The following is a 72,089-nucleotide window of genomic DNA, read 5'->3' as shown; positions in this document are numbered from 1 at the left end:
CACACACACAGACTGCATCCACACAGTATAGAGTCACGAAGATGATTTTAATAATTTATTTATGTCCACATAAAAGATACAATACAAGCAAGGACACAAATATTTACAAGGTGCAAGTCAGCAAATCCCGGTCAAATACCCACACACCCTTCAGGGGTAAGTAACAGCGTCTTCGCCAGATTTGGCAGCTATCGATAGTAGAAGAGATTGCACTGAATTTTGCAAGCCGTTTCGCTGCTTTTTTGGCATCCCAAGTTGCTGGAAGCCTCTTACAGGGTGTAAGCACACTTGGGCTTCCATGCGCAGCATAAAGCCGCTCGTGGCAAGCGTCTCTTCCTGGTTTTTAGACGGCTGGTGGATGGAAATAAAGCTCCACCCACGTGGTTGGAGCTTCATTTCCATCCACCAGCTATCTAATCCGGAAGAGACGCCTGCCACTTGCGGCATCTTCGTGACGCTAAAGTGTGCCTGCACTGTCAACCAACCTATGTACATGTCCTAGGCTGCCAAAGATAAACACAAGTAGATTGCACCTATAGCCTAAAGGCTTTTTCTAAGCTAGAATCAAAGGTGCTGCAGGCCACTTCAAGAATGGAAACTGATCTGTTCCCTTCATTGACAACATCTGGTCTGGTGTATTGGCAGAGAGATGTGCCAAGATTTCAGGATTTTCAGTACAGAGTTGAAACGTGGAAGGTTTGACACAGGAATGTTTGTACATTCTCAGACTGTTAAAATGTTTAGATATGTCCTTAAATAATATCAACTATTCTGTTGTGACGTGCTATGTAAAGCCCTTTATGGGCACACACACACACACACACACACACAGTGTGAGTGACTGTCTAGACATGCAACCGATGACCCGCCATGACCTGGAATTAATAAGAAATAGGGAAGGAACTTTACATCATCTTTTCATCCGTAATTACACATAATGTATAGTTTGGTCATTCAGTCAACAATGATCCTGTTGTTTCTTTCTGGGGGGATTTCTAAGTTTTGTAGATATTAGACCTAAAAACAAAGATACCATTCTTCCCTGCAGACTTTTTAGATTACTTGACATTGGCTATTCTAGTTTGCAGACAACATAGGCTTATTTGTGTGTATAGTGGGCGGGCACAGTGATGCGTTCGGTAGGATTTGGCCTTATTTGGATGCCGGCATATTCCTGCGTACATATATATAGGCCTAGGCTATATTTGGAGGGGGGTATTTTCATTTCTTTCTACTTTTTTGTTTCAATTTATTTGCCCTATCTTCCACTCCCTCTCTCTAAACAGTATGAAGTTATCAGACTGTGTGTGTGTGTGTGTGTGTGTGTGTGTGTGTGTGTGTGTGTGTGTGTGTGTGTGTGACTGTGTGTGTGTGTGTGTTTGTGTGCGCGCGCTCGTGTGTGCGTGTGCCGTGCTATGCATACATAAAAATCCGTAAAATCTGAATCCCCCACCCACCCCTTTTTTCCCCTCACTGTATATGTTTATTTTCCCTTTTTACCTCCTATGATGACTTCCTGTTTTGACTATATAGTTGTGTATATTTGTACGTCTCTAATTGTTTTGATGAATTGAAAATGGTTGGCCCAATTGTAAACAATTAAGTGTAATGCTTTATGGTGTCGTCCACTCACAGTTAACAGTCTTTGTATTGAGTTGTACTTGAAATGTACTGTAATTCTGCAAACTGTTAATACATCAATCAATGGCAATGGTATGCATTTCCCTCCTGCATGTATGCATATAAGAGATAAGATGTCCCCATCTTGGGCTGTATTTTGCGTGTCTTAAGTACCAGGTCTTATTCCCTAACTTGAGTAAACTAAAGACCTGGAGGCGTGACCAATGCCATTTGGCTATTCTGAGTGGCCAAATGGCATTGATCACGCCTCCAGGTCTTTAGTTTACTCAAGTTAGGGAATAAGACCTGGTGCTTAAGACACGCAAAATACAGCTCTCTTATATGCATACATATGTGTAGCTTCAGTTCAGAGTGAGCTCCAGTCATGATGATTCTGTTTTGGACAGTACGTAGGTCACACCATTTCCTGTTTCTGGGGATTACACTGCAGAGGAAGAGAAGAGTTCCATCTTTTCCTCTTCCTGTCCAGATGGTAGCATCAGTTGACACCAGATACAGTTTGTCTGTTGACTGTTTTGTGTAGACACATGCCCAACCTTTAAAATACTCAGAGGCATGCATTGGTATATGTGTGTATGTGCGTGCGTGACACACACACACACACACACGCATATGCCTACATATACATCAGAGACAATATGTTTGTGTACGCAACATACGTGGGTGAGATAAGTTCACTGCCACATCTGTAGCCACAGAAGATAGCCTAGAAAACTCTGCTTCCCTATTTTCACTTCACATTCTATTTATAGTGTCTTCCTTCTTCCTGGGATAGTTAGACAGTCTTGTGAAATAATAGCCCCTTGTGAAAATGATGGAACTCAGTTCCTTTACCAGACTTTATTTGATTAGGCTTAATTTAAAGTATGAAGTAAATGTGACAATAATCATCATAAAAATAGAATCATAGTCAACAAAAGGTGACACATTACATAGGCTACATTGTGAAACTTGGACAGGTCACAGGTCTAAGGCATAATCAAATATATTTAGGCTAGTGTGACAGATATCAGAACATCAGATAATAGCTTTTCATGTTTTATTCCTCATGAGAAATTCATGATGAATATCTTAGAAAATCGAGAAACCTTCAAAGAAATATAATAATAATAATAATAATTGTTATTGACAATAATGGAGGGTAGACCAAAGCATGTCACTGGTGACGGATAATAAGCAATAGACTACAAAAGTGTATGGGTTTCTCTCAGTAAATTACATGGGTTACCTATAGCTCTGTATGGCTATACAAAATTAATTGCAACCGTAATCGTTTAAGTTTTTTTATGATCCTTAGGCTTAGGGTCATCCAAATAAATAACATATACAAATTGTTGAAGGCCTCTTGAACATTTTTAGATCATCATGATAAATGTAGGGGTTGAAACTTGGGGTACCATTAATTAACAACCTAAGGCAAAAACTTTTGAAGTAGCCTAGCATGTGGTGTCAAAATAGGGGTTTTTGAGTCTGAATCCATTCCAAGCGTTTTGCACGAAAAACATATCCACTTGCCCAAATGTGATGACCTCATCACATTTGTGATGACCTCATCACATTTGTGATGACCTCATCACATTTGTGATGACCTCATCACATTTGTGATGACGGCTAATAAAAATTTGACATTTTTGCCCCATATAGGTAAGGTTATTAATATAGTAGTAGGCCTATGGTACCCCAACTTTCAACCCCTCAATGATCCACAATTTTTCAATACAAACATTTTTAATGTTATTTGGATGACCCTGAACATGGTGGACCCTCTTGTAAACACGTGTAATGCATTATTGGGTCGTCCACTCACAGTTAACAGTCTTTGTATTGAGTTGTGCTTGAAATGTAGGCTACTGTAATTCTGCAAACTGTTATTACATATTCCAAATCAATCAATCAAACCCTAAGGATCATTTAAAAAAAAACTTTGAACTATTACTATTGCAATTTCTTTTGGGTCAAACCAGATTGACTACCTACTGGCCCACAGTGTTAGGAAGGACCCTATAGAGTTCGGTCCAATATTCTCTATAGGCGTAAATATTGGGCCAGCAGCTGCGCCTTCGTATTATAGGCCTACGTAGTAGTCTATCATGACGGCGTCGCTCGCCGACAAGAACTGATCTCTCGACATGCAGCCTAGCTTTGCTTGAAGATTGATTATTCCTCTACCTTGTCGCCAAGCGACACCACCGGCGTTCGATGGCGTATAATTATAATACATTGTCTATGATTGGCGGGCGAAAACATACTCTGTGTAGCTGCTCCAGACTTTGTCTTCGTTCGGGTCGTTGCTGTTGTACGCGCACGTCCCGGTGGAGCTGCACGCCACCATGTGGAAGCCGCTCTCCGCCAGGCGGTCGAACGCCTGCTCCAAGAAGTTATACTTCAAGTAATACCTGGACGTGTACTTGTCGGCCGTTCGGTCGGGGTCCCGACTCTCGTTCAGCGTCTCTCCAAAAACCTCCTTCGCCAACGAGATCTTACTGCAGACGGTTATTCTGGCGACCCTGCGGAACTTGGCGTCTGTTTGGATGTCTCTGCCGATCGTGTAGGTGCCCCTGTAACCGATGGTGACATAGCCCGGCGTGCCTTTGATCGGTGACGGCTGCGGAGAACCGGTGGTGGTGGTGCTGACCTGTGCGGACCCCTCCTCCTCCGCCGGACCCCCACCACCCTTCACGGGGTCTCTAGCGGTGGCGGTCCTGAGGCGCTGCGACAGGTCATGGAGCAGAAAGAAGTCCGCTTCCTTCTGCAGTCTCCTCTTCTCCTGGAACAGGTCGGGCAGGACGAGCTCCGAGTCCCGCAAGTACTCCAGAATGTAACGGAACAGACAGCCGTCCCGGTCGAAGAAGAAGCGGCCTTTGCGGTCCTGAGGCACTTCGCTGGGGCAGCCCTGGGCGAACGTTTTCCACAGGAGAGAATTTGGAACAGAAGTCAGAGTTTTGAGTTGGGTCACGTAGAGTTGTCCACCCACGTTCAGCTCGACTATGTCGGGAAATTGTAAACTTTTGCTGTCGGTTTGAGCCATCTCTCTCTCTCTCTCTCTGTACCTCCGCTCCAAATGCCCTGGAAGGATAGATGGGGTGTAGGCTGACTGTAAAGAGTTGTTTATATGGTTTTTGGGTATGTGGGAGGAGGAGAATAGGACACATCACATCTCTGCGATTAACTCTTCAGAGGGAAGTGCAGGGCTGTATAGTGAAGAGAACAACAAGTGGGCTGTATGCCATAGATGGAAGCTCGCACTTTCAATACAACAAATTAGACTGGAATGGTAAGACTATTGGGATAACGTTTAGTAGGCGGAGACTAATCTAATGATTAACTTGTCATTAATTCATGAAGTTTCATTTCTTCCAAACTTTCCCCCCCATGGCGGCTGGCATAGCCTACATACATGTGTAATTATAGGGTGGAATTTTGAGGGCAGAGTGGCCCCATGGTAACCTACCTCTTTTTAAAAGCATATAGCCTACAATTAAAATCTATAAATGATAGCTTTGGAGAGAAATGCAAAGGAAAACATAAATATGCATTTGACTGTTTAAAAACCTAAAACCAACAGTAGGCCTACAGGAAAAGTCACAGCTGAGTTGGCTAATAAAGTAGACCATATACATAAAACAAAATTGGTATATTGCATATCCTTGAGTGGTAGGCTATAGAGCGGTTAAGGATTTACCTATTGTCATGACATTTTTATTTGTGTTTTTGAGTGGTGCAACCACTCAAAAACACAAGCTATACGGAGCTATGTGTGTGTGTGTGTGTGTGTGGCTGGGTGGCTGGGTGGCTGGGTGTCTGGGTATGAGCACGAAAACAGAATGGTTGTTTTTCACCACCTGTGCGCAACCTAACACACATGCACGTATTAACTGTATATATGATGCTTTCATGTGTGCCAGTACAGTACAGTGACAGTACAGTACAGTAGGGACAGGCACACGGTAACTCTGTCATCTCTCAACCGTTTCGGACGCGGGGTGGCACGCCGGAACCGGCCCGGCCCCCTGGGCGCTTTCCTGGGGATCTGGAACCCCCCACCCCCGGGGACCCCCACATGGTAACTCTGTCATTTCTCAACCGTTCCGGAACCGGGCCGGCACCCTGGGTGCGTTCCTGTGGGTGTGGAACTCCCCCTCCCCAGGAACCCCCACACAGAGTTGCACCACTCACTTCACACGGGTGTGATTTTTCTATTCACTTGGTCATTAAGGTCCACAGAATGAGAGGTCTGCTCTGCTGGAAATATCGCAAAGAAAAGTTATGGCCATTTTTGTATACCACACCATAGACAACCAATATAAAGCAAAATGTCATCATACGTTAAGTAGCATGTGACATGTCAAACTAGGGGTTTTCAAGCATTGGGAAAAACACTCCATGGCCTAAATTTGGCCATATCCACGTTTAGAGCTCAAATGTGCTGACCTCATCACATTTGTAATGACGGCTATAGCCGTTTTTAGGCCAAGGAGTGCAAAACGAATGCTTGGAATGGATTCAGAATCATGAAAACCCCCTAGTTTGACATGTCACATGCTACTTAAAGTATGATCAAATGTTGCCTTATATTTGTTGTCTATGGTGCATGGGGTATACAAAAATGGCCATAACCTTTTTTATATTTCCGGCAGAGCAGACCTCTCATTCTGTGGACCTTAATGACCAGAGCAGACCTCTCATTCTGTGGACCTTATTGACCAGAGCAGACCTCTCATTCTGTGGACCTTAATGACCAGATCAGACCTCTCATTCTGTGGACCTTAATGACCAGAGCAGACCTCTCATTCTGTGGACCTTAATGACCAGAGCAGACCTCTCATTCTGTGGACCTTAATGACCAGAGCAGACCCTCTCACTCTGTGGACCTTAATGACCAGAGCAGACCTCTCATTCTGTGGACCTTAATGACCAGAGCAGACCTCTCATTCTGTGGACCTTAATGACCAGAGCAGACCTCTCATTCTGTGGACCTTAATGACCAGAGCAGACCTCTCATTCTGTGGACCTTAATGACCAGAGCAGACCTCTCATTCTGTGGACCTTAATGACCAGAGCAGACCTCTCATTCTGTGGACCTTAATGACCAGAGCAAACCTCTCATTCTGTGGACCTTAATGACCAGAGCAGACCTCTCATTCTGTTGACCTTAATGACCAGAGCAGAACTCTCATTCTGTGGACCTTAATGACCAGAGCAGACCTCTCATTCTGTGGACCTTAATGACCAGAGCAGGCCTCTCGTTCTGTGGACCTTAATGACCAGAGCAGGCCTCTCATTCTGTGGACCTTAATGACCAGAGCAGACCTCTCATTCTGTGGACCTTAATGACCAGAGCAGGCCTCTCATTCTGTGGACCTTAATGACCAGAGCAGACCTCTCATTCTGTGGACCTTAATGACCAGAGCAGACCTCTCATTCTGTGGACCTTAATGACCAGAGCAGAACTCTCATTCTGTGGACCTTAATGACCAAGTGAATAGAAAAAACAAACAAATAAAGTATGTCATGATATGATAGGTCCACCTGTACCTTTTGATGCTGGCTCCCCAACTATTGGGCTATTATAGCACACCAAAAACGAATCCTACAGATCAGACTTAAATGTGGCACTATTGTTTGGGTGAGACCGGCATCTTGTGGAGAGTGAAAGCAACTACAGTGTAAAATGCCCTTGTTTGACTACCCCCACCTAGATGGGACATCATGGGAGCATATGAAAATTAAAACAATATGAACGATATTATTTTGATAATGTAAATATGCTTAAAACTGGCTGTATGGGTTGCCCCATACAGCCATTTTTGGTCTTTATATAATTTTAATAACATCATCTTTAAGTTGTAACATTCAAGCATTCATTTGGTTGGAAAACCCACTAAACTATCATTAGTAGTACGTCATGTTTGTCTAGGAGACTATAGATATATGTATATACTCCCATATTTATATATTTATACCTGTGTAAATTGTTGTATTGCATTTCTTCTATTGTATTCAACCTTATTGAAGTACAGCGAATAAACATCTGTTCACTTGCCAGCCTTGTTGCATCCTTTAATAACCCCTAGACACATAAGGGAATGTCACACACACACACACACACACACACACACACACAGGATATGAAGATATCAAGATGCTAATTTATTGGCTTTGGTACCAGCTTCTTCTGTCTTGACCTTTCACAGAGATCTGAAGAGAGAGGGATGTGTTTCCTCTGAACTAACCCCCACTGTATCCTCAACAGGGGAAGTGTAAGCTCTCTCTCTCTCTCTCTCTCTCTCTCTCTCTCTCTCTCTCAGCATGTGACAGGTCTTTCTATGGAAGCTATCACCCTAGTACTCTGCTGCTGTTGGAAAGGTTACCTATAACCAGTGGCGTGCACAGACATTTAGAGGGGCAGGTGCTCAAGTGTAAAAAAGGGCACCTTGTGCAGCGTGTATAAACAGATTTATAGATTTTGGGGCCTAAATAATATTTTAAATCAAGAATTGATCAATGTCAACATGGTCCACATACGTACAGTACTGTACACTGTAAAAAGCACCCCCTAGTGTCTATATGTGCACGCCACTGCCTATAACCTTTGTTCTGGCAGCATTGGATATAAGCAGTAAGTAAGGCATTAAGCAGCTGGAGTTATGGTAGATGTCTCTCCATTCTGTTTAAACTGTTGACTGAGACAGGTCTGCTCATCATGGATATTTATGTCTTTATCTCAATAGTCATCATGTATTTAATAATGATACTTGATGCACTGAATATTTGAAACCACTTGATAGAATTTGCAAATGTTCCACCTGGCTCCACCTGGTGGACATTACAATACTGTTCAGGCAACCTTTGGCACTGGGTCCAAAACATAGACTGTAAAAAATATGGACAAAGCGTTCCCCGGGTCTAACATGAACGTAAAATGAAGCCTGTAATAATATGCTAATTCCTGATGTAAGTCGCCATCTTTGGTACCAGCTGGCCATTGGCTGGCTCCGTTTTGTATACCAGCTGGTCATTGGCTGCCCAGACAACGAGGCGGGACTTCCCCCCTTCTTCTCCGTTGGTTTTTATTTTGACTCGAGTGGGAGGGGAATCCCGATCATAGACTGTAATGGTAGCCACGCCCCTCAGAACATACGCGATGGGTTTTTTTCTTTATGGTAATTTTTTTAATTAATGGGACCATAATTTTCCAAAAAGAATATTATGACATTAGAAATGAGACTTTAAACTAGTGACTGGAAGAAGAAAGTATTCATGACCATGTTTATTAAGGTAATACAGTCTAGGTGAAGTTGGGCCAAAATACATGGGCCTCTATGGAGCTATGGGGCTTTTTGGGTCCGGTCCAGCGCCACAACAGGCCATTATATGAACTACCGATTTCAAATGAGGCTTCACGAAATATCTGGCTGACTGCCGTCCAAAATTAGCACAAAGGAGGGTGATCACTGGCATAAGTGTGAGAAGCATAAGTTAAAATAAACTATTAAAAAAAAAATCTAGTCAAATAAATGAATAAGTCCCTCACATTTGTAAGTAAATTACATCCTGCACATCATTCTACATTCATTAAAACTCTGACGGCGGAGGGAGTCTGGGAGATAGGTGGGTTATTGCTCTGAGACTCTGGGCTGTATTTTGTGTCTTAAGTAACAGGTCTTATTCCCTAACTTGAGTAAACTAAAGACCTGGAGGCGTGATCAATGCCATTTGGCTATTCTGAGTGGCCAAAGAGTATTGACCACGCCTCCAGGTCTTTAGTTTACTCAAGTTAGGGAATAAGACCTGGTACTTAAGACAAAATACAGCCCTCTGAGTCTAATGATCATTATATCATTGTTTAAAATTAATGTTGACATGGCAAACTGATCTAGATTCTAGAAATTCTATTCTTGAGACGGGAACCCCTTTTGGTGTTTTATAACTAAGCATTATGTTATACTTTAGCTATTGAAAAATAGCAGATCTACAAGCTCATAGTGTGCCACAGAGTGGCGCGCTACGAGCTTAATTGTATAGGTCTGCTATTTTAGAAAAATCGTAAAAATGCGACACCAATCTTTGAATATATATTCTTTCAGAGCGAACGTTTTTTCTATTTCTACGTCAGGCCTCAATGGGTTAAAAAAGATTGCAGACCCCTGCCTTAGACTCTGCAGTGGTGAGCAAGGTCTTTATCTTTACCCTTGCACCATCTGAGTGCATTCACTACTTTCTTAAAATGTCTGCAAGGCAGTATGAAAGAACTAAGAAGGCTAAATTCTAAAATAATTGTATAATTATAATGGAATCATGACATAGTAAATAGTGGAAAAGTCTCAGAGGTTATTTACAGAAAAGGGACAGTGAGTTGCCACCATTTTGTGTATTTATTTTGCTTTCAGGCTTTGTAATGTTATCATTTTATAGAAATTGCCTGTTGTTTTTGCCTCATAAAAGGCTCTACTGTAATCTGTTTGTTTTGCAACTACAATTCTTACTCCTTGTGTGTGTTTTATCCATCTCACCCTCGCACTGAGCAAAGCACGTGACCCATCCTGATGTGACAACCAGTCACAACACTGTCAACTCAGGCTCTGGGGTGTTTGTATGTTTTGACCTCTTCTACGACGTCTCTCACAGGCAGCCAAACCCTCAACCTCTCACCCACTACTCTCTTTTCTCCAGTGATCTGTTCCCTGTCTGCTTCACTTCATGTCTTAAAGGACAACTATAGTTTTTTTTCAACCAAGGTTCATGTTTTAGGTTATTAGAGAAAGTAAAAGATGACTGTTATTTTTTCTTCATTTGCTGCTTTCTTTCGTTTTAGGCATTTTAGCGGTTTTTGACAGGGTGGCGGGGGCATTCGAGCATGGAGCTAAATATGTATTTTTTTCCAAGATTTTATAGCGATTTATTTTTTAATTATTTACTATAGTCCTACTAAACTCCAAGAAATTACATCTGGCCACAAAAGATTACAGGATCTACTGAATGTGTCAAACTGACATATTGAGCCTATGACTCACAGTGTGGCTTCCCCCCCAGTAGGTTATCTTCACATCCAGTAGATCCTGTGATCTTTTGTGGCCAGATGTAATTTCCTGGGGTGTAGTAGGACTATAGTAAATAATAAAATAATAAATCGCCATAATATTTTGTAAAGAAATACATATTTAGCCCCATGCTCGAATGCCCCCGCCCCCCTGTCAAAAACCGCTAAAATCCCTAAAACCAAAGAAAGCAGCAAATTAAGAAAAAATAACACTCATCTTTTACTTTCTCTAATAACAACCTAAAACATGAACCTTGGTTGAAAAAAACTAAAGATGTCCTTTAAGCCTGATTTATGCTTTATTGTAGGACAGTTGAAAATAGCAAATCTACAAACGCACGTCACAGAGGCACTAGATCAGCTACAGTATATGACTTCTTAATGTATTCTCTACTTACCACACAGGGGCATTCTACAGTTCTTCTAGAGTAAAGTATAAAAAAAAGTCTTATAAATGCTGACAGTTTTCTGAAATACCTATATGTTTCTTTATCAGTGGTGCTCAATATTTCATGTAAAAAAATATATGTAATTGGCCACCGACCAACATTTGAAAATATGTTCCAGGGATTTTTGCTACATTTTCACGATTTTTCAAAAATAGCAGACCTACAAGCTCGTAGCGTGGCACTCGGTGTCTCAGTGCCGTGCTACGAGCTTGTAGATCTGCTATTTTTCAATAGCAAAAGAATAACATAAGACTTATAACACCAAAAGGGGTTCCCGTCTAAAATGGGTTAAAGATGGAGTGCCGTGATGTTTGTACTTTTTCTGTTTTGTATCTGTCTATAGATACTCTAATAGATAGACACCCCGGTGTGGTTAGGGTTCAAATAATATAATATTCCCTGTGTATTTTTTGTTTCTTCCTGGAAGTTGAAAGTGGTGTAAAGAAATACAGAACTTTAGTGACATCATAACCCTAACCCCTCCCCCATTATCATACAACAACAGCTGGGGGCGAGGCTTAAGTTCAGGTGGGTGGTGGTGGTGTTCAGGTGGGTGGTGCTAAAGGGTGCGTTCGGAAATGCGCCCTGAACGCACTGGTGTGCTCTCTTGTCTTTCGTTTATTCAGTGCACTCAATGCGTTGTCGTTCCAGTGCGCTGCGCACCGGGTGTGCCGAGTGCACGCACTCACACGCACTCACACTGAGCAACCCTACCCTGAGGGTAGGGTTGCTCAGTGTGAATGGTGTGTTGTAACTGGTCGTTCGTAAATAAGGCACACTGAACGCACTCTGTGACGTCACCGCCCACCACACTCAACAAACTGACCACATTCCCGGTGCGCATTTCCGAACGCGCCCAAAGTGCTACAGTGAAAACCAACTATACTTCAACTGTTAACGAGATTACGCAAAACGGAGGGTGAAGGCGAGATTTATTGCAGACAGATTGATTACAGTATGGAGCTGGGATTGAGTGAATGGACAGAGAAGTGACTGACAGTATGATAAACAGTGTGATGAGGAGGAGACAGGTGGAGGAGCTTTGGCGTGGGCCCCATGGAGACGGGCCGGAGCCTCGGCTCGGATCCTGCCTGGCGGAGGCAGGGGGGGCTCTTGAGCCTGCCCCCCTGGGGCCGACCTGGTGGAGCCTGCTGCTGGGCGGCGTCGGGGAGGTGGCGGGTACCTGAACGGAAGCACAAGTGAATGATGGGAAGGAGAGGAGTGCTTTTAAAGGGGCGCGGACAAGGTAACGTTGATCTGATTGGAGCTGACGAGTGACGGTTAATTCCATCTCTCAGTTGAACTGACGTTAAAAACTAGCACTTATATGGTGGGTGTGGCCACATAATAACATAATTTTAACACTTTCTGTACACGATTTAAAACAAATCTTCCTAGGATAATCATACTGTAGTACCTCATGATCATGTTTTAGGGGGGAAAATCATGGCACACCATCTTTAAGTAAAGTAATTAATTCAATGATTAGTTACAAGTTGAATACATTGTACTCAAAAGTCTAGCCGTCATAGTTGATCATTATGTCGCATTCAAGGCACCGATCTGCCCAAGGACACTTCGACACGGGTGCGTTCGGAAATGCGCCCTGAACGCACGGGTGTGCTCTCTTGTAGTTCGTTTATTCAGTGCACTCGTGCGTTGTCGTTAGAAAATCCAGTGCGCTGCGCACCGGGTGTGCCGAGTGCCCGCACTGAGCGACCCTACCCTGAAGGGTAGTGTGTGTGTGTGTGTGTGTGTGTGTGTGTGTGTGTGTGTGTGTGTGTGTGTGTGTGTGTGTGTGTGTGTGTGTGTGTGTGTACGTGCATGCACTCTCTTCACCTTCTCTCAGGGTTACAGGGTTATTTCTACCACCCTGTGCTTTTCAATCAGGCCTAATGGATTCTCTGGCTCAGACTCAGCCCTGTCACTGATACACACACACACACACACACATGCACGCACGCACGCGCACACACACACACACACACACACACACACACACAGAGAGACAGACATGCGCACTTACATAAATGGGTGTGGCATGTGGTAGATCATAGCGATGAAGTAAGCGCGGAATGACACTGTTAACATTATCATCCTCTCTTTGTCCTGTTTCCTCTCTCTGTATTCTGTTTGACTGGTTTTCTCCTCTTACTCTCACTATTTAAATCATTTAGAATGATCCATATTATATAAAGTGCATGAAGTAGCCTAATATAGCTGTAAAGTTATTAAAACAATTGTAAACAAAAAGTAATTGTGGAGATACTTGTGTGTGTGGCCTATATGGCCCTTTTTTACCTCCTATGATGACTTCCTGTTTTGACTATATAGTGTATATTCATACGTCTCTAAATGTTATGATGAATTGAAAATGGTGGGCCCTATTGTAAACAAGTGTAATGCTTTATGGTGTCGTCCACTCACTGTTAACAGTTTTTTGTATTGAGTTGTACTACTGTAATTCTGCAAACTGTTAATCAATCAATCAATCAATCAATGGCAATGTGTAGAAGAACAGTAGAACTGGTGGTCAAGTGGTTTCAACATTAGCTCCCCCAGAGTCCAGACGGCACACATTGACCGACCCTAGAGAGAAACCCACGCTGTAAGAATGATTTGCTGTGAAACTCTGAACACAAGCTGGAATGTATCAGCAGTGACAAAACGTATAGAGATTCTCACCATTGTTAGTATGAGAAATCTTGTGACGTCATCCTATGTCAGTTGTGTGTGTGTGTGTGTGTGTGTGTGTGTGTGTGTGTGTGTGTGTGTGTGTGTGTGTGTGTGTGTGTGTGTGTGTGTGTGTGTGTGTGTGTGTGTGTGTGTGTGTGTGCGTGTGTGCGTGTGTGTGTGTCAATGGCTCTCATGGGTCCCATTCACCCTCCTTACTGCAGTCTCAGAGAGAACAGGTCCCCTGAGGCTATACCATTGTGTGTGTGTGTGTGTGTGTGTGTGTGTGTGTGTGTGTGTGTGTGTGTGTGTGTGTGTGTGTGTGTGTGTGTGTGTGTGTGTGTGTGTGTGTGTGTGTGTGTGTGTGTGTGGTGCATTAGCTTCCCCAATGACTTGAACAAATGTACAACCTCCTCTTCTCTCTCTGTTCCCTGTGTATAAAGAACTGATGCTGGGGGGGACATCTTCTATATGACACAACAACCCTGATGCTGGGGGGTACAGCTTCTATGACACAACCCACAGATAAATGAAGTCCAACACATGCGCACACAACGCACTTGATGTCCCGCATAAATGTCCCAATATCACTTTTATAGGATTTAATACAGTGGTTCTCAACCTGTGAGCCGGTCCCACTGGTGGGTTGCAAAATGTATTGTAAGTCGGCACATTTTTACATGCATAAAATAACTAATAATAATGTTATATTATGATTAAAAGCTTAGTGTTTTGCCAATTATTTGGGGGACCACTTGCAATAACCTGACAGCCCACCGGTGGGTCCCTGGCCCACAGGTTGAGAACACATGGTGTACTGTTAGTTGATTCATAAACTGTCAGCTTTAAGGTAGCTTAACCCATTTTGGGCGGGAACCCCTTTTGGTGTTTTAAAGCATTATGTTATACTTTAGCTAACTTGTAGGTCTGCTATTTTAGAAAAATCGCGAAAATGTGCCTCAAACCTTTGAATATATATTATTACAGAGTGAACATTTTAACTCTAATCTTTGCTTCTGGAGGGTCCCTGGAACAACATATTTTCAGATAGGGGTTGGCAGCCAATTACATATGATATTGGGGGTCCTTGAAATGAAATAGTTTGAGCACCACTGACATAGAAACATAGGTTTTTCAGAAAAACTGTCATGTTCGAGGCCAGTGCTTTGCAAAGGGATTTGCTGACGCTTGTGACAGAAGCCAGCAGCACTCATGGCAAAATGTATTTGACAATGACAGTGACAAACATGCAAAGATTGTCAACTTTGAATGTATTTGTAGTTTGTTTTAAGATGGAAAAAAGTCACACAAATTAAATTTGAAAATATATAATTCAATTGATTAAAATGAAACAGTAATTTATCTTTTAAAACTGTCAGAAATGTTTCTGTTTTTATATATAGCCTATTTGCATTTCTTATTTAATTATTTAATTTATTCCCCAATTGAATTGGTCCTATAGGCCCTCATAGGTCCTAGGCCTAGGCAGTAGGCCAACAATGACAACTAAATAAGAAAAACAAAGCCTAATTAGCCCTTTTCAGGGTGACCAGATCCAAACTGTTCATTTGAGGGACAGAAATATATATAATATATATATATATGTGTGGGACAAACAAGCGATACTGGAGTACCGGGTTAGCAACTTACTTTTTGAGTGCTATTTGAGTGCTACAGTATATTAAATGCCTTGATGTCAAGGCATATAGGCCTATTGGCTATCATTTATAAACTCTGATATTTTTATGCTATTTTAACAAAAAACTATAATAAAAAGCAAGGCTTTTGCACACGTACAGGCGACAGGTGCGTAGGAGAATCAGCAACGTTTCCCTAAATAAAAGTTGGTCACTGCATTTGAAGACAGTGTGCGGGTGTTTGTTCATTTTTCATGCTATTTTAACAGGCTTAAAAACACATCTCGCAGGAAGAGACAATGAGAGAGCTTTACAACAGAAGGCCAACTATTAGGGGACTAAACTATTAGGCCATTTGAACACTGATGCAATTGCCTGCCAGTCACAATGTGGGACAAGGTCTCAATTTGTGGGACGCCTGAAAAGTCTTGGAAATGAGGACTACTTTGATTTATTCAAATTAAACCAAACAAATGACTTATAGGCCTATAGATACTAAACTGTACTATTTCATCACAGAGAACTTTTACTTATGAGGCAGCGGTGGCCGAACGGTTTGTGGAGCGGTCTTGATATCGTAAGGTCGCTAGTTCGTATCCCCGGACCGGCACGTTAAGATTACCACCGCTGAAGTGCCCTTGGACAAGGCATTGAACCCCTACCATGAAATGTTCTATGAGCAGGGCCTGGCTGTAAACAAGTTCTTGAGCTTAGTCCAGTTACCCTGGGTAAACATAGTACCTTTCCTTTCCTTACTTCAGGTCCAACCAGTATGTGCTGCACAGCATGAGCAGGTTGTTCATTCCTCTGGTCAGCTGAAGAGTCTACAGTGAGACGCTGCATGGCCATGAGTGGGTTATGGCTGTACTATAATTAGGTTGTGATGGTTGATTAGATCACAGCAGCCGCCACGTTCATTTAGCTGAAGAGGCTCCTCAGTTGCTTATTAAGATAAATGGAGGGATATGACGGACACAGTGAGACGAGGCATTGTCATGTATGTACTATACTATAGTGTAGTGTACCGTAAAGCTGCGTTTCCCGAGGGGAAATTGTAAAAGTGGCCTCTAAAATAACTGGCTCACAAATAAACAGCCTAGACCAGATCTTTAAGAAACAGGTGCTTAACAAAGCCCTGTGTATCCGATCTGATGCTTCTCACCCTCTACACGGAGAGTACTGTACATCCTTCTCCCATCCGGCCTTCGCTTGCGAGCCCCTTATTGTGCCACAAAAAACAGGCACAAACATTCCTTTGTCCCGGTCTCTATTTGCACACTAAATGCTGCTGTGGGTAGATCTAGGACATAACCTTATAAGCACTTTTTACTTTTTACTGTATTGGTCTCGTGCCTAATGTTTATGCACACACACTTTTTATGACCTTTCGCATATAGCACTTTAACGCCTGCACTTTAATGGTTACGTGCACCTTTGTACTTTGGTATCTGGTATGTGAACTGTTTGTTTATGTGTACTGTCTCATTGTTTAATGTATACTGTCTATGCTGCAACCCAATTTGCCCTTCGGGGACACAAAATAAACTTGAACCTTGAACCTTGTTTGTATCAACAGCAGTTAACCACATTATTTTGTATTTATTTATTTATATAGCACCTTTCACCTTTTACATTTGCTATATATAGTTCACTAAAAAGTTATCCCCTTCATTTCAACCTTACCCTTACCTTGCATTCCGCCTTCCATTTCCCCCCTTTATTTCTGCCACATATCTCCATCCCAAAAAACCCCCCCTATACTGTATCTCTGCTTTTTCTTCTCCTCTGCCTGTGTCTCTTTCGGTCCCCATATTTCAATTAGGTGCTTTGCAATTAAATTACAGGGGCCATAAAGTAGGCCATAAATAGCATCCCGCCGTCTTGCTGGCAGAGGCTCCGTCTGAGATGAGATATGGCCGTCTCTTACTTACGTCGCAACAACAGACAAATCATGGACATCACATCTGATACTGAGTTTATATATATATATATATGCTCCGTTTATTTATTTTCAGCTCCTACAATACGTCACAGTAAAGAAGTTGAACATTACTCTCTATTTTCTTTTCTATTTTAACAGTAGAATTATGCCACATACTGTACATCCTGGATCATTGACACTTTGAAGCATTTTGACAGGATTGTGGTTATGCGTGGGGAGGTGGTGGTGGTGGTGGTGGTGCCTGTGGGGACTTTCACTCAGCCATATTACATCTCTCTGTGGGTCAAAGGCTGTAGTCCCATCCCCCCTGTCGCAGAACCACACTGTCAACATACGGTATAACTCCTTATGGGACATCCTGTAAGATTGTGGTAGAATATCAATTCTACAATATCTGCTGTTGTCACAACAAACTAGTGGTATTCTGCAAAACATTTGGATTATCTTTGTTATTATTTTCTTCTTTGTGTTAGTTTAAACTAAAGCATATATTATATAATGGTTAAATTAACTTTGCATTGATTCACTTATCCAGGGTTATACAAGTTCTCCAGTCATTGTAGATGGTGATGGAATTAAATAATTATAATGATGTTAAATACTTACCATGCAGAATAAAGGATTTGATGGAAAATGGAAATTGAATAATGAGTGAATCAGTGTAAAATGACCTATAAAGGCATGGTGTGGTTAAAAAACATAATCAATAATTAATAAGGTAATAAGGCTATAGGTTTCCAGGACTCATATCACTGGGCAAAACTTAAAGATGTGGGGTTCAGAAGGGAACTTTTCTGGTTTTAATGTTACACTGATTCACTGGTATCTCAATCGACTGTGCTCCACATGTCTAAACCAAGTGGAAAGTGTTTGAACCCGGATTCTGAGAATTCACCCTTATCACGTTATCAGGTTGTTCTGGGAAATGAAGTCCAGGAATAAATGAGAATGGACAGTTGAGTTACAGTAGATAAAAATCAACAGAAACATGTACCGTATACTTCTAATTGTGCTTGGAATGTCAAGGAGAGCAGATCACTGATGATCAGGTGCATTAATGTTCCAACATTTATACTGTACATTATATAGAGACTGTTTCATCTGACTAATCTGTAAGGTCAATCATTTAAGAAACGCAATAGTTCAGTCAGACAACTCAAGGAGGATGTAATATATATTTATTGAATATAAGATAATCAATGCAATATATTTATTATGGTTTGGCGATGTATTGGATCTGCTTTTAGGTACTCAGGTCAAGCGCATCAGTCCCAACCATAGGGACTCTGAATCCCCCGTACCTAAACAGTAGATCCAAAACGACAGGTGGTAGCTGGGGTGGAGGTGGGTGAGCACTTTGTATACAGCAGCACGCAGTATACAAAAAGGCAGCAGCAGCAGAATTGAGCGCAGGATGTATGACAGCAGCACGCTGATACAACAGCAGTAAGCAAGCAGAATGAGCGCAAGTTGTATGACAGCAGCACGCTGATACAACGGCAGTAGGCTAAAGCAAGCAGAGTTGAGCGCAGGTTGTATGACAACAGCACGTTGATACAACAGCAGTGTAAGCAAGCAAGAAGGCAGAGGACTGCAACCCCTCTGGTTCAAGTAGCCGGTATGAGAGATTGGGTGAGCGTGTGATTGGCTGAGTGAATCATGTGGATGAGAGCTTGATGCTGCGGTGGCCCAATTAACGGCCGGCGCGCTGACTGAGGTTCCCTGACTGAACTTGCTCTGCGCATGTCTACGACAGGCGCAAATGCTCATTTATTGCACAGACCTTTTGAGGAACAGTTCTTTGCTCAAAAGCTGTATACCGTAACAGATTTGGATTTCACAGGGTTTAAAAAATCACATTTTATATAGCAAAATAATGAATAAATGTAGCTTCTGCTATGGACCTACTCTTAGGTTTGCCCGTAGCTTTACAACTACTAAGACAAGAGATGGAGCTCCGTACACATGACTACAAATGCGATGTGAAAACTGCTCAAAGGACTCAAAATATATATATTCTAAATATATCCAGCGAATGAATGGATGTGTTCTGGTTTACTACCAAATGAGCGTCATTGAGCACGTCAATATGACCGCTCCCTTCCACCCAAACCCCCAAAATAAATGGATTGACTTTTGGCTGAGGGGGACATTTCTGTCATAATTGTTAATTATCATGAGTGCTCTACAGTGTACCCTGTATGAATGGAGATGGGATGCTCTCTCCTTCTCTCTCTCTCTCTCTCTCTCTCTCTCTCCAGTCTATGCTCTCTTTATCCTATTTTGACCTGAGATCAGATTCTAAAAATGTCTTCTACATCCTGACAGTTTTCTGAAAAAGCTATGTTTCTATGTCAGTCCTCCTTCGATTTTTCAAAAATAGGAGACCTACAAGCTTGTAGCGCGACACTCGGTGGCGCGCTATGAGCTTGTAGATCTGCTATTTTTAAATAGCTAAATCATAACATAAATGGGAGGCATACTATGGTCCGACGGAGAATTGGTTCGACATAGCGGACTAGCGCCTGCTCCCATGCTTGCGGTTATGGTTAGGTTAGGGTTTGAGGTGGGTTGTTTTTTCGGACCAATGACTAGTCGGACCAAACACATGCACCCAACATAAATGCTAACACCAAAAGGGGTTCCCGCCCAAAATGGGTTAAAGGATTGGTCTCAGGAAACCAAGGACACAGAGGAGGACATCGTGATGAACGGAGGAGAGTGGACGGAAGTGCGATAATGGGTGGGGTGGGGCACTTGCGTCACGCCTCGCATCGGGGTTGGTGGGTTTTATGGCGAGGAGTCGAGGACGCTGACAGGCCACACCCACAATTCCCCGCCCGAGTTCCATCCTTCCTGAACCAACACCTACCCCTCCCCCGCGGTCGACCCACCCGAGTCCCAGACGAGCTCGTGCAGCACTTAAGGTAATGTAAATAACCGACAGAGAGCTATTTTAAGATGCAGTCTTTTCACTGCGCCCATGAACGGGGACAAAGACGCAAGCCAACCGATTGTAATTTCAGTCACGTTTTGCGGCCATGTTCATTCCCTGTCCACCATGGGGCTAGCTGAAGGACCCTGGCCAAAACGAACAGGCCCGGATCAGCCTTGTACGTTGAGAATCATCATTTAAAATGTAACATTGCGGACAACATTAGAATTTAAAATCCACTTGACCCTGGGTAGTGGTACTTAATTGAAAAACATACTGTAGCTACTGTAAATGTATATCAGTGGTTCTCAAACATTTTCATGTCAAGGACCCACGACATTAATATGTATATGAATAATCAATGTTTAAAATAATGGTTAAAGTGGTTAAAATGATTGATGCTACATTAAAAGGAACCCTGGTTAATAAAACATTTGGTCCAGCCCTATGGAATATATGGAATGCACGTGCTAATATAAAGTATTTAAAATATCACTTTGTTACTCATATTAGCCTTAGGAAGTATTAAGTTGACATATGACATTATCAACTTGCGACGGGAGCAGTTCCTGAACTTCCTATTGAGTGAAAGATTCTCTATTTATGAAAGCAATAAAATATTGAAGTTGTTTTTATTTTTTTATTTTAGTTATGGAGGGCAAGTATAATGTTTTAAGGCATATTTGTCTTATTAGCCAGGGTTCCTTTTAACTGAAATGACACAGATGCTTTCCCGGTTGTAATGGGTTAAAGCTCAAATGTATATACCAAGTCCAACATACTTTTCCAGAACAGAACAGCTAAACATAGAATGTGGTCACAGACATCCCTGCTACGACAGAGAGGAACAATTGATTAAACGATACAATTGATTAAACGAGGCTTAATCAAACCACAGTTCTGCATTACAACATCATTTAAAAAAAATCAAGAAACCAGTGATCAAAGACATGGTTTAATATAATTTGAATGATTTGGCTTGCACCAGTAATATCATTCTTTTTCTTGTTTCAATGTTTTCTGACATCAAAAATAAATAGGGGTCAGTGTCATCTGTCATCTATATCTTATATGAATAATTTGCAACAATAATATTTGTATATTTTATATACTATATTCACATGTCTACAAACATATACATCACAGAGAAAATAAACTGTACTTTACTGACGACGTTAAAATGAATGAAATACCTGCTCCTAAAATGAAGCTGCAACATTAGCTGTTTGACTTTGCAAATCACCAACAGAACTCAGACATCTGTAGATGTCTAGCCTAACCAACAGAACTCAGTACACAGACATCTGTAGATGTGCACTACGTAGGTACAGAACTCAGTACACAGTACACATCTGTAGATGTGCACTACTAGATGACAATAGATCACTTTGTAGAGGGTATACATTCATATTCAAGTCTTTGTCCACTGAAGTCTGAATAGACTTAGAAACCCATAGCATTAGCACAGTCATCACTGTGAATGAAAATCATCATCTTTTAAGGTTAATTAAGGCAATTGAATATACACAATAATAATGTTTAATACGTTGAAATCTGACTCGGTTCACAATGATCCTCACGAGGAAATTAAGATCTGCGTTGATACTCAACGTTAAAAATAAAAGTATCTACAGTGGCCACAACAGTGCTTTAATTCAACTACTTTATACTACGGCTTGTATATTTTCTAGTATGTATGGTATGATAGACGCAGGGCTTCCTGCTTCATCATGTCCATCACTTTGACTGAGTGATACACATTTTAATGAAATAACCAAAAATCAACATTGCAGGACATAAATGTAGGGCGTGCCAGTAGACGACATCCTGCATCGACCACATGAGCACAACCAGTCCGTGTCGCATGCCCCCCTCCCAATTTATTATCTATCTACACTGTTCTGTCTAAATGAGAGCAAAACAAAAGTCTAAAATAGATGTAATACTATTTAGCTGTTATTTTTTTATATATATATATCTTAGTTATATTCACCTATTCTATCAGCAGAAATGTTTCTTATTTGCAGAGTCAATCTATAGCCTTAACAAATGAATGAATCCCTATACAAAGGTGAAAAACACGAGTGAACTTACAGTACAGAAATGAGGTGAACTTACATGGAATCAAACTATCATTCATATTTCCGTGTGCATCACATTGAATGCTCACATTTTACATGTCTAGTGGAGATGACTGTACCTGCATATGTTATTGCTTTGCCTTATTAGTGATTATCTTTCACAAGTAACAGCTCTGCTGTCAGGCAGTTCTCACACAGTGCAGTACGTACCTGGCATCCATCCCGTCTGTCCATTAGTCACGACAGACAGACAGACATCTGATCAAAAATATGCAACGGTTCCCTTCAACAGGTCCTGGTCTCTGTAGAGCTACTATTACCGTCTCTTCCATTAACACCGGACATGTCCAGATGTAATCATCCACTCAGTCACAACTCGTGACGGAAGAACGCAAAGATATACTAAACAAATTTCGAGGCTCTGAAATATCCTTTCATTGTCTTTGATCTGAGGAGAGATGGACATGATTTCTACTAGCTGTGCGTGTTCATGTGCTCGTATGATGGCAATTGTAAAACGGGAGCCCCTCCGCCCAGTAAAACCCAAGTGCTCATGTTACTCTGCGACATTTCAATGAACACTGAAGATTTTACTGTGTATATTTGGACGGTTGAGTAAGCTACTATACAGCAGTCTGCCACAGTGTTCATCCTGATGTGGTATGTTTCCCTGGCTGAGGTGTGTGATGCTCTAAATAGTCCCAAGGACTTATATATATATATATATTATATATTATTTTTCTGTCATTTGTTACTGCGGTTCTTGTGGTTGACACATTTGTCACAGAAACTATCAACCGGATCGCTTGGTCTGTCCACATCCTGAATCTGTTATTCTGCGTCGTGATTGGGGGAGTCAGGGCTGGAATCCTCCTCCTCGAAAGTCGTGCACGCTTCTTTGGGAAGCGTGTCGCGGCGTGTGAGCGTGTCGCGGCGTGTGAAGGCGGTCGCCAAGGTCACGCTCAGTCGTGATTTGACGGGCGCCATCTCTGACAGCCCGATGTTGTCCCCACCCCCACGGGTGACGAGTGTCGTTTTATCCATAATCTCGGCACTGTGCTTGGACATCACTGCGTCTAGGAAGTCGTACTTATGGGACAGCTTGCCACTCTCAAACAGGTACTTGGCTAAGTAGGAGGCGGCGACATTACCTAAGAACGAGGCCAACATAGAAACTGTCTTGAAGGGGAACTTCTGAACAACCACGTCCTCCATCAATTTGCTAAAGGGATTTTCCCGTTGCTCCGTTACCCAGCCAGGGTAGTAGATGAAGGGGGGCAGTCGCAGGTAGGGCTCCCCTCCGCCTATACGCAGCACCATGCCAAACAGGTAGCCGGCCACCGAGCCGTACGTATTGGTGCCTTTGACAAAGAGCACGCTAAGCAGCTGGGGGAAGATGATGACATAGACCAGGTCTGAGCTCAGGTACCACAGGCCGTACACTGTTCCAGTAACCAACGCCATCACTGTGGCCAGAGCCCCGAACACAAAGATGGTGATACGCATCACCCACACGATCTCTCTGTCCGACGCCTGAGGAAGAAGAGAGAAAGGTTTAGGACATTAAACTAAACTGTACAGAACATCACAACATTTAATACATATAAAATAAATTATAAATACATATTATGAAAAATAAATAAATCACATCATCACATACAGTATAATAAATATCCTGACTCATGACCCCTTTGAAAAGTACACAAACTGACAACCATCAAAATGTAAGAGCTGTTAGATATTTTTGGCCATCATATAGCTATAGAGAGATGACTTCCGCACACCCGGTAGGTAATATGTTTCGGTCTTGCGACCTTCTTAATAAAAAATGCTCTGAACCCAGCAAGCGGGTGTCCCTCCTTTCTACATTATAGACAGCATCGCAGTCCCACCCCCTTTCAGAACTACGAGTGGCCCAGGAAATGATTCTCCATTCATTTTCTCCATAGGCTTTTCAAAACGTATTTATTTAAAGACCTTTTAAGCGTCGTACGAAGCCAACTCTTGTCGTGACAAATCATGACAACACACACAATATGTTGGACCAAACAAATAATTACAAAGAAGAAAAAAGTTGTAACCTGCCGTTATTTTCTACTTTCTAATTCTTTGTTTGGCCCGTAAAATTGTGTTTGTTGTCATGATTTGTCTATGAGGAAAATGAACGGGGATTTCTTTTCCGGATCTCTCGAAGGGGCGGGACTGCGACGCTCTATATGGCCATCATACAGCAGAACACAAAAGGACTGACCGACTGGCGGAAGGCCAGCTGATAGATGTTCCTCGCGAACATGGAGCTGGCCGACAGGATGGATGAGTCTGCAGATGACATCACGGCTGCAGACACGGCGCCCAGGCCAAAGAACGAGACGAATGGCGGGCAAAGGTGCTGCAGCACTATGGGTAGGATCATGTCCGCTTTGCCGTTATCTTTAGGGGGAATCGGTCCGTACTCCGTCTGGTTCCAGTCTGGGCAAAAGTAGAGGAGTTAATGTGTTACTTGAAAATGCACATCCAACAAACGCACACACACACGCACGCAAGCACACGCCTTTTCAAAAGATTGGTCACTGCAAGATGTTAAGGTTTGGACTTATGGAAGGTTTGTCTTAGAACTGACACTGACTGTGATGTTTAAATGAATATGACTTGCTTAAAGGACCACTTCACCACTTTTCAACGTATCTTCATATAATAGGTCACTAATAATCATGATAAAATGGCACAATTCTTTTCTACTCAGTCTGTGTCTCATAGGAGGGCTGTGGGCAGTTCAGAAACACGTCCACATCATCGTTAGGCAGACATTTTTTCAAACAAGATTTTTTTTTACAAAAATGTTGATTTTTATTAGCGCCAGAACGATGGCTTCCATTTTGGCATTACAACTTTTCAGGACTATAGAAAGCCTGCAGTTTCTATTTGCTTGGATTCCCCATCGATGATGTCACTGGTGGACGGGTTTCTGAACTGCCCACAGCCCTCCTGACACAGACTGGTTTCTGAACTGCCCACAGACTGGGTAGAAAGAAATGGTGGCATTTCATCATGAATATTAGTGAGGACCTACGAAGATAGGTTGATAAGTGGTGAAGTGTTCCTTTAAACAAATAAGCAAAAGGAGGGTAGAGCTTCCATAAGAAAACCAAAAAGGAGAAACAAATATCAGAGGCTGCAGGACATTTTGTACACATAGCAATTAAAATGTTTTACACCCGGGTAGACCAAAGTTTATTAAACAGGAGTAAACATTGCTAGTTGTAATCACAGTATCACCAAGGACTTTGATCTGGAGATCAAACCTCTAATTTGGTCCCCTGCCTCTAATGTAATATTTACAGATCCACCATGGTTGGTTATTAAGCGGATTGCTAGCCGCTATACCTCATTATGGATGAGGTGAACCAGCTGCTATTTATCAAACTCTCTCTTAGATCTAAGGGCAACATACGTGCACCTGAGGTATCTCCAAATGACACACACGTGACGTGAGAATGTGCGTGTGTGTGCGTGCGCACACGTGTGTTTGTGTGTGTGTGTGCGTGCACACGTGTGTGTGTGTGTGTGTGTGCGTGCGTGCGTTTAGCAGTCTAACCTGTAGATGCCGCTATGGCTCCTATGAGAACGGAGGGCACAGCCATGATGAGGCATCCGAACGCAGCCAGGAAGGAGAGGACCTGCGCATACGTAGCAGAGGAGGACGACAGAACCCGCTGGAAGTACACCTGCCACGGTATGCCCCCAAGCATCTAAAGTGCAAATACAAAACCATAATATAGCTGCAAGCAGCGATAAGGCGGGACCAAGGAGATAGAGAGAGAGAGACAGAGAGAGAGAGGACAGAGAGTGTGGAGAGAGAGAGAGACAGAGAGAGAGAGAGAGAGAGAGAGAGGGTGGAGACAAAGAGAGAGGGTGGAGACAGAGAGAGAGTGGAGAGAGAGAGCGAGAGAGAGAGACAGAGAGGACAGAGTGTGGAGACAGGGACAGAGTGTGGAGACAGAGAGAGGACAGAGTGTGGAGACAGAGAGAGGACAGAGAGTGAGAGAGTGAGGAGACAGTGAGAGGACATAGAGAGGACAGAGAGTGTGGAGACAGAGAGGACAGAGAGTGTGGAGACAGAGAGAGGACAGAGAGCTTGGAGACAGAGAGAGGACAGAGAGTGTGGAGACAGAGAGAGGACAGAGTGTGGAGACAGAGAGAGGACAGAGAGTGTGGAGACAGAGAGAGGACAGAGAGTGTGGAGACAGAGAGAGGACAGAGAGAGGACATAGAGAGGACAGAGAGTGTGGAGACAGAGAGAGGACAGAGTGTGGAGACAGAGAGAGGACAGAGTGTGGAGACAGAGAGAGGACAGAGAGTGTGGAGACAGTGAGAGGACAGAGTGTGGAGACAGAGAGAGGACAGAGAGAGGACAGAGAGTGTGGAGACAGAGAGAGGACAGAGAGTGTGGAGACAGTGAGAGGACAGAGTGTGGAGACAGAGAGAGGACAGAGAGTGTGGAGACAGTGAGAGGACAGAGTGTGGAGACAGAGAGAGGACAGAGAGTGTGGAGACAGTGAGAGGACAGAGTGTGGAGACAGTGAGAGGACAGAGTGTGGAGACAGAGAGAGGACAGAGTGTGGAGACAGTGAGAGGACAGAGTGTGGAGACAGTGAGAGGACAGAGTGTGGAGACAGTGAGAGGACAGAGTGTGGAGACAGAGAGAGGACAGAGTGTGGAGTCAGTGAGAGGACAGAGTGTGGAGACAGAGAGAGGACAGAGTGTGGAGACAGTGAGAGGACAGAGTGTGGAGACAGAGAGAGGACAGAGAGTGTGGAGACAGAGAGAGGACAGAGAGTGTGGAGACAGTGAGAGGACAGAGAGAGGACAGAGAGAGTGGAGACAGAGAGAGGACAGAATACACTTATTACACTATTACACTTATTACACTATTACACTACTATTACACTATTAGACTTATTACACTATTACACTACTATTACACTATTAGACTTATTACACTATTACACTACTATTACACTATTACACTACTATTACACTATTACACTACTATTACACTAATTCACTAATATTACACTATTACACTATTACACTATTACACTAAATACACTTATTACACTATTACACTACTATTACACTATTACACTATTAGACTTATTACACTATTACACTACTATTACACTATTACACTATTAGACTTATTACACTATTACACTACTATTACACTATTACTATTATTACACTTATTACACTATTACACTTATTACACTATTACACTACTATTACACTATTACACTTATTACACTATTACACTACTATTACACTATTACACTATTACACTATTACACTTATTACACTATTACACTATTACACTATTACACTATTAGACTTATTACAATATTACACTATTACACTTATTACACTACTATTACACTTATTACACTACTATTACACTTATTGCACTATTACACTATTAGACTTATTACACTATTACACTACTATTACACTATTACACTATTAGACTTTTAACAATATTACACTATTACACTTATGTTACACTATTACACTACTATTACACTAATAGTACACTATTACAAATTTAGACTTATTACACTATTACACTAAATACACTTATTACATTATTAGACTTATTACTCTATTACAGTTACTAGTATCTCTATGAGAGAGAGAGAGAGAGAGAGAGAGACAGAGAGAGAACAATATGCACAAATAAGAATCACAGGCTGTGGTTGTCACCACCCGGATTTGAACCAGTGACCCTGTGGTCCATAGGTGAGAGCTCTACCGACTGAGCTAAGCAGACTCTGTCAGTTGACTCATTCTATACAGTAACATGCAGTATAGGTATTAGCTCTGCCAACCGTATTTGGAAGACGTATTGGTTGCATGAGAGGTTTCACAAGACAGAATATTTTTTATTGGCTCATAAAAACTTCATTTTTTCACTTAAAAGAAATCTGTTACGATTTTTTGTTCGTATAAGTTCAAAGTTCAAGTGTAGACGTTTTTGTGCATTTTGATCAAAGATCCTGGGAGAAGATAGATTTTTAATGGTTTTCATATAATTCAAAATGGTGGGTAATCTAAAGGTCAGAGGTCAAAAGTCAGCATATGGAAGTTGTTCGGCATGAGGAGACACATATGTGTATCAAAGTGTCATTGCCAACGGTCAAACGGTTCATGAGATATGTACATTCAAAGTTTGCATTTTCAACTTAATTTTCAATTTCAGTGCTATAGCGCCACCATTTGGCCAATGGTCATGGGCTTCACATAGTCACCGTTTGGCATGGCCCTCTACCAGATTACCGAGTTTCACGAAAAGCGACTGCACGGTTCAGTCAGAACAGCTATTTTTGGCGGAAGAAGGAGAAGAAAAAAAACTACAAAAACAAGAAGTGACCAAAGTCACTGCGTGTCTTCTTGGTCCCTTAATAAGACACTTACAATATACATACATTTGTATACACTCCAATTACACAGTATTAACTTGGCATTACAAATGGTCCCATTCTGACCGGGAACCCATTTTGGTGTTAGCGTCATGTCATGCTTTAGCTATTGAAAAATAGCAGATCTACAAGCTTGTAGCGCGCCACCGAGTGGCGCGCTACGAGCTTGTAGGTCTGCTATTTTTTGAAAAATCGAAGAACGACTGACATTTTTTTAATCTGATCTCAGGTCAGAATGGGTTAATCAGACCAGTGTGTGTCCAGTGGAAACCTCGTATGAATCTGATCTCAGGTCAGAATGGGTTAACTTGGCATTACAAATTGGTAAATTAAGAGTTTACTGTGTAAAATACAAGAATGGTAAATGGCTATCAAGATACTGTCATGGTCACGTCCTGAGTCCCCCCTGTTTGACCATGAGTTTCCTCTGTCTCTCCCAAGTCCTGCTCCTCTGACTCTGATTGCCCTGATAGTGCCGTCACCTGTGGGGACCAGCTGAGCCAGGTTGGGTGATGAGCTCCAGTGACTATTTAAACTCTGCCTTGTGTTTGTTCAGTGCTGGATCTTAAGTTAGTGTCAGGTTTTATGTTCAGTGTATGTACTGCTGTTATCCTATGTCATTAACCAAGTAAAGTCAAGTTTATGTGATATTCTTGTCCTGCCTTTGTTTGAGTTTCCTGCACTTGGGTCCTAACACCTGCAAACCGTGACAGATACTGTAGCTTGAGAGAGCAGTTCCTCCCTTCATGGCTTTCGCTCCCCGGATTTAATATCTTAGAATGTATTATTATGTACCAGTAAAAAGAAATTGTCAATCCATGTCCAGATGTCGCTTCTGTGTATGACGCCTCGCCACGGCGCCTGGTACACGGCCTTCACGGCCGTCACGGTGATGTCTGTCACCGCTGGGTGGTTCAGAGCAAAAGGCACACTGATCCACTGGAATACACAAGACATACAACAACACCCAATGTTATTCTGAATGGAACTGACCCACTGGAATACACAAGACATACAACAACACCCAATGTTATTCTGAATGGAACTGAAACTGCCGGATGGTACATATTATGTACCAACAGTCAATTGTTGCTAGGAGACATCAGTTGTTTATACCATTAAGAATGGGTGATAATAGAGCGTCGCAGTCCCGCCCCCTGTCATGACGACGCCAGGCCCAGTAAATGATTACCAATGCATTTTTCCCATAGACATTTCAAAAAGTATTTATTTAAAGACAAAGCCGGTGACTAAGGTGTAGAGTAGCTGGATGGTAACCGCAAGGTTGCTAGTTCGAACCCGGGCTTCCCCAGAGTTAGTGTCGAAGTGTCCTTGAGCAAGACTCTCTCTGAACCCCTAATTGCTCCTGATGTGCTGGTTGGTGCCTTGCATGGTTTCCTCCGCCATCAGTGTATGAATGTGTGTGAAATGGGTGAATTCACACTGCCTTGGATAAAGACGCTATATAAATGCACTGTTTACTATTTACTCAAACCACAGTGGGGGATGTTTAATGGGAGGAGTAAGATAGAGCTCCGCCTCCCATCTTCCCATTGGAGGTTCTTCAGTGTCTGTGGTGAGCCGGCCAATAGTGTACAAGAGCAGTAGTAACACAGACATGTGGGGATTGAGGCATCAGTGTTGTTTTTGGCAGCACATTTTGATTTTTGTTTTAGTCATAGTCTCTTGAATAGTTTTCATTTCGTTTTAGTCACATTTTAGTCACTTGGAATGTCTAGTTTTAGTCGACTAAATGTCACAAGATTTTAGTCGACTAAATATAGTTGATTTAGTAGACTAAAATGTATTTTGGTGGGCCTTGATGTTGTCGTAATGACTGGTTTTACACTTGCTGAAAATAGCAGATCTACAAGCTCACACGTTGTGAGCTTGTAGATCTGCTATTTTCAGCATGCAACCGTGTAAAATGACTTATACTCGATCTCTTGTCCACTAGCCCCTTCCTAACATTTGAGTCTATTTTTTAGCTTAGTTTTAATTTAGTTTCCATTTAGTTTTCGTTAGTCAAAACAACATTGATTGGCATAACAACAAAATTGGTTATCTTAGATTCTTTGTTATCTTATGTCGTTTCCCAGGCAGGACAGGAATGTCTTACTTAAGCCTTAGTTTTAAATTATATACCTTGTGGCCACAGAGACCCTGATGCCCCAACCGCACTGCCCTAGTGACCCTAATGCCCCACCTGCATTTTATGAGTTAAGCTTGTAGAGCTGCTATTTTTCAATACCTAAAGTATAACATAATGCTTAAAACACCATTAAAGCTGCTATAAGCAATAATTTGTCTAAATTGCTGACTATCTGAATACCAAAAAAAATTAAATAAATAAACGGTCATTCAAATTTTGACATATTATTGCTTATAGCAGCTTTAATAATTTAGCCTTTGTGCCCTAAATGCAGAAAATGGTTGCTGTGGAGCCTGTTGACACATTCCAAGCCTGTTCCCATGATGAGGGCAACCAGATGTTTGCAAAGGTTGGAAGATTCAGGGTAGCTGTGTTGTTGTTTACAGCCTGAGACAATTGAGGCATAATAACATTGTTGCTGTCGGGCAAAAAACCTTGTATCTGTTTTTAGATTTTTCCGTAAATTAATGCCCTGGTCTACTTTATCATACAAGATCGAAAGTATAGTGAAAAGAGCAGATCTACCAGTGATACAAGGCATTGTATATTACTATTACTGTAGTCTGTATAAATCAGTGGTACAGAGTGATGAATGGTGGAGCTGAAGGAGATGGTTTTTTCCACCAGACTGGGTTCAGTAGCAGTTTAGTCTTCATTCACAGTAATATCCTCAGTGTTAATGTAACCCAGTGTTAAACCAAATGCAACCCTTATTTATAGTTAAAGGACGACTTCACCACTTTTTCTACTCTGTCTGTGTCCAATGGGAGGGCTGTGGGCAGTTCAGAAACCGTCTTCCAGTGACATCATCGATGGGGAATACAAGCTAATAGAAACTGCAGGCTTACTAGTCCTGAAAAGTTGCAATGCGAAAATGGAAGCCATCGTTCTCACTATAATGAAAATCAAAACATTTTTGTGAAAGAAATCTTGTTTAAAAAAAGATCTGCCTAATGATGATGTCACTGGAAGACAGTTTCTAAACTGCCCACAGCCCTCCTATATGAGACCCAGACTGAGTAGGAAAACAATCGTGCCATTTTATCATGATTATTAGTGAGGACCTATTATATGAAGATAGGTTGAAAAGTGGTGAAGTGGTCCTTTAAACTCTCAGTGCTTATAGGAGTATGTATAGTTTAACTTACCAGTCCAAGGAAAATACAGAAGAGCTGGACCACGTCCGTGTAGGCCACAGAGTACAGCCCTCCAACCAGGGTGTAGAAGATAGCAATGCAAGCAGAGAGGACCACGGACATGTTGATGTTGATGTCTATAATCACACTCAGAGTAGCACCTGAGGTATGGAAAAAAAGAGTGGTTAAATAAATGATATATAGAAGATGCATACAAAATGCACACCCACGCACTGCCACACACACACATACACGCACGCACGCACACATGCACGCACGCACGCACACACACACACACACACACACACACACACACACACACACACACAGGCATTGTATTTTTGTTTGTGAAGGGGTGACATCATGAAAATACCCCCAGCACATTTCATATTGTGACTTTCAATTTTGGCAGGATTTGCAAGAAAGAAGCTCTCTCTCTCTCTCTCTCTCTCTCTCTCTCTCTCACTAAGTGTCTGCCTATCTATCTTATCCGTATGAACTTACCAAGGGCAGATAAGATGGCAGCAGACCAGAAGATCTCGCCCATAAGTGCCGGTATAAAGAGCAGGCCACCCATTCGCTTCCCATATATCTGCTGGAACGGGTCCAACATCGTGACGTAACCTCTGGAACGCATGGGCTTGGCGAAGAAAAGGCCACCTGAAACAGGGGTCAAGAACCATAATGATCTTAAAGAAACATGTCCGCGTTCGCGTTTTATACACTGTCGTTAATTGATGTCCAATAAAGGTAAATAAATGCCGCGCGCAAGGCGCGCACAAACTCACCCACAACCAGACTGAGCGCGTATCCAAACGGTGCCTGCGCCCAAGCCAAGCCACTCTCCGGTAGATACACGTACTCAGCGGTGCCGTTGATGTATCCCCCTCCAACCCAAGTTGCTAAAAATTACAGAATGTCAACATTAGCATGGCCATTTCCATTTCAACGCAAATCAGTTTATAGAAAAGATCGAGGCGCTTAAAGTGCAGTAGCCTTATTATGCGATCAATTTAGTGCGTTATGTCTACACAGTACAATCTTTAATTTATCCTATAGTGTATAAATATTTTGCAAATGTATGTATAGGCTACACTCTCAGACTATCAGGATTTTAGTGTGAAATTGTACAGTGAGTGTTTGATTATCCTCTTATGGGGACTCAGTTGCAAATGCATATATAAAACATGATGTACCTGTCATGGTAAATCCACCGACGAATAAGCCTATGTCTCTCCCACCGACCATGATGGTTTCGCTGCGGTCGGTGCCTTCTGCTTGCCCAGAGTTCTTGTTCTTCCATGCCGCCCAGATGCCCACGCCCAGAATAAGCAGGTAGAAGACCGCGAGAGCCACAAGTCCCTCAATATGGACCGTCATAGTCGCTCCCGCTGCGCCCGTCTACAGCTCGGAACTGGATACGCCGAGTCCTGCTGAGCCAAAATAAATGTAGCCATTAAAAAAGGAGAGACAAAGTGATGTTAAACAATCGAATTTCTATACAGTACCTTATAGGTCCATGTTCCCAATGTTTCAGATTTCATATGGTTATGCGTAAAAACCGAATTACGCATGCACATTTGTCACCACTTTAAATTTCAAAACTCTTAACATAGGCAAATTACATTCAGACTTGTATTATCTTATGCTCAAAATATCTAATATAATATTGTTTCAGATCCTATAAACCTGAACTAAAAGTCGTAAGACACAGATCTGTCCCCTATATATCAAAGACAAAATATCAAAACAACTTACTTGATGTATTTCCAGTCATGAACCGGGCACTTGAGGCTATAGAATACTATTTTGGAAGAGTGAGTCGTCCGTATGGAGGTATTCTGAAGAGCTGTGACTGTGACCCTCTATAGTCTGCTCTGCACAGGGACAGACCATCAGAGGAATGCTTGGAGAGATCTCCCATGTGACTCAGTACGGGGGCTTATAAGAGCAGGTACCGTCGGTAGTAGTCTCCAGGACACATGCACGTCAGATAAAAGTGAACGTCCGTTTTAATGAGTACAATGCAATGCTCGAGAAACACGTCACTGTCCAAAGATGTAGGCCTATGACGGGAATCGGGGTGGGCACAACACGTGCGCGTCTGCCTGCCGTGACTGCATGGTCTCCAATGAATTTAAACGACCGAATAATATAGCAATAGCGTGAGAGAAAGATGGCAGAAAGATAGCCTAATTGGGCTAGATCGTAAAACATTACCCATGCACCTTCCAGCAATTCAAATCCAGTTTGAACGAATATTTCCGACTTCCCCACTGCGGGTTTCCGTGAGTTGGGGTCAACGTAATGACTTCACCTACCTGAAGTGATCTAATTAAAGTCTTGACAAAACTGTCAGGAAACCAATTAGGGTAGACTAGCTCTGTGGAGCGTTGGAGAGAGATTTAACGATATGGATATAGCGAGTCTGTGGATATAGTGTTGGGAAATAAAAAAATGCCTGTGCGGAATATTATATAAACTATTAGGCGCTGAAGACAGGCTAAAAGTAAGGCATCAAAGAAGGTGAATGCAAATCGTTCTCCACCCACACATGCTGTCAATATGACGGAGCTGTTTGTTTCAGCACCATGGATAGAGTCATTTCTCATCCCACAGTATAGTTTCCGGTGTAAAGCCTATATTATTGTTAAGTACCTATATTTTAAATGAAATGTCAACTGATTTTACGAGGATTATACTGTGCATAGCTTAAACGTTTAACTTGGCATTCCATTGTGACAATGAATAGAGCTTTTCAGGTAGTGTATAAGTGATATTTTTGTATTATAGGCCTATACTAAAAGGTTACTGCAGCAGTAACTGCTTATATTCTAGTACTAATCATTGCCTTAGGCTTAGAGTGTTTGTTCAATAGGGTCTCCCTGACATGTACCTACTCAGTCTAAGGGCCTTTCTCGGCCCCACCCCTCTCCCATGTGTTTATGATCCAAGATGGCCGCAGCACCAGGAGGGGGTGGGGCGGAGGTGAGCGGGCGGGGTCGACATATGACCTTACTGAGCTGCATTCAAGACACCTGTCTTGTGTCTGAGTCTGACTTGTGTCTGAACACAGCTTTGATGGATGTGTTCTGCCCCCCTCCCCCCCCATCAAACAAAATGTTTGGTCAAACCATATGGGCTTCCGGCCATTAAACACAGACACAAGACAAACACAAGACAGGTGTCTTGAATGACTGAATGCAGCCAAGTAAGGCCACCCCCTCCTGGTGCTGCGGCCATCTTGGATCCTAAACAAGAGAAGAGAAGAGAAAATTAGAATATTTGTCTGCTCACTTCTTTGTGTCATCACTTCCAATGTGACATTGGAAGTGATGACACAAAGAAGTGTTTATATCTTGTATCCTGCATGAGTTCCTCTCTCTCCTTTGGATAGAATTGGTATCCCGAGCTGAAAAGTTGAAAAAGGAACAATGCTTATTCTTTGCCTATCCTTCACAATCCTTAAAATAATGTATATTGTATATGTATAATAAAATTGTAATCCTGAATTATTTTACTTTTAAGGGTTTTTAAATCTCCCCTGAGATGTACACAATTTCAACCCATCACTAAGGCTATTCCATAGTTTAACCAACAAAACTGAAACATATAGCTTTTTCATTCGTTTTTTACGTATTCTAAAAATACATAACCCTCTTAAATTACTATATGAGCTAAAGAGAACAAGGTGACTCCTGTTAATGAACAAACACCCTATAGCAACACATATTTAGACTTATAGACACTTACTTTACATTTATTAGATTTTTTTTGTCCGACAATTACAGCATATTTTAATAACAATAAATAAACAAAGTCATGTTTTTAATTGGACTGTTAGATTTGTACTGTGATAGGCTGGTTTTCTCATTTCAATGGCTAGATGGCAGATGGCTGAGTAACATTCCACGCCTCTCAAGCTGCATATACTGGCTCAATATTGAGACTGAGCCTGTGTGAGGTGATGGTCTTAATTACAAAACATCATAAGCTATAATGTATTAAGCACTATCTATACCACACTAACTATACCTTTACAATAAAATAAATAAATAAAATAAAACGGTTATATAAAATCACTCGTAAAAATGTAGTAAGCCAATTGAATGCCAACATATAGAAGTGAACAGCATAAACCTAGTTCAATACTAACAAGCAGCTGTTGTTGGCAGGTCATATGTTGTTGGAGAGAGGGGGGAGGGAGGGAGAGCATGGGGAGAGAGAAAGAGGGAGGGGAGGGAGAGAAGAGTTAAGAGGAGTATAGTAGCAAAAAGTATGTTTTGCAGGAGGAACCTTGTCAGGAGGAAATGGGGGGAGTTGCGTAATGATCCAAGGAAAACATAATTTGGAATGTAGGCCTATGAACTACGGTTCAAGAGTTATAGGCCAAAATATCTGCCTGTTATAGCGCCCATTAGGGCGGATTTGCAAAATGTAGTATACCATTTCTTCCATGGCCTAGTCACCAGTGGGAATGTGCGTGCAAAGTTTCACAGCAAATTGAACCTGATGATAAATAGATATTCTGTATTGTTTGGAGTGTTAAGAATGTCTTGTCATTACAGACACAGTTCAAATGGATCATTATTACCTTAAGTCTTATTTGAGTTGTTGTTCATAGTAGTTACGTAGTATAACCTCAACTGTGTCAATATGACCTTAAACTGTGATTATCATCAACGTACTCAAAGCTGAGACCATATCATTGCAACCCTGTGCTGCCCAGGATCCTGGTACGGAAAGATAAAGGTCAGGTCATCCAGAAGCTCTCTCTCTCCCTTGCGGGGAGTGACTTAATCCCTGTATGTAAACTGTTACTTTACTCTGTATGTCTCAACCAATTTATTGAACTCTGTATTCTCTTCTCATATTTGGCTCCACGTCACGCTCGCTAACTTTAACTAAATATTCTAGACTCAAGATTTCCCTAGCTATCAACTATGTTCCTGATTTGAGACATTTTGTTCGCAATGGGCCACTCCTGCAAACTTAGTCTAACGTGTAAGTTGCTTGATTCAATATTAAGATATAAATTCATTTTCATCACACGTCCATTGAACTTCAAACTCGTTCAAACTCATTTTAAGTGGTTATATCCTGCCGAGATCTACTCAGCTTCACAGTATGCCATGATGGCAAATTGATTGCTGCCAGCGACACCATCGTTTCACGCTGCCTTCATGTAGAACAAATGTTAAACTGTAACATGGAACTCTTTACCTATGTTTTTTGTTTATGACTATATGACTATATGAGTTTTAAGAAGAAGCTGAAGTTGTTTTTGTTCACTCAAGAGATGTGAAGGAGATGCATATGAGCTATATATATATCCCATTATAATGTATATTTACTTTATTATCAATGTTGAAGATTTGATTGTACTGTGGAGCTAGCTATCAAAAGTAGTAGACGGATCATGAGTTGTTTTGTGTTGTATTGTTGTGTTGGATGAATGTTGTATGTAAATGTATGTAATAATATGCAAGAAATGTTTTAATGGAAGAATAGCTGCTGTAACTCACAGTAAGTTATTGGGGATCTAATAAATAAATCTAAAAATTTAATCAAAACCATAGGATTATGTAAATAAGACAATTGTAAAATTTGTACAAAATACTGCTAGCCTACTACTACATAATTTTTTTAAATCAAACAGCGGATACTCTTCCTGTGGATGACTTATTACTTCAATTATTACACTGCTTCATTAAAGGTTTTATTCTTGTCTGCCTTGTTGAGGGGCGCTAGCCCCTCCTATGCACAGCTTTGTGTGTATGTCCGTATGAGCACGTGTGATGATTTGATTGGCTGAGCACGGAATGTGATGTATGATGATAAGAGCGGCCCTCACTTCACACGAGTGTGATTTTTACTATTCCCTTAGTTAAACTTGTAATGGAATGCATATTATCCTAATTTGTACTTTTGTACTGTTTGCTATACTGTACAGCACTTTAGCCCTGTACATACAGTATAGAATGGACAATAAGTAAGTATAAAAGATGAGTTGAAATGGAATACTATTAGCTTGACTAGGAACACAGCCGATTAGTCAAAGTATACATGTATTCTGATGACGGATTACAGCGTGCGTGTGTGTGTGTGTGTGTGTGACGTGTGCGTGCGTGCATGTGTGTGACGTGTGCGTGCGTGTGTGTGTGCCAGATGTGCCATGGCTTGTCTTTGATGTTCTCCAGACAAACTTAAAGCAACTGTGACACCTTGATTTAAGACATTTCTCACATCCATCTTGTTGGAGGGATGGGAATTCTCCTGTGTTTAATGTCACAAATTAACAATCGTAACTTTTGGTATATGTGACAACCAGGAATAGTCTGGTGACCACTGGAGAGGCGGGTGACAGCCGGAATGTAGACGGCACCCCGGGAGCAGGATGGGTTGGAGGAAGCCCAAAAAACCTTCGGTGGGGCCTTTAGGAGGGACATTCGAGCCGCAAGCGGAGCCTGCAGTGCCACCGTTGCCCAGGTGGAGCCTGCAGAACCATTGCGGCTCAAGAATCCACAACTCCTGAATGAAGTGCCTGGTGCTGGGAATCTGGTGCAACGCACAGGTCCTCACTGTACTCCTGGTGAGAGCAGGAGTGGACCTGGTGAGACGTACTGTAGGAGCAGGGGCCCGGACTGGAGTCAACCCACAGAGCCTAGTCCCTCCACTTGCGAGAATTGTGCCTCCCAGTCCCGGCAGAGTAGTTCCGGAGTGGTCCCAATGGATTGTGTGGCCCTGGTCTTTCCCTAGTGTGTCTGATCGAGGGTAGCTACTGGGATGTAAGTCGGGACTTGATCACCCCGGCTGGGTCACCCAAGTGAGGGGTATGATGTTCGCGAGACCCGAAACCCCGATGACCTTGGGACACATCACTGAGGATACGTCCCAGTTGCATCCATGCGATGTAATTTCGTTCTGAGGTATTCTATTTATAGTGACTCATAGGAACAGACTATGTGACAAGGTATAGTCTGGTGACCATGCACCGGAGAGACGGGTGACAGCCGGAATGTATTACAAAGTATTGAGGGTTTAAGTTGTTAAATATCTGAAAACAAACATAACAAATTTAACATTAATCCAATATGTAGAGCCATTATGTAGAATATCTGAAAATTAACATTAATCCAATAGACCTGCTTGCTTCACCACCTCTCTCTCAGCTAAGGCCCATTAGCGCTCTCCACTGGCCACTGCCGGTACGACCACGAGCACATTAGAATCAACTTTATTGTCACAGCCTCAGGTGTATGGATTAGGAATTATGGATTGGTTAGCAGTGAATGATTTATTATTATTCAGAATATAGAGATATTTAGCAGTTATTTTAACAAAGAATAAACGTACCCTACCTTTAAATAATATTTTGAATTGAGGAAAGATTGGAACTATGGAAATCTGAATCGGTCAAAACCATGCTCAAAACGAACGCACCCTCATGGAACAGTGGTTCGATCCCCGCCCACGGCAAACAGAACCAACCAGCGACAAGAAAACAATACCACGTGCTCGTCTGCTGGCTGATTGTCAATTGGTCAGAAATGTGACCAGTCGGCTAGCAGAAAACACCCCCACCTGACCAATACGTATATGCTGTTCGTCTGCTGATTGGCTGAGGCGATGCCACATGTTTACATCTGTGAGGAGAAATACGAGTAAAAAAAGAAGGGAAATTAAAGGTATGTAAACGGCAGTTTATATGCTATAATACGGTATGCTTTATAATTTAAATAAATAAATTCGATTGTTAGGCTATAGACCAGCGATTATGTGCAATTTATATAATGTGGCGTTTTCTGTTTGCTGTGTGGGATCTGTTGTATCTGTACTGTCCAAATTGTCCATGTGTGTTGTTAGTTCACTAGTGTATATGTGTGAGTGTGAGGTATGTGTTATTTCACTGTACTGTATGTTGTCTCCACATACCGTAATATAAAAATCATCAGATGTAACTACATTTGTAGCCCTAGAACGGCTCTTGTTGTTACATACAGTATAATTAAATGATCACAGGCATTCTAGGTCTACTACATTTGCTGAGCCTAAAAAGAGGAAATAAACATAGCCACGTCACTAGCCCCTTTCGGGACCCTACGTAAAACTTTTTTGATATTTTGTTGAGTTTTACGTTGGGTCCCTGCTCGCTACTGTATTTTCGTATGGAAATTCCTAAATGCGGATGTGGAGATTCTCTCTAAAATAGGCCCCGCGGCATGTGCCGCCATTATTTTCCTTGAGTTATTCTGAATTCGGTAACTTTAAGTAGCTATACATCCCGGTGCGAATATCTCCTGTGGCGCGGAAGCCGTTAAGTATTTTTAATCTTTGTTTGACCGATTTGGTCGCTTTATTTCTTCTTGTTTGTTTACCGTTTATTGTACCGCCTCCCGGTGTGCGGTTGGCTTGTGAGGCTACGTCCCTGCCTCTGATCTGCTGTGTCATAGCTATAGCGCCACTAGCTAGCCAGATAGGCGGTACAATGAGGTGTCAATAAACAAGAAGAATCCAAGCTTCCAAATCGGGCAAACATATATTAAAAATACTTAACGGCTTCCGCGCCACAGGAGATATTCGCAAAGGTATGTATGTGTACTTATACTTTACATATTCAGAAAGCCTCATACTGAAGAATATCGTCAAAGAGCGCGGGGAGGCGTTTTAACATGTAAACATGAGCCAGTAAATGTTTTAATCAGGTGGCATGGACGACGCGGAACAGGACCCAATGCACTGGGTCGAACAAATGTCAGAAACTTCAGTAGCATTTGGGTTCTGCTTGGAGGGCTACCACGTCACCAACACTGCTCGCAATGCTGCCTCTTAATTTTCAACAACCTGTAAAGAAAACACATTTTAAGTTGACCTCACTTCAGTGCTACAATACACTATGAGGTGTAGGCTGTAGCAGAGACACACAGGAAAATAATATAATGATAAATACATTCATACAATTTCCAACATAAGCCTATATTACATTACACAACCAAAATGACTATAACAACAATATAATGAATAAAGCTCTTTGAGTGCTATGTCATCTATGTGTCTTTTAGGTCTTAGGTCACCAGCATGGTGTAACATGACTGCTCAACAAGGCTGCCCTTGTTCTTTAAAAGTGCAACCTGATAATTGCTTCCTCTCAAAGTTATCCACACCTTCTGATCACACATGCCCTGTGAAGCAAAGCAAAGCAAAGTTACTATGTTTACCCAGGGTAACTGGACTAAGCTCAATAACTTGTTTACAGCCAGGCCCTGCTCATAGAACATTTCATGGTAGGGGTTCAATGCCTTGCTCAAGGGCACTTCAGCGGTGGTAATTTCAACGTGCCGGTCCGGGGATATGAACTAGCGACCTTCCGTTCGGCCACCACTGCCCCTACTGTGCTTATTTTTATGTCATATAAAGCACCACACCAATGAGAGCCACATATGACCTCATATTCATTTGATCCACAGGGTGTGTCTTCACTTTATTTTATTTTACAGAAAGATTTAGTGGAAATTTTTTTACTGGGGGGAAGTCATCTGGTGGTGGGGAATGGCCCACATAATCCTCCCCCCCCATAACACAGACTCTGTTGTGTCTGTACTGTTTTTCAGGGACATAATGGGGTACAGTGAAGATGTTGAGGCCCTGACTACCAAACTGGAAAATACTTTAATCTCCTATCACAGTCTGGAGTCGGATCAGTGGAGGGTTGCTAAGATGACGGTAAGTGGGAGGCGCATGCTGTAGATCGGAGGTTCCCAACCACTCGTACTAGTACCACTCACTGGTACTTGAGTACACAGAGTAGTCACCCCAAAAAAGGAGAAAAAGACAAAAGTAGAATGAAATATTTATTACTACAGGTAGCCAGTTCTTCTGACCGTGCTGAAATGAGCATGACAGCACACCTAGCCATTTATAAAAGATTTGAGAACGGATTAATCACATTAGAAATATAATCAGTTGTGCTGATTAGTTATCAGACAGTTTTGTCAGAGCGGAAGCATTATTGGCTTAGGAATGGAACTAAAAGGGAAGGTATATGCTCCTGTATTTTAACATCAGTTATTATGGTTATTATGGTTCTCAACGGGCGACCTGCCGATATCAAGACCGCTCCGCAAACCGTTCGGCCACCGCTGCCCTAAAATGTCGGGCCGGGTCGGATTTGGGCAGAATTTGAGAACTATCACAGCGTAAAAGTGAAACGCCAGTCAGCACCATCTTCATAATAGTAAATATACACAAACAGACGGAACATAACTATTAGAGCCCGACTCATACATTTTAGGGTTGGGCCTGATCGGGTCCGGACAGAGTTTGAGAACTCTACTTCAGTATAAAAAGGTTGAGAACCAATGCTGTAGATCAGAGGTTCCAACCACTGGTACTATTACCACTGGTGGTACTTGATTCCCCTCTGGTGGTACGTAGGAGGAGTCGCCCCAAAAAAGGAGGAAAACGACAAAAGTGGAATCAAATATTTATATTACTACTACAGGTAGTTATTCTAACCAAGCAACCAGCTGTGCTGAAATGAGCATGACAGCACAGCTAGCCGTTAATAGAATGTTTGAGAACGGATTCATCACATTAAAAATAGCATCAGTTGATGATATCAGCTGATTAGTGATTAGACAGTTTTGTCAGAGCAGCAGCATTATTGGCTTAGGAATGGAACAAAATAGGCAGGTATTTTCAGTTCAGTTATTATGGTGGTACTGAATATCTTCACTATAAAATGCTTTAGAATAGATGACTGGACAGTCCGGTTCTATTCTGCCTGGAGAGGAGTTGTTTCGGTGTCTCTCGACACTGTCCTGTCTTGGCTATATTGCTGGCTAACCTCCTGCTTCTTGTGTTTCAGAAGGATGTAACCGTCTGGCGGAGACCGTCTGAAGAATTCCACGGCTACCTGTAAGAAAAGCTTGTCCATTGGCATAATTGAAAAACGAATTTATCCTTTGGAATATTGTTAGTAATATGTTTTCATAATAATTTCATAATATGTTTTCCTCTTTGCATCATTTTTGGGAGGCTCTTTGGGCCTAAAGTCATCGTTTTAAAGGACAGTAACACTTACCTAGCCTGGAATCCAGACTGATTTGCATAGAGAAACCCACAAAACGGGCACAGCAGTCTGTACCCTCATGTAGTCAGAAAAATGCTGCGTTATTTGAAGAGTAGAAAATTATAAATCAATAAGTAGGCCTAAATAGACAGACAGACGGACCATTCAAACAGGCTCAGCGGTCCCTGCAGCACAAGGAGATGTACCCCTCCCTTTTCCACATAAAAAACTTTCATATGACAACAGCCAAAAGTTAATATACTGTATGTAAGGAAATTGTTGCAAATTAATACTGTACATAAAACAGTGGCTCTCAACAGCCTGTGGACGGAACAATGTGGTGGATGCATCCTGCTGTTCGTTAGATATTAAGATCCATACAAATATATCACACACACCTAACACCGGAGGTGTTACCCTAACACCCCAAAATGACAACTTCGACCCGCAAGTGAGAAGATCACAGTGGGCAAGTTGAGACTGTGCATTAATCAGCCCTGTATGTATGTATGTCTGAGCCTGAGGTTCTGACGCACGTCACAGTGAAAAATATGTTTTCAGTGCCACACACGCAGATGTGTGCATCCAAAAGCTTTTACCTACTAAATCAGAAACTACCTAAATATTCTTTTATATTACTGTGCTTTTACTAAAATATGATCTTAGCTTCCTAACTGCAGTTGCACCTGAGGAAGATTCAATGCCTGTAGTTGAACAGGACACTTCTGATGAGGAAGAGGTTGCATAGTTCAATGTCATTCACTGCCAATGATGTCTATAGACGTCATTTCAAATCCAACGCACAGACCGCCATAGACATCATGTGGTGTTGTCAATGTTTACAATAGAGGGTGCTCTTCTGCAACCTGTGAGTTAATCTACGGCTTCAGGATTAGAGGAAGAGGATAACAGGTGAAAACATGATCAAAAGAAGTCAAGACGGTTTAGTGTAGTATTATAGGACATTTAGGATCCAAAATGACCTTGACATTGACCTTTGACACTGCACTTGAATTGCTTCAGTCACCTTATAAATCAACTCGGCGCCCCAGAAAAACTATACTTTGATAGCAGAATCATCCAAATCGGACCATTATTTGCTTAGTTATGCCATTCACTATATACAATTTTATATCAGATAAAAGGGCCGAAAACAAGTAATCAGCTTCCATTTTGTAATTGCTATCACATCATTTCATAAACTACAGATATGTAGCAATACAAAAATCACATTGTCCCTTTGTCCCTTTTTTATGCCAACGATATCCGATAATGAGGCATCTGGCCTATGGACTATATGTTTATATATTCTGCTGCTTCTTCCAGGTATAAAACTGAAGGTTTGGTCAAAGACAGTCCCAGCAGAATCATAGATTTTATCCGACCGGGCCCTTGTCGACTGCGATGGGACTCCCTGATGACTTCAATGGACATCGTCAATACCATTGATCAGGTAGGTATTATCTAAGTAATAATAGTACTGCTAGTCACCTCTGAGGTTGGCATTTGCAATGGAAAATGGTGGTTGATAAATTGCACCTAACTTTATTTGTTCACAAATACAACGAAAAAATAGAATTGAATCAGTCCCCTCCTTTATTCTCTCCACATCAAATATCTTTGCCCAAAATAGCAGATCTACAAGTTCACAAAGCTTCGCAATATGACATGTTGTGAGATTGTAGAACTATTTTTGCCAAATTTAGGGAGGCTCTAGGTAGGATTCATGTGGTTAAATGCTGTGTTGCTGGTGTCTTCAGCCTTTGTCCAACCACAATGAGATTTCAAACGCCTCTACTTCCATGTTTTGTCTCCCAGTCTGAGAATTCTAGCTAATCATCTGCATCTACATTTAGTGTAGCGTGCAATTCACTAGTCAATTTCAGAAATAACTATTTTGAGTGTGTGAGTTGATTTTACTTTACATTTGCCCACATATCATCGCTGTGCTGGATAATGAGAAAAGAAATCATGAGAAAAGAAATCACACCACATGGAAACTAGAAACAATTAAGTGTGCACTTTGAGCTTTCATGAAAGGCAGGAGAAAAAGTGTATGTAGCACAAGTGATGACTTTTGTAGTAACTGTAACCTGGTGGGGGCACCAGGAGTCGGCATCCTGGTGGCGCTATAACAGGCTGTTCTGGAAGTGTGTGTGTGTGGAAAATGCGGCTCAACAGTCTATCAACAATAATGACTGAATGAATACTGTATGTGTGTCTGTTTGTGCCCGTCTACAGAGTAGGTGTGTGATGCGTTATGAAACAGCAGGTCAGCTGTGGGGTCTGATCTCTCCCAGGGAGTTTGTGGATCTGTCCTTCACCACGTCCTACAAGGCTGGTCTGCTGTCATGTGGTGAGATGGAACAAATAGATGCATTTAACCACGTAAACCATCCTTTTCCCCCTTTACACCACATTTAATTGTCTTATCTGTTATTTTTCTGGATTGTTCACCTACAGTACAGGATGCTAGTGTTCATGTGGTTAATGGACCCTAAACTTCATTCCCTTAGTTTAATCCATTTAGGCCTGACGTCGAAAAATGTAGGTCTGACGTTGAAAGATTTTAATAAATGAAAATGAATGTCAAATCGACCTGATTAGATTAACCAGTCTGAAACCTTTTAACAATATGACTGGCCATGTTTCCTTCATTAACTATGCAATCAGCCACAATAAAACCATTCACATTATGTATAGTATGTCATGCAGTTTATATATGTTGATATCTGATATTTTCTGTTTTTACTTTCTCAATTTCTTTCCACCTTTTCTTGAAATTGCAGTGGACGTAGAGCAAATGCTTTCACACAGATTTGTGCATGTTTACACCTGTGATGTTCACTCAACTCGTCCGGGCGCCTTCGTTTCGTTTCACTCCACAGGTGTGAGTGTGGACGAGTGTGGTGAGCGCCCAGGCGCCGTTCGAGGTTTCAACCATCCCTGCGGCTGGTTCTGTGTTCCTGCGTGTGATGAAGATGGAAGCTTGCTGACTGGTTACGTCCAGACTGAGCTGCGGGGAAAGATTCCTCAGAGTGCTGTGGACGCTGCCATGGGGAACACCTTAGTGAACTTCTACACAGACCTCAATAAGGTCCTCAGAGAATGACCCACTTCTTCTGCTAACTGGCTCTACTCACCATGACCACTCCATTAGTCCCAACTGGTGCTGTTGACAGTTGCGATACTCCCGCAGACCGCCGTTGTAAGCGAAGAACATTTATATACGATATTGAATAATTTATTCCCGAAACCAATTTATAGTTAATTTGTAATTTGTTTAGGTGTAACAACAAGAACAAGATGATCAACCAATAGTTCAAAACACTACTTGGTCTAAACATTGAACGATGCACGAACAACTTACGAACTCTTAGTGTCATGACTCTCTTTCAAAGGGATATTGAATCATTTATTCCCGAAACCAATTTATAGTTGATTGTGTCGTGACTCTTTTAAAGGGTCTGGTCCCAACTACCTCCACTGAAAGACTGGTTGCCTAGTAACAAACAACACATCATTGAATAATATTGTACAGATCAGTTATTATACATACTGTGTCACTTTTTCAATTAAACAAGTTATTTTTCTTTCGATGGTATATTTTTCACAATAACCATTCCATATAATGTGTTATTTTACAACTTTTTCAAAAGCCCTTGTGGGTGTAAAATAGTAAATGCATTGATATACTGCCTTTCATTGTCTCCACCAGGCCGAAGGCATGGGGAGAGATTATGTTGTGCACTCCGTCCGTGTGTGCGTCCGTGTTACCAGCTAATCTCTGGCACCGTTAACCCAGTTGATGCCAAATTTTGCACGCACACTCCCTGGATGCCAACGATGAACCTCTGCCCCAAATTCTCTGGAACGGCCAGTTATAGCGCCACCAGGAGGCAGACTTTTGTAAAAACACATTTTTGGATATTACTCCAGATTCTGTCCAAAAATCTCTATAGTCATGTGTTCAAGACGGATCTGTCCGATATTTCATATTCCATCCTAATTGGCTAACATTTAATTGGCTTTCAGAGTTTGCAGGATTGGCCTGTTTTGAACAAAAAGCCTCAAATCATGAACGCAGCGTGCAATTTACGTGAAATCTTTCACAGACTTTCCTACTACGAAAATGTATTCCCCAATCAGCCGCTCTACCGCCGAAGCCACTGTCTGGCCCAACACTTGCACCAAAATTATTATTTATAATGTACTTAATTAAAATGGAAGTTACACAGTAGGACTTAAATTTTAATGAGATTGGATGACATGGGGAACAAAAACAATATTGCACTGATTATTTAAGAAATATATATACATTTTTATTCAAATACATTTATTTAGTTTTTTCCTTTTATTTAAAAAGAAAGGAAATGCACTTATTTTAGCATAATGTACATGTGTTTTGTTCCTATACTCTAGTGTGAATGTGAGGCTTCTAGAAATTCTGATTCAAGGGTGTTTATTGTCAAACATACAGTACAGGTAGTTTTAATAAAATAAGTATGAAATAGAATAGGATATGAAGATCAAATACAATGTCCTGCAATAAAATGGATGTTAAATAAAGGTGAAATGTTCGGAATTAAGAGGAACAGACATGTAATCATTTATTAAAACACAAAAAAATGACATACTATACTATATATAGTATGTTGTCTTTCATGGTTTTGACGACATATTATAGTATATTGTTTTTCTGGATTTATTGTCAATCCATAAAAAACACAAAACGACATACCATTTCAACCATTTCATGATTTTCAACGTTAAAACAAGGTGACATACTAGAAAGTAGCTCTTTGCCGATAGAAAGAGGACAATTAAGCAATATTACACGAGAGGGTGTGGGTTAACGTGATTATTGCCACGACAGTGATGCGGTCAGGAACGAGACGTAGTCGAGTTCCGCAAGCATCACTGAAGTAGATATAGCTTTATAATTTCCCCAAGGATCCCCAATTTGATATGCATCAGGCGTCAGACCTGCATTCGATACTATTCTTTTTATGTCTGGGACCCAAAAATCTACAATGTAAAATCCTGAGGGCCCTGTTTTTAACAGCTGAACCTTGGTGCATGGTCTTAACTTCTGCGGTGTGGTCACATGCTCATTCTCAGTTTGCTGTTAAAGAATCCCAATGCGTTCCGTTAAGTAGGCCTACTGCTAGTACTAGAGCTGCACTGAATTTTTTTTTTTTGTTCTTTTCTATTTCTTTATTTTTAACCATTTTTAACACATTATTTCGCCCTGTGCCAATTGCCTATAGCTGTAATCCTGGGCGCTCTCCCTCTGCCTACCTGGGGAGAGCCCCGGACTGAGCTCATGCTTCCTTCGTTGCATAAGTGTGAGCAGGCTGCTTCTTGTCACCTGACAGGGGGAACCTTTCGTGTCATCGATTGCGACACATTGTGAGCTTGTAGATCTGTTATTTTAGCTTCTTTTGGGTTTCTTCCCGACAGTTACGATTGCACATCCTCAATAACAAATTGAGTCCTGTCCTCCATGACATCCCAAAGGACACACACAATTTTACAACCCAATTAAAAAAAACGTGGGGGGAAAAAAAAAACTTTGATAAAAAAGGGGGTCCCGTATGGTCATGAAGTCGACCATCTGGACGACAAAGCACTTCCTCTTTTTTTATCCTTCTGGTTTGGGCAGAACATGCTGTCCTTAGACGAGGGCACTCTGAACTACGTTACTCCACTTCAACCTCTTGTAATAAAGGCTCTGTGTCCTTGTCCATCGTGTCCATTGAATGCTGGCTCGTGGTCCTCAATTCCTCCTCCTGGAGCTTGTCTCCAGAAGCATTCCACTCAAACGCCTTCCTCTTTTCCTCCCGTCCTCCTTGTCTCTGCCCCCTCCCATGTCCCGTTTGTCCTTCTTTCTATGAATATGAATATATATGAATACATGAATATTATTCATCACGTCGTGACGTCGTTTGGTTCACTTTTGCAAATGACCTTTTTGCCTTGTTTAGGAGTCATCGCCAAGGCTTGACTTGCATGTCTGCAGGTCTGTAACTCTAAGAATGTGTTACTTGAAATCACTGCTCTAGTCTACAGGACTCCCCGCCTTCCTGGCATTCCTTTGGGAGGATGTTACCACCAGCTTCAATCTCTCCAGGCCTTTTAGCACCTGGGAGAGGTCAGAGGTCAACTTGACTAAATTAAGGATTTGACATTGATTCAGGACTAGACATGGAATGAGAGAGTGGGTGGCTCCTAGAAGCCTCTAGGGGTCGTGGATTCAAAGCTGTCCCTCTCTGGTGGATTTGGTGGTCTTTGAGGAACCGACAGAACATCTAGAACAGAGGTTCTCAAATGTAAGGATCCCCATAACACTGAGTGTACAGATGGAACCAAATGGACCCTTAAGGTTCTCTTGCTCTCGGAGTTAGTGACATGTAAGGGTCCATTTGGAACCCCCCCCAAGGGCCCCACTTTGAGAACCTCTGATCAGCTTCTAGCCCCCGTGGATTCGGAGTTGCTCCTCTCTGGCGATGGACTGGTCTTTGAGGAACTGTTTTATGTTGTTGCGCTGATCTCCCTGCAATTGGATGACTTCACCGTACTCTGGATGTTCAATCACCGTCCCGTTGCAGGCAAAGTTCTTCTTGAAGGCCTTGACAAGTTTCTTCTTGTCATATTGGGCGGCAATGCCCTGGACAGTAGTGATCATCTTCCTACCATTGCGCTGCTGGATTCTGATGTGGATGTAGTCCTCTCTGCCTTCAGAGAGAACACCATCATCTGCAAATGGGTCAAGAACCTGTAGGTTCTGAATAGCGGACATACACCAAACTGAGCTTATAATTAGGGTTTCACGGTTAACAGTAATATTCAGTTTGCTAACGTGTCTGTTGTCCGTCTGTTAGCAGGGAGGTCGGGTGGCTCTATAAATGCAGAGAATTTGTGACGACATACGAAGTGCCCAGTTTGGGACATAATGAATAAACTTGACCTTGACCTTGACAAGCTATATGGTAGCTGAACCGACTGATATGCCCATCCATCCATCCATCTTCAACCGCTTATCCGTAGTCGGGTCGTGGGGCCAACAGCTCCACCAGAGTGCTCCAGACTTCCTTCTCCAGAGCAACATTAGTGACTTCCTCCTGGGGGATTCCGAGACGTTCCAAGGCCAGTGAGTCGATGTGTTTCCTCCAACTGCGCCTTGGTCTGCCCCGGGGTATGCACATATATGATAAGCCCATATATGGGCATATACTGATGCCATCAGAGATCTCTGTAGATGGGCATGATGTCACTGCATAAGGCTAATGATCTTATATAACGCCTCCCCCCAACACCCACTCTTGGCTTGCAGACAGACAGTGTAATAAGCATAAATACCGGTGCTGAGCTGAACTAATCGACAAAGCAATGGAAATGTATGATTACTACACGATAACTGCAGATGGCTGCGTAGAAGGAGAGCCAGGGACGACCGCGAAGGAAGACGGTCAGGACCAGAGCGAAGTGGAGGTGTCAGAAGGTTCCCTCCAGGACCATCCGAACAACGCGCCACCAGTGAGCGACAAGCCTCCTTACTCCTATGTGGCCCTCATCACCATGGCCATCCAACAGAGCCCACAGAAAAAGCTCACGCTACATGAGATCTGCAAATTCATCTGTGACAACTTCCCCTATTATAGAGAGAAGTTTCCTGCTTGGCAAAAAACCATCAGTCATAATCTGTCTCTCAACGACTGTTTCATTAAGATGCCCTGGGAACCAGACACCGGCAAGGGCAACTATTGGTCTACGGACCCTCAGTCGTTGGACATGTTCAATGACGGAAGTTTTCTTAGGAGGAGAAAACGTTACAGGAAGAACCAGCCGGGTGTTCTCAAAGACCCAGCAGCCATGGTGCCGTACAGCATTGGAAACCCCTACGGGCAGCCTTACGGCATCCAGTCGGCTGCCTACGCCCACCCTGCCACCATGCAGTATGCTTACGTCTCACCCGGCGGCCCCACTGCCACCACCGCCATGCTCCCACAGCCTGTTATGTTCGTACCCTCAGCGGAGCTGAACGGAAAGGCTTTCAACACGGCTTAACTCTATAAACTCTGCGACTTCAGCCCCAACAGCCTTGAGTGTGGCAGAGTAGCTCAGAGCCTCTGCCTGAAGCATTGGTGTCCCTTCCCGTGCGGGAGACCTTCCCGTGCGGGAGACCTGAGTAGAATCCCAGGCATTACATGAGGTCAGTGTCAGTGTTCTGGTCAAGAGCCCTCAAGTCAACCATGGTCTTTGATGTTGTTTCTCTACGTCAGGCCTCTAGGGACCACTGTCGGGTCCAAATGGACCCTTAAGTCCTATTCATAGTCTGGATGTTCGGTGGTGAGGTGACCACCGCTCCGGTGGTGAGCTGACCACCGGAGCTGAAATAACGTTGAGCGGTGGTGAGTAAAAACAGAGAGAAGGGCTGGAGCGGTGGCGGTGGTTTGCTCTTCACCGTGGCTCGTGAAGTCATGTTGTAGATCAGTGGTCACCTCACCACCGAAAATCCAGACTATGTATGAGCCTTTATTACGCCCCAGGTGTGTACAAATGGCAGCATTTGAACACGTTGCGTTAAACAAGCATCCCACTTGGATATGCATTAGACCGCACGAGGAAACCCTTCAGTGTTGTGAAACGGATTCCACGGATTCTGGATTTGTTTACATACGCTATGTATGGCTCGGTTTCAAATATGTTTTTTGGTTGTTGTTTTTTTTTAAACGTTTTTTAATGGTGTACTTCCCTGTTCAGGGGTGGTTCTGCTTATAATGGAAAGTTTGGAAAAAATGGAGAAGATGGAAAAGTCCATGGCGGAACATCACTGGGGTTCAGGAAAGTTTCAGATTCTAGTCGAACAGCACAAGTGCTTTTGCGGGACAATATGGTGTGTAATACGGTCGCCTCCAGATTTATCCTCCTGGGGTTGTTTTTTGTTTTGTTTATTTTCCATTCTTTTTGAGGGGCATTAGCCCCCTAACGTCTGGCTTTGTGCCGCCCGTGATGTTATGTGTATTGGCCAAGTCTATGGACTTTTTGTTCCATACAAATTTTCAGGTTAAGTCACTGACAAATGATGTCATGTGATGTCTTTGTGTATATGTCATTAAAAGGTGCCCCTCACTTCACACAAGTGTGATTTTCGAGGGGTGCTAGCCTTTATCCAAGGCTAGCCTCGGAAACCCAGACATTTTTATTTCCAGGGAGAAAAAAAAGGTCTGGGTCCGAGTCCACTTCAATTTGGCATAGAGTAGCGCAAACGTCAATCACTCTGCTGATTTCTGAGCGTCTGCACCTTTGTTAAATTGATGCACACACGCACACCCGCACACACACACACACACACACACACACACACTCCTCTCTCTCTGTCGCTCTAATTAATTAGTCTCATGTCCAGCAGCTGTGCAAAGGTACTATGTTTACCCAGGGTAACTGGACTAAGCTCAAGAACTTGTTTACAGCCAGGCCCTGCTCATAGAACATTTCATGGTAGGGGTTCAATGCCTTGTCCTAAGGGCACTTCAGCGGTGGTAATTTTAACGTGCCGGTCCGGGGATACAAACTATAGCGACCTTCCGATATCAAGACCGCTCCGCAAACCGTTCATCCACCGCTGCACAGTTTCTCCCGGCGGATCCTGCCGGGAGCTGCCTATGCCATGGTTAGAAAGCATAGGTGAGTTCCAGGCTACTTCGACACTAACTCTGGGGAGCCCACAGGGATCGAACTGGCAACCTAGCGGTTACCATCCAGTCACTCTGCCCCTGAGCCACCGCCGCCGAGTGTTTAAACATTGCGTAAACACAAACATTGAAGACGAAGGTGAGGATGCAAATTGTGATTGGCCAGAATGAGGTGATGATAAGAGCGCCCCCATGCACTTTACACAGGTGTTTACCCCAGAGGACTGCATTTGGCTGAATAAATATATAACAAGACGTCACACCTGTGTGAAGTGAGGGGCACTCTTATCATCGTACATCATCGTGACATAAAATAAACACTATGGCCTCTGTCTTTGTCCATGCTAACTAACCCCCTTGGCCTTATCCCTAAACTACTTTGCCCCCTTTTTTTTCTTCCTTTTTTACTATTTTGAAAATCCGCTTTGAATAGTTTAACTAGCGGATCTACATTGACATGTTGTGAACTTGTAGATTGGCTATTTTAACTATTCAAAAATGTTTTTCAAAATAGCAAAAAACTAAAAAACTAAAAAGGCAAAGTAGTTTAGGGATAAGGGGTTTAGGCATGCATGTAAGAAAATCGAGCCCTATGTCTATTTCCTCAGGCTGTTTGTGTAGGACATGCACATGCACACGCGATACCAATGATGTTTTGTGTAATAGTGTGCTTATAGCCAGGCAGAGCCATGTTGTAGTTCGGTGGTCACCTCACCACCGGAGCGGTGGTCACTTCACCACCGAAGATCCAGACTATGAATGAGCCTTTAGTGAGTGGATGTGCGTGCTCTATTGTACTTTTCATATACCATCAAAGTGCAACATTTCTTCCTACAAACTTTCTTCAGAAAACAATTTTATTCAGTATGCCAAGTGTATAAAAAACAAACAAAATAGCAAACATTTTTTTACAACATTGACAAATAAAAGATACCGTACACAAACTATTACATAACAAAGATACATTAAATATAGTGATTCATAATATCAAAGAAACCAATAGTGTGTTCCCAATCCCATAATACCCTGTGTTCAGAAAATGCAGCCATCTCTGAGTGCATCCATTGCAGTTTTTCCTTCATAATTTATACATAATTTAAACTCATGTCATACAACACGTTTGTACGTACGTTACACAGGAGAAGCACAACATATTGAAGAATGTTAGCAGGTCATGTTAGCAGGTCAATACCAAACGACTCGCCCCTTTACCAACTCGCCCCGCGAAATGTTTTAATGTAGTGAACAGTTAATTTAGTATTTCCCTCCCTCTCTGAAATCTGAAATTATCTTGTATACAGATTTATTTGATTGTATCGTAGTCGATCTCTATACTCTGTAAAATTAAGAAAGAACAACATGTCACAGAGACGGTGACTGCTTAATTAAGTTCATTTAGGATCTTCTAGCAGTTCATTTTGTTTTATTAATCACATTTCTTCCATGTAGCCCATGTTTTGTAATCGCTAAAACGAAAGAAAGCAGCAAATGAAAAGAAATTAACACTCATCTTTTACTTTATCTAATAACAACCTAAAACATGAACCTTGGTTTCCTCATATAAATACATACATTTTAAATACAATTCTGTTTACAGAGTGACTGTGGACTGTAATGAGAACAGTTGACAACTAAACCACCATATGACTGAACTGAAACATTTGTATTAATGTAGATAGAGATTACGCCATGATGATACAAAGGTGTTTAGCTTATACTGTTCATAATTACTGTAGTACATTCACTATAACACTGTTAAGATATACAGTATAGCTTGATTATGATCGGTCGGCATGCACGCACACACACACACACACACACACACACACACACACTTTGATGAATTGAACAATGTGGACCCTGTTGTAAACAAGTGTAATGCTTAATTGGGTCGTCCACTCACAGTTGACAGTCTTTGTATTGAGTTTGTGCTTAAAATGTACTGTAAATTCTACAAACTGTTAATAAATATTTCAATCAATCAAACACACACACACACACACACACACACACACACACACACACACACACACACACACCAATATAAATACATTATGTGGCAAATGACAGAAATAGATTTTCAAGACCCCCGATTGCTCATACAGTATAGGCTAAATGCCAAAAAGAAATTATAATTTTCATGGACCCACCCTAATTAGATTAAATAAATACAAATTAAATGTACCAGTTTTAGAAAGAAATAGTTAGAAAAGACTGTAGCAGTGCATATAAGTGCTCTATAATTATTTAAAATAAATCTAAGACTAATAATAATAATCTTTGGAATAAAATGTTATTTCATCATCACACAATCTACAAAAGGCTTTAGTCGTCTACCAAGCCAGAAAAGATTTGCTTGCATTATCATGTCACCTGTACAAAAACATGAAAGCCTCTTCTCTTTTCTGTCAGGCTAAAATAAACTAAATGGATGAGTAGTTCTTCATTTAACATACTGGTATAAATAAATGGTGCCATTTTCTCAAAGGGAGAACATTTCCATTGGAAGAGAGATCACGTCCACTGGAGGCGAGAATAGAATGCCACTAAAAAGGAGAATCCCTGATAAGGGAGGATTCTTACGGCTCTGGCAGTGATTCCGAAACATATTCATTGCATGGACCCCCCAGTTTCACACGCATTATGCTACGGACCCCCGGTTTAATGGCATTTCTATCTCTGGTACCCCAATTTATATTGTAAAACCACTGTTAATTTAACTCTGAGAGTGTAAAGGGTCCATTTGGTTCCATTTGTACACTCTCTGAGTTACAGACCCATAAGGGTCCATTTTGTTCCTAACTATCTCTAATTGAGCTAGGTACCCTCTGGAGCTCCCTCAGGTACCCCCAGGGGTCCCCGGACCTCACTTTGGGAACCCATGCTCTGGAAGGTAAACCACTGTGATGGAGAACACGTCCTGTGGGAGAGCATGTCCACTGCCTTGTGTTTAAGTAGGCCTATAGATTTATAAAAGGATTGCAGGTTTCTGTTGCTGCCTCCATCTGCCTGCATCTGTTCCAGTTATAGCTGTGACAACTGATGCAAACTGTCAGGTTCATATGACTCCCAAGATCCATATGATCATGACAACGCCCAGCACCGCTCCATTCTCTTGAGTACGCTGAGCAACTGAAAACAGATATAGTACATCAGTGTAGCCTAGCATTTTACGGATTACTTATTGATACTACACGACATACACGGCAAAAAGGCAATACTGCATTCACAGTCAGAGTATACAAATGTTACCACATGCTACTGTAAGGGGCCAGTTGATTGCATTTGTACACTCTGAGTGAATGGATACATGAAAAATGAGGATTTTTGACTTGTGTTCAGGTCTCAGGAAACTGTGTGAGAGCAGCTGTCTCTCAGTAGATGGTGTAGATACTGATAGACATCGTTGAGATCTACAGTAGGTGCATCCCTTCAGAACGAGCTAAATATAGAGTCTTTAAAACCTTCAGGCCATTCCCTACAGAAAACTTCTAAGCAACTGGTCAATAATTATTGCATCCTGAATTCTGGAATTCATTATTTTAGGGACAAGGCCACCTTCCTTTTTTTTAGAGTTTTTAGAGTTTCTCACCGTTGCCTGCGTGTGTTGAAATGGGGCCTGAGGTGACGGTGGCCTCGTCACTCACTGAGGTGCTCTTTGTGGCATCAGCCCTGCGACGACGTCTTTTATTGGTGTTGCTGGAACAGTTCTGTCCAATGAGAGAATTTATATTATCATGTTTTCTTAAAAATATTTCCAGAAACTGCTATGTTAACTTTACATCAAGTTGAGTTCAAATGTTAATTAAACTACACCAAAAATATATCTCCGTGGCTCAGCGGTCCAGGCACTTTTCTTTTTTTTTAAGATATTTTTTTTGCGGCTTACGCCTTTTATTGATTTTTGAAGGGACAGACAGTAGGCTGACAGGAAACGGGAGAGAGATGGGGGGATGACATGCAGCAAAGGCCGTGTCGGGTCCGGGAGTCGAACCCGCGGCACACTGCGACTGGATTACCAGTCCGGTGCCCAGACCGTTACGCTACGGCCTGGGCCCGGTCCAGGCACCTTGGCTGGAAATCCATTCTGGCAGTGTGCCGCGGGTTCGACTCCCGATCCCGACGGCCTTTACTGCATGCAGTGATGGGCAAGCTACTTGGAAAATGTAGTAAGCTACACTACCAGTTACTCTCTATTAAATATAGCTCAACTACAACGAAGCTATCCCCAGATAATTGTAGCAAGCTACACTATAAGCTACATGGCAAAAGTAGCTAGCTACATGGACACTACTTTTTTTTAAATATTTTTTATCAATTTCATGATCAAGTTTCCACCGAACAAATAGCCTAATAGGCAGGCAAAAATGCTGAGTTTGATTGTTTATTAAAAAACAAACTGGAAACAAGCCCTCTGTCTGGCTTTTGGTGTCAACTTTTTCACATTTACTTGTATTAATGTACCTTGCGGTGTCAGGAGCCAGCTGATTCATGTGTTCAGTGTTGGGAAAGTTATTTTTTTTATTAACTATAGTTCAGTTCACAGTTAATTTTTTTTAAAGGAACTAATTCAGTTCATAATTCAACATTTTGAACTAAAGTTCATGGTTCCAAAAAATGAACGATTTTAGTTATTTTTTGTTCTTTTTTTTAAATTATTATTATTGCCACAGCCTAGCCATTTGCGCACCAGCTGAGACTAGCTGACCCAGGTCACTAGGTAAAACAGTGCCTCGGGGAGGCACTGTTTTACCGAATATTTGAGGATGGGATACTCAGATTGAGAGAATGCTGACAGGCACTTAAAGATTTTCCCCCACAAAACTTTATTTAACAGTCAATTTGTAACGTATAGCTTTTGTTGAAAGCTACGTCACTACTTGGGTCTAAAAATAGCTACACTACAAAAAACGCTACTTGGTTCAAAAGGAGTGAAGCTACCATCAAGCTACTGATAAATGTAGTTAAGCTATGTAGCTTCGCTACTTGTAGCTAGCTACTGCCCAACACTGACTGCATGTCACCCCCCCGTCCCCGTCTCTCTCCCCCTTTCCTGCTTTCCTGTCAGCCTACTTTCTATCCCCCCCAAAAACACATTAAAAAAAGTATCTCTGTACCATAGCAATTAGCAAATGCAATCTGCAACACATGTTCCAGAGAACAATTACATCAAGGAGACTAAAGTATACCTGTATGAGGGAGGCACATGTGCTGCTCTCACAGAGTCTGGTGGCACAGTGGATATAGAAGGTCGACAAGGTCCTATTCTCATGTTGGACGAATCTGAAGGTCTCAAAACTGAAGCGAGCAGCTTGCTGCAATCCATTCACATGCAGTATTGTCTGGTCACCCCGATCACAACTGTGGAAGGATTATTTTTTATTATGGGTTTTATTATGTAACATTTTGAAATTCTACTTTTCCCTTCTTTGATACTTTCCTTTAAGGTGTTGAAGGCAATCCAAATTTGAATGCCATAAAAAATGCCCTATTTGCACCCCAATGTGTATTTTTTTTAACTACTTTTAAAACTACATGTTAAGTGAAAGACCTCTATTTCCCCCTGCTCCAAATTCACCAAAAAACCTACACATACTCTAGTTAGCTTACTAGGGCCAGATTTGATTTCCTATATCAGTGGTTCCCAAAGTGGAGTCCGGGGACCCCTAGGGGTCCTTGAGGGAATTCCAGGGGGTCCCCAGCTAAATGTTAGGAACCAAATGGACTCTTATGGGTCTGCAACGCAGAGATTGTACAAATGGAACCAAACGGACCCATTTGGTTCCATTTGTACAATCGGAGTTAAATTAACGTTGATTTGACCATGTAAATTGGGGTCCGAGAGATAGAAAATGACATTAAATAGGGGGCCGTAGCCTAATTCAGGTTTAAACTAGAAAAAGTGCCCCTCGGGGCACAGGTCTCCAGCAGGTGCAGGTCAGGTTGTGGCCTCCTGGTGGCGCTATAATAGGCCAATGTGAAAAGGGTGCCATTTGTTCTTACACCATTGATGGCAATTGGATGATTTGAGGCATTTTGTGTCAATTTGGGGGGTCCTTGACATGAAAAGGTTTGGGAACCACTGTCCTATATCACAGTGGTTCCCAAAGTGGGGACCGGGGACCCCCAGGGGTCCTTGAGGGAGTTCCACGGGGGACCGAGCTAGATGATAATTTGGAACCAAATGGAACCTTATGGGTCTGTAACTCAGAGAGTGTACAAATGGAACCATTTGGTTCCATTTGTACATTGATTTTAAAATTATAAATTGGGGGTCCCAGAGATAGAAATGCTATTAAATGGGGGTCCGTAGACTAATGCATGTCAAACTGAGGGCCCTTGAAATTAAACGGGTTGAAAATCACTGCTAGAGACATAAAAATCTTCTTTTATGGTGGTCCCTGGCATATATTTTCAAATGGGGGTCCGCGGGCTGATTAGTGTCAATTTGGGACGTGAAAAAGTTTGGGAACCACTGGCCTATATCACATAAATGTAAAGAATAAGTAAAGAAGTCTGAAACCTTTGTATTGTTTTGTAAGATGTGTAGTGTGGGGTTTCACTGTTCCATGAATGCTGGAGCACTTAGAAGAGGTTATAATAGGTGCTGCTCATTGGTGGAGCACTTACCCAATGAAGAGGTTATAATAGGTGCTGCTCATGGGGAACGGGGTCGGTGTAGCATAACATCGGTCCAACAGAACATTGAATCTGTGGAGGGAAAATTATAAGGTTATATCAAAAGAATAAATAAAACACCCATTATTTAACATGTTTGGGTAATTGTTTGGTGTATCAAATAAAAGTAAAGGCTGTTTACAAATGTTTACAAATGCAATTACTTTTACATAATTATTCAAAAGAATTGTCAATAATGTATGTAAATATTTGAATTGGAACAATATGAGAGAATTAAGAAAGAAAAACGGGTGTGCTTCCTCTGGAAACATGGCCTTGGTTGAGGCAGTGGGTGCTCAGCTTTTAAAATAACTTAACTCATAAACCAACTAAATGGAAAAAGCGTCACTCCAAAATAAAAGATGCAAGACTGGCTCAGATGCAATTTCTCATGTTTATTTGCGAGCCTTCTTCAGAGCAGACTAAAACCTGTAAAATGTGTATTTCTTTCCCCTTTCGTTTGGTCGTCAGGCATGGCAGAGACAATAATGTGAGTGTGAGGTAGGCCTACCTATTTGTGAGGTTAGAGGCCTTCACCTCTACAAAGACCCTGGTCTTCAGCTCCAGGCCGTTGTCAGGGATCTGCAGCGAGTTCGTGTAGGTGTGATCCTAGAAAAGTACACTTTCTTTTGTCATTTATGTGCCTGTCTGATGAAGGTCAATTCTGTAAGTGAAGACAGTGTGTAGGATTCCAGTTTTTTCCTACTCCCCCTCACATTTAGCAACATTTGAGTTCTACGGTTTTAAGATCTAAACAGATTTTCCATACACATTAAAACTCAGTGCATGACACAAATTCTTGCTCTGGACACCAGTGTGAGTGAGCATTATGTGAACATCTTCTACACTGTGCTCAAATATTCTAAAGACAGAAATATGAGGACTTTTTATGTTAGCAAATTAAATATAACTGAAGTTTTGATTGCAATGCAGAAATACACTTATTTAACATTGCTGATGATGCATTGCAAATGCATTGCCCTTGCGTTTCCATAAAACATTAATCAGAGAACTTACTGAGAAGAGTTGCATGCTCAACGTGCTGACGAAACTCCCATTTTTGTCCTGTACGGCCAGGCTTACTGACTCTCTAATGGGCAGAATACATTGTATTAGATTTCTGTCTCCAAATAAGTGTGTCCAATTCCTGGGAGTGATTTATTTGGAATACATTGAATACATCAAAATGTTCTCTTTTATAAGGTGAGAATCCCTCTTGTCCCATTCCCTTGGGCTTGGATGATCAGAGGCAGCTGGATCGGGGCCATAACTTACATCTGCATCTCGTTCTTTTCAACCAGGTACAGGAGTGGATAGCAGCAGGAGAACTTGTACAATATGGCTTGGAGGTAGGAGATGTTTCTGCCACTAGTATCTATGGAGTTTACCATGCCTTCGATGTTGAGGTACTGGATATTGGAATAGTCAGAGAGGGCTCCTTCAGCCTTTTCCTTAGTGATCTGTTAGACAAATAGAGATAAGAATGTTTAATTTATATATTTTTTTTATCGTAGATTTATTTTGTACTTCTGGTGTAATTCTAACCAGAAGTATAAAACATTATGAGCTACCACACAATGGAATGTTTGGCATGCACATTGGATTCCAAGGTACATTTCTAACATGCAATTGTCAATTATTTGTTGCATTTGCGGTTCTTGCATGTTGTATGAATTTGAATGTACTTCTTTCACATGTTTACTTCTTTGACACAGGTTATACTACTGTTTTTCTCTATTTCCATATATATAACGAGTTGGGGATCAGGGGTGGGGTGGGAGAAGGGGAGCAAGCTAACTGTACCTGTCCATTGTCCTGTGTATTTATACTGTATGTCAGTTTGCACCTACTGTATGTGTCTTTAGTACTGTGTACTTGCACTGCTGTAATGTTGTATTTTGTATGTATGGGACCCCCTCTAAAACCTCTCAATAAAGTTCAAATAAAGTTCAAAGAATATACCGTCAAATCGTTGGCACAAGTCGAAACGGCTCTCAGTCCGATGGTAAACCTGAGAACAGGCGGGTCCACTGTCCAGTCAAGCGTCCCTTTGCACTCATCCCTGTTCTGAGAATTGAGGGCCATCAGCGATTCGTTGTATCCATTAAAGTAGGATGGACACAACAGAACCACAAGCTCCACACTCTCAGAACCACAGAAGACTGTAATGTCCGTAGGAGCTGAGAAGAGAGTACAAGTCATCATTTTTTTATTGAGTTGAAATTTGAATCATTATAATGGTGTTATTTTTATTTTAGTGGGGTGAACATTTGCCGTAATTTGCCAATACAGTATTCAAGCTTACAACACGTGAGCTATTTTCCAATAGATCCTTTTGTTGTGTGTGTTTTGGGGTTTTTGGATAAATTAAAGAAAGCAGATGTAATATAATGCAAAACAACGCTCCACATGTCCCAAATTCCCTTGACCCAAACTGTCGAACAAACTCCCCATTGCAGTCAAAACCGCAAATTCTACTTAGCAGAGTACCTTGGTCATTCGTTCTCATGTTTTTGTTGCTTGTTTTTCTTGACCACAATTGTTATGATATGATATGATATTTACCCAGCGGCCTTGTATGCAACACATACACATTTCACAAAGACCAAAAGCCTCGAAGTCGACTGATGGACAAAGGACCTTATTGTATGATGGAACACTAATCTCCTTCCCGAAGGCAGCAACCTATAGGCTACTCTCCATACATGTTGCTTATTGTAAGTCGCTCTGGATAAAGGCGTCAACTAAATGCCTAAATTGTAAATTATCATAGGTTTATGCTAAACACATACCTTTTCTGCATAAATTGAAAATCTGGTGAGTGCCTTAACGCACTTTCAGATTTAAGACTATGGTATATACGCACAATAATTACATATTATGTCAAATTCATCCCTACCACTACAGTACCCCATTTCTTTGCACAGATTACTCTGGATTGCCACATTGGCATATTTAATCAGCCAGTTAAATGCGCTGATCTGGTAAATGATTTGAATGTTATACTTTGCCATGGAATTTTCCTTTAAGAATATGAGGTATCATCAATACTGCCTTACATATCTTACATAAATTCATAATGGCATGATCTCTCTGAACCAAACGTTGATTGAACATGATATCGTTTAGTCATATAATCCTGCATTTTTCTTCAAAACAACTTGTTCAATAACAGAACAGAAACACATTTTGACAGTGAAAGCAAATACTTCTCAAAATGGCAAGGTTGTCACTGTTGACTGCTATCGGGTTCCAGGGTAATACAGAGAGGAGAGGCGGGGGGAGGGAGGGAATGGAAAGGCAGATGTATGTATAGAGGAAAAGCTTAACTTTTTACTGACCAGGCTGCCTGAAGGAAGGGTGTGTGAGGCAATCATTCTGAGCTTGGGAGAGATGGAGTAGTGCAAGAAGAGCCAGCCACATTGTCCTCAGACTAGTGAAAAGAAACAGGTTAACCCATATATGAGAGTTCTGTCTGAGAAGGATTAGTCTATTCTATTCTATACATAAAAATAGAAGCTACGTTACTCAATAGTCTGTTCAACAACATGTATGCTTTGGCTGCACTTTGTCATCGAAGCATAAATACAGCAGCAGCAGTGACAATTAACAACATCAACAACAATAATACAAGTAAGACGCGCAAACGCGGGAAGCGAACGCAGCTCGTAAATTGCAATAACAACAATTAGAATAAATTACGTACTTTTCTTTTCTTTTTAGTTAGTAATTTTTTTAAGTTTTCTACTGTGTGTGTGTGTGTGTGTGTGTGTGTGTGTGTGTGTGTGTGTGTGTGTGTGTGTGTGTGTGTGTGTGCTACAGCTGCGCCCTCTGGTGGCGGGCGGGTGGTGTCACAGCGGGACAGACACACAGACACACAGACACACAGACATGATCTGCAGGGTCTCATAGTTAGTGCTCATTGCATTTGCAATTAACTTTTTGAAGCATAAATCAAGCTTTACAAACGTGAATAATAAATTAGACAATAGTTGATTCTGATCCAGCAAATTGTTTGGCTGAGGGCCATAATAACGTCACTGCAGTAAAAAGATGGAGAGTGAAAAGATGATACACAAGAAGAGCCACAATATTGTCTTCAGATTGAGGTATGGTAGAAATCAATCTCACTGTGTTTCTATAGCACTGATTATACATACTGTAGGTAGTTAGACTTTTAAATCACATACAGTAGTAGCCATATTAGTGTTTAGTAAAGAGTTGTGCTATTTATATAACATCATCTGTTCATCGAAACGTGATCATTCACAATATGAAATCAGATACAGTATGTGAATAAACTCTATAAGCATTAAAAGCAATACATCTTTGCCAAAAAGGCCTATATGCAAACTAATGATTCTGTAATAGAAGTTATGTATATAAGAAAGGAAAAAAAAGGACAACCCCAAAACACTCCAATACGATAACAAACAAGAAGAGATTAAAGAATGTATAGACTACAGTAATTACAGAAATAATTAAAATACAATATACAGTACATCATTATTCTAGGAATTGTAAAGACTGATGTATGTACTGGTAGGCTAGTATATTAAAGAGATAAACATGGTTTTTAAGCTTGCTGTCTTTATAGTCTCTTCTGCAAAGCAAGGAGGCTCCAATTGCAGACACATAATACAGTATAGCCGACAGGCCGACACTACAGTATTTATTTTCATTTAAATTCAGAAGAATTGGAGAAAACGGTCTATTTATTGTCCTAAAGGTCTGAATGCTGCTGCATGTGTGATAGTAGAGAGAGGCTAAAGCAACAGAGCAAATAAAATAGCTGTGATATCCCAAGATAATCCAAACATGTCAAATCTGTCTTATGTTGTACACGTGAACCTATCACTCATTTGACTTGTCATGACAATCCCTTCTTTTCCATGGTGAACACTGATCAGTATAGCTAGCTGTGCTTACCTTCTGTCGGTGTGGAGTTGTCACTCTGCAGTGCTGTTGCGTCCATAACTTTAGGCTATATAGGCTATATATACTGGCCTCTTTTCCAACAAATTAAAAAGGAAAGGGGGGAAGGACTCAAAGCGTAACCTCAGTGCAGGATCATCTGACAGCCAGGGAACAATGGATGAAGCTATTGTCTTTGGTGTGGGAAGACATACACTATCAAGTTACATTAGTTTACAATTTACCATTAAGCAAAGTTATGACATAACAAAGTTATGACACAACAGCTAATAAAGATGTTGTGACATAATATTTACCTACTCAAGTATATTGCCGCATGGAAATCTGTTACCCCCCAAAAACTTATATTACAAGAAAGACAATATACAGGTCAAGTCATGGACTTTATATGTTACATATATAACTAATACTGGTTCATCAGAGCAACATTCTTTGGATTTAGCTTCTCAACATTGACAATTAAAATAATTATTCCAGAACTAGAATGTTGTGCTACTCGGAGCACAGGTCTCCGCCAGGGCCCGCAAACTTTGGAAAGCAGTCATAGCCAGATCTGAAAAGTCAAAGGATAATGTGTGCTAGTTTGTGTGAGTTTTGGACAAAATCTGTAGGAGTAGTAGCAAAGTGTGTGTGTTGAACAAAACGCAAAAACGCAGAAAATGTAATCTGCCTCCCCCTGGCCAGCCGGGGCGCCTGATGGAGGGGAAAGGAACTGGTTGGAATAACGTGTTCCTTCCACACGCTACGTCCAACCAGGGAAACTCCCCCCTGTCAGGTGTAAAGGAGCAACTTGGACACTCATGCATGAAGGAAGCATGAGTTCAAGTCCGTTGCTCTCCCCATGTCCCCCATATATGGGGACTAGGTTGGCGGAGGGTGTGTAGAGCCCAGGATCACATTAGATAATTGACACAGGGGTGAAAAATGGGTTACAAAATCGTGGGATAAAAAAACATTATATAAAAAAAGAAAAGAAAAAGAAAATGTAATCTATTGGATTTATTTTATTTTATTTATTCTTTATTTACCCAGGGAAGTAGCTGAGCACAGGTGCTCAGCTACTTTGGAAACTTTAGAAGGCCCTGTCCCCCCAGGTGCGGTACTTGGCCTTGCGGACCTTCAGGAGGTTGGCTTTGCACGTGTTGTAGTGCGATATTCTTGAGGTGGAAGAAGGCGGTTTTGGTGATCTGGTTTATGTGGGGGAGGAATGAGAGGGTGGAGTCAAATGTGACACCAAGGTTACGGATGTGGGCGGGGAGGTTGTAACAGTGGAGCCATCGTTGAGGGTGAAGTTCTGGGTGGAGCTGGTGAGAAAGTTTGGGCCGATGAGAAGGATTTCTGATGAGAAGTAGGGTTTAAGTGGTGAAGCCCTTTATGTTTGTCCTGTAAATTCATTCTCTTATTTTTGGGGATTAATTTAAACTTTCATTAGGCTACAATGTTTTTGCACAGGGGCACTGGAAGGTATTTATAACAGGGGGTGCTGAAGGGTGGGAGGGAAAAATTTGGGTCTTATTCGGGTATAATTGGCCTAATAATGACTTATTTAGGACCTAGTTAACCGAGTTAATCATAATAACAGTATGTGACTCTTGTTTGGGTTAGATATATTTAAACCTGGTGCAGGTGAAAGTAAAACTACAATATGTTTTTGCTGTCTCGTCATGTTGTGTCTATCTGTCAACTCACTCGCTGTGCATTCTGCATTCAGCACGCTCTGATAGACATGTCATAAAATTCTCTTCTCCACCAGCAGGGGGTGGTGGAGCACCCTCCGCACCCCGCTTCCAGCGCTGATGTTTTTGCATTTCAAATGTTTTACATTTTTATCTTTATATAAAAATATAATAATGTATGTCTTAATACTCTGGGTCATAATGATTCATATTTCACTTAAAGTACTTTGCCTTGTTGTTGAAATGTGCTATACAGAACAGATGCATGTCACTGGCCTTGCATTACAGAGAGACACAGAAATAAAAAACATTTCCTCAGGCTATAAGAGCTCTAATAACCCAACTACCAGGTCAAGTGACTTTAACTGAAAATACCCACTCAACCCCATTTTTTTGTGACAAATCTCCTTCTTTTTATGTCTGGCTCAGAATTGCTGTAGTTGTTCACCACATCATATTTACTGCTATTTATTTGTACTATATTTATACTTTGGTCATTGTTATAATCTGATCGCCCATGGCTGTGTACTTGTACGTGAGACACAGTGTACTTGATATGTATTGTGTCACTGCTTTGGCAATGTAAACTTATGTTTTCTCATGCCAATAAAGCCCTTGTGTCACAGTGTACTTGTTATGTATTGTGTACTGCCTGAACTGTAGCATACTTTATAGTTAGGCTACGAGAGACATCTCGGTGACAGCAAGGTCAGCCTTGCTGCAGTAGGCACGTGTCTGATGTCTTGTGGTCTCGTCATTATGATCCAGCTCTATATATGTAGCAGGAACGTGTTAGCCTGATTATCAGACTGTAGCTTTCTTGAGACGCAGTCCAAGAGAGTGGGCGGGGTCTTTGGGCTGGATCCAGGCTAGGAACGTGTACAGTAGCGTGATACTGCCTCGTGTCGCGTTATTGTTCTCCCGGGCCCGCCGCCGCTGTCGCCGTACCAAATGTATACTTCAACCGGATTGTCACACACCACCCAGCCGGCACACACTACCTGTCTGTCAAACCAGACGAGGGTCCAGTTCTTAGAGTTTACAACAGTCATCCTGAATGCTGCATTGATTTATATTGGGGTGGCTGTGGCTTAGGAGGTAGAGCAGGTCGTTCAATGATCCCTGGGTCGGCGGTTCGAATCCCAGCTCCTCCTGTCCACAAAGTGTCCTTGGGCAAGACACTGAACGTTACATTGCCTCCAATGAGTTGGTCGTGTGAGCTTACCACCATTGGTGTGTGAATGTGGGAATTGAGGACGCTGGCGTCAACTGTTCGCCGCTTCACCTCCCAATGTATGAATGAATGAAGCGCTTTGAGTAGGCACGTAGCGCATAGAAATCTGATCGCCCATGGCTGTGTACTTGTACGTGAGACACAGTGTACTTGATATGTATTGTGTCACTGCTTTGGCAATGTAAACTTATGTTTTCTCATGCCAATAAAGCCCTTTGAATTGAATTGTGTCACAGTGTACTTGTTATGTATTGTGTACTGCCTGAACTGTAGCATACTTTATAGTTAGGCTACGAGAGACATCTAGGTGACAGCAAGGTCAGCCTTGCTGCAGTAGGCACGTGTCTGATGTCTTGTGGTCTCGTCATTATGATCCAGCTCTATATATGTAGCAGGAACGTGTTAGCCTGATTATCAGACTGTAGCTTTCTTGAGACGCAGTCCAAGAGAGTGGGCGGGGTCATTGGGCTGGATCCAGGCTAGGAACGTGTACAGTAGCGTGATACTGCCTCGTGTCGCGTTATTGTTCTCCCGGGCCCGCCGCCGCTGTCGCCGTACCAAAGGAATTGAGGACGCTGGCGTCAACTGTTCGCCGCTTCACCTCCCAATGTATGAATGAATGAAGCGCTTTGAGTAGGCACGTAGCGCATAGAAAAGCACTATATTCATTAATATTTTGTGGTTGCTATTCATCAATTCATGTAATTTGTAAATTGTAATACACTTTACAGTACACATGCACTTTATCCCATTCAGGACGGGAACCCCTTGAAGAGCTTGTAGAGCTGCTATTTTTGAAAAATTGTGAAAATGTGGCGCGCATCTTTGAATACCGGTATATATTCTTTCAGAGCAAACGTTTTTAAATCAAATCTTTGCTTATGGGGGTCCCTGGAACTACATATTTTCAGATGGGGGTCCACAGCCAAATACACGTCCTTGACGTGAAAAAGGTTGAGCACCACTGACAGAAAACTGTTAGGATTTAGAAGCATTATTTTTTTAGAATCTAAATGGGTTATTACTTATAGTATCCTTGTATCCTCTAACTTTTATTACCTTAGGCTTACTTTCACCTTGTTTTTATTATATATTTTGGACATTGTTAGCAAAGTCATTTGCCATTGCAATAATTGCACATGAATGTGTGAGCATGTGACGAATAAAACAGAAGTTACATGACCCCATTATTGTCAATGGCACAATTTTTATACCATAAGCTCTGAACACAAACATCATCTAAGCTCTTGTGTCAAAAAGTGACCTCAAATATTGTGATCATCATATTATGATGATCACAATATTTGAGGTCACTTTTTGACACGAACATCATCTAAGCTCTTGTGTCAAAAAGTGACCTCAAATATTGTGATCATCATATTATGATGATCACAATATTTGAGGTCACTTTTTGACACAAGAGCTTAGATGATGTTCGTGTTCAGAGCTTCGTTTTTTGCCAGGGGCTACTACTCCTTACGATTTAGGTTTCCTGGACACCACCTCCAAAGCGAAGAGGTCGGCACACCCAGTCACACAAAACCTCCCACTATAGCCTACAGTTAGTGTCACTTGAACCATGGAGCCCCTCATCCCCTTCGTGACAGTGACACATTATTTCAGTTATTTAGGAACTGCATTTTGCCCATAGCTTTATACTATTGCTTTTAATTGATCTTTTTTGTTATTCATGTCCTCACTGTATTGCATTACTGCTCTTGTTTTTTAATGTTTATGCCTTGCTTTTCTTTACTTTTTTTTCTCCATTGCTCTGTAAAGCACTTTGAGCTGCATTTCATGTCATGAAAGGTGCTATACAAATAAAGTTTTTTAATGTAGCTGTGTACGGAAGTGGAATATAAATTAGCAGATGGTTGCAGTGGCGTGCACAGATAGACACTTGGCAATGTGCCCTTTCTTATTTTGTACACTGTACACTGTACAGTATGTGGACCATGGTGACATTGATCAATTCTTGATTAAAAAAAAAGCTTCTAATATTTTTTTTTAGGCCCCACAATCTATAAATCTCACACTATTAAGGCAACCGGCTGGTTCCACGCGCTGCACGAAGTGCCCTTTTTTTCACCCTTGAGCACCTGCCCCTCTAAATGTCTGTGCACGCCACTGTGGAGTGTAGTAGGACCTTCATTGAGGTCATCAGGTGGGCACCCTGCTTCATCGACGTTTCATTGATGTTAGCCCACTACGTCTCCAGAGGGCTCAACGGTGTGCCTGGCGTCCCAGGTACACCCTCCCTCCGTTCCATATCCTCCACATTCACCACTGGACTCTGCATGGCAGGGGCTGTCCTTCTCCTTCTCCCTGAGTCAGGCCTAAGGGTCAGGGCTGTCCTTCTCCATGAGTCAGGCCTAAGGGTCAGGGCTGTCCTTCTCCCTGAGTCAGGCCTAAGGGTCAGGGCTGTCCTTCTCCCTGAGTCAGGCCTAAGGGTCAGGGCTGTCCTTCTCCATGAGTCAGGCCTAAGGGTCAGGGCTGTCCTTCTCCCTGAGTCAGGCCTAAGGGTCAGGGCTGTCCTTCTCCACGAGTCAGGCCTAAGCCTGACCGCATACCACTGGTCTTCATCTCACTGCCCAGTTGTTGTCCTTCCTTTTTATCCACAGCCAGTTGCTGCTTTTTATCCACAGCCAGTTGCTACTTTCTTCTGCAGCATTTGACACAGACGTGATTGCCTTGGTTGAAGAATGGAATGGAATTGTTCTAGAATTTCCGAAGAACTGATGGCCTTTACTATGTTCACTCTGAAGTAAATGCATTTTGTTTTCCTACCTCAGCTTTGGACTTGATAAAAAGCAATTGGGTTTTTAAATGTCCTTGTCTATAGGACCAACTGTACAGCACTGTTTCCCAAACAGTGGGTCGGGAGTCGGACCCGTTTGTGTTTAGTTTCCTACATTTTTTAATTATTACAACATTCAGAGAAAGGTTTTCATGAATTAGTACCACTTTTTTTCTTTTTAAGGGAATTCCCTGTGACTCGGAGGAGATGTTAGACTCTCAGGTCATCAGGATGAGTTTGGGAGGCACTCTGCTACACTCACCCACCATTTGACCTCACACGGGGAAGTTACCAGAATTTAAGTATTTAACCCATGGGACTTGAACCCGGGTCTCCCGTGTGGAAAGCCAACATCTTAACCACTAAGCCACAGGGAACTCCCGAATTAGTACCACATTTAATGACTTTTCTAAGTCATGTCTTGAATAAATAAAATTATTGTTTAAGAAATTCCATGAATTAGAAAACAAATGTTTAAGAAGTAGTGAAAACAGCCAATCTACATTAAGGTCACAACGTCTCTAGTTTGGGTTTCGGGCAAACATCTAATCTCTCTTTTGGGAACCACTGCTGTAGAGTTGGGTGTGGCTGCATGGACACTGTCTATTAATTTCAGTGAGCCTATAAGCACAAAGGCATTTTTGACACCTGATTCATTCTAAAGCATTGGTGCAACCTTTGGGAAGCATAACGTCACCAAGCAGAATTGCACTCTGTGTTACTTTTACATTGCATTTACAACTTATTTCTTGAAGAATTATGGAAAGGTACAAATTCAGTATATTTGAACAGTTATCCATTGTCTTTCAACAAGTGTTCATATAATAAAACAAACATCTTTCTGCCACATTATGGTTCACAGATGATTGATTGATTGATTGATTGATTAATGATTGATTGATTGATTGATTGATACATTTCAAACAAAAGCACAAGTCAATACAAAAACGGTTACTGTGGATGACACCATGATAAAGCATTACACTTGTTTACAACAGGGTCCATCAACCAATTGTGTTAACTATGGTAGATTTGTATTATAGTCAATTTGTAAAATAATCGTCGACCGCACACTCTGGCGGTTCTTGTATTCTTGTATAGAGGGTATGCGCGTGACATCATCATCATACCCGGAAGTTATGCGGGAACGCCTACTGAGTGGCAAAAAACTACTTTCTGGCAAAAATAAGTACGGGAAAAGTCCCATTTGATTGCATTAAAAGACTTTAAACAACATTAAATTAACTTTGTCACTCACATTGCCACTCGATTTGCCACTCGATCTGCCATTCACTCTATTTGTTTTACTGAGGATAAGATTAGAAATAAGGTTAGGGTCAGGTATATAGTTTTCCTGAGGTTAAGGTTAGGAAAAGGTTAGGTTTACCATGCCATGCCATGCCATGCCATGCCATGCCATGCCATGGCATGCCCACGCTGGGAAAGACCTACGCTGTAGAAGCTGGGGGCGGAAGTTGCGGGATTTTGGTGCAATACCACTCAAGGAAATGACGTTGATGCTTTACAAATCAGTTTACATTCTCCATGAATGAAACAAGTGTTGTGAATTGGTCGCAAAAATATCGTATCCGACACTTCCGCCGATAACGTCTCTGCATTAGGTTGTGACCAGGCTTTTCTCTTCGCAGATGTGTAAGGCACTAAGGCTGGGACCGAAGCTATGCCATGCCATAATATACCACCATGGGGACAAACATTTCAATAATGGTAAAGATTGGGCGGAGGGTGGGAGACAAAGACAAGCTATTTACGCTTTTGTTTATATTCTAAGAGCACAAAGGTAATTCTATACAAACTCACATCAAAGCTGCCCCCCCACC

At 41.9% G+C, this 72,089-nt stretch overlaps 5 protein-coding genes across 6 annotated transcripts; 1 reads left to right on the top strand and 4 right to left on the bottom strand.

The window, feature by feature from the left end:
• Positions 1 to 2,444: 2,444 nt before the first annotated feature.
• LOC310853152 (BTB/POZ domain-containing protein KCTD12-like) lies at positions 2,445 to 4,711 on the bottom strand. Of its 2 annotated transcripts, none has more exons than XM_083757391.1 (2): positions 3,251 to 4,711; positions 2,445 to 3,210 (listed from the first exon to the last, which is right to left on the bottom strand). In XM_083757391.1, the coding sequence occupies exon 1, from the start codon at positions 4,667 to 4,669 to the stop codon at positions 3,866 to 3,868; it is 804 nt and encodes a 267-aa protein (XP_083613517.1). In that variant the 5' UTR covers positions 4,670 to 4,711; the 3' UTR covers positions 2,445 to 3,210; positions 3,251 to 3,865. The 2 variants fall into 2 exon arrangements, with proteins under 2 accessions (XP_083613517.1, XP_083613516.1); XM_083757390.1 differs by having other exon boundaries at positions 2,445 to 3,190.
• Positions 4,712 to 23,229: 18,518 nt separating this feature from the next.
• Positions 23,230 to 33,539, bottom strand: LOC310854899 (high affinity choline transporter 1-like; the record flags this gene model as incomplete). Its single annotated transcript, XM_083759654.1, has 8 exons — positions 23,230 to 23,931; positions 24,650 to 24,867; positions 25,994 to 26,147; positions 29,667 to 29,810; positions 32,172 to 32,320; positions 32,664 to 32,819; positions 32,948 to 33,061; positions 33,356 to 33,539. The coding sequence occupies 8 exons, from the start codon at positions 33,537 to 33,539 to the stop codon at positions 23,230 to 23,232; spliced, it is 1,821 nt and encodes a 606-aa protein (XP_083615780.1).
• Positions 33,540 to 39,797: 6,258 nt separating this feature from the next.
• stard4 (StAR related lipid transfer domain containing 4) lies at positions 39,798 to 46,827 on the top strand. The gene is made up of 6 exons (XM_083759762.1): positions 39,798 to 39,847; positions 41,771 to 41,882; positions 43,027 to 43,076; positions 44,557 to 44,683; positions 45,472 to 45,586; positions 46,119 to 46,827. Exons 2-6 carry the CDS (start codon positions 41,778 to 41,780, stop codon positions 46,340 to 46,342), a joined length of 621 nt encoding a protein of 206 aa, XP_083615888.1. The 5' UTR covers positions 39,798 to 39,847; positions 41,771 to 41,777; the 3' UTR covers positions 46,343 to 46,827.
• A 2,875-nt stretch (positions 46,828 to 49,702) lies between these two features.
• Positions 49,703 to 50,032, bottom strand: LOC310854507 (eukaryotic translation initiation factor 1b-like; the record flags this gene model as incomplete). Its single annotated transcript, XM_083759187.1, has 1 exon — positions 49,703 to 50,032. One exon carries the CDS (start codon positions 50,030 to 50,032, stop codon positions 49,703 to 49,705), a length of 330 nt encoding a protein of 109 aa, XP_083615313.1.
• A 5,954-nt stretch (positions 50,033 to 55,986) lies between these two features.
• LOC310854506 (zona pellucida-like domain-containing protein 1) lies at positions 55,987 to 64,581 on the bottom strand (the record flags this gene model as incomplete). Its single annotated transcript, XM_083759186.1, has 9 exons — positions 55,987 to 56,060; positions 56,521 to 56,638; positions 58,118 to 58,289; positions 59,559 to 59,639; positions 60,118 to 60,215; positions 60,624 to 60,696; positions 60,882 to 61,066; positions 61,569 to 61,786; positions 64,536 to 64,581. The coding sequence occupies 9 exons, from the start codon at positions 64,579 to 64,581 to the stop codon at positions 55,987 to 55,989; spliced, it is 1,065 nt and encodes a 354-aa protein (XP_083615312.1).
• Between the last annotated feature and the right edge of the window lie 7,508 nt (positions 64,582 to 72,089).

Source organism: Protomyctophum parallelum (assembly GCF_964188405.1).
Source record: "Protomyctophum parallelum genome assembly, chromosome: 2".
Classification (NCBI taxonomy): domain Eukaryota; kingdom Metazoa; phylum Chordata; class Actinopteri; order Myctophiformes; family Myctophidae; genus Protomyctophum; species Protomyctophum parallelum.
Note: the sequence above shows the minus strand (reverse complement) of the source record. Positions and strands in the feature narration are given on the sequence as shown.

Bases quoted from the DNA above. Each gene is read 5' to 3' on its own strand.
- LOC310853152 (XM_083757391.1), bottom strand. From the start codon at position 4,669: ATGGCTCAAACCGACAGCAAAAGTTTACAATTTCCCGACATAGTCGAG.
- stard4 (XM_083759762.1), top strand. From the start codon at position 41,778: ATGGGGTACAGTGAAGATGTTGAGGCCCTGACTACCAAACTGGAAAAT. The intron at 41,883-43,026 runs GTAAGTGGGAGG...CTTGTGTTTCAG, and splicing joins GGAGGGTTGCTAAGATGACG to AAGGATGTAACCGTCTGGCG. The intron at 43,077-44,556 runs GTAAGAAAAGCT...TGCTTCTTCCAG, and splicing joins GAAGAATTCCACGGCTACCT to GTATAAAACTGAAGGTTTGG.